Source organism: Strongylocentrotus purpuratus, unplaced genomic scaffold (assembly GCF_000002235.5).
Source record: "Strongylocentrotus purpuratus isolate Spur 01 unplaced genomic scaffold, Spur_5.0 spur5_scaffold_20, whole genome shotgun sequence".
In the NCBI taxonomy this organism is placed as follows: domain Eukaryota; kingdom Metazoa; phylum Echinodermata; class Echinoidea; order Camarodonta; family Strongylocentrotidae; genus Strongylocentrotus; species Strongylocentrotus purpuratus.
This window is the reverse complement of record NW_022145606.1, coordinates 7765758-7837846: the sequence shown is the minus strand read 5'-3', so window position 1 is coordinate 7837846 and position 72089 is coordinate 7765758. Positions and strand designations below refer to the sequence as shown.

The following is a 72089-nucleotide window of genomic DNA, read 5'->3' as shown; positions in this document are numbered from 1 at the left end:
AAATCACCAAGATTTGCTCTTTCTGCTCCTGTACATTACTATGTGTATTTGGAAGTAATATCCTTCTCAAAATACACTTTGTACCCCTATGACTAGTAAAAACCAATGATCAAAATATTTCAAAACAGTTTATTGTTGACAAAGAAAGCAGAATGGGTTTGATGATTTCACCCAGGGAGGAAGAAAATATAAGAAGCAGAGCCTTGGTGCACTTTGATGAATGTTCGAAAAATGTCAATTAGAAAGTATGGAAGAAAATTCTGACAAAAGCAAGAAAATTGTTGGCTGTTTGCATCCCTGTAAATAAATATATCCTTACATGTATGGGGATTAGTAATTACAATGGGACTTAATACCTTTCTCCACTATCTACTTGTTTGTATATGAAATAAATATGGAATCAACCTTGGTATTTAGTCTGTATTTGTTGTCTGTTCTGTGTTATGTTATTGTTTATTGTTTAGCATTATTCAGGAAATGATTAATCAATGCTACATTTTTTTTCCATAACTGATTCCTTTTAAACTACCATAGAATAGTAAAACTTTAATGTACTGTATTGTACATGTGTATAATAACAAAATATTCAAATTTTAAAGACAACTTTTACAGTGATATTAATCTTGAATACACTAAGAAATCAGACAAAATAACCTCAAGCAGAAACATGTTTGATTGTACTGTATAATTTAATATACAAAATGTTATACTATATTATGTCTTCTATATTTGTGAAGACAGCTTGGATATATAAACAGAATACTATAACGCATGTCAAAGTTTCAAAGAAATGCATTACAATAACATAAAATATTATATATAGTTTGAAATACCTGTAGAATGTAATTTAGGCTGGTCTTGGTTTACAAAGTGACACACACAAGAATAGCAATACAAAATCTTTCTAGTAGGAATAATTTCTAGAATTGGGAAAAGGCAGGAATACAAAATTAACAAACGGAATATAAATAATTATCGATCTATGCACATGCTGCTATCTACACTGTATGTGTGTATGTGTATGAAGGAAATTGGATTTACAAAAACACAAACTCATAATAGCAATACAATATCTTTCTAGAATTGGGGAATAGGCAGGAATACACAATTTACATACAGAATATAGAAGGAACAGATCTATGCACACTTTGTTATCTAATCTACATGTATGTTTGTGTGCATGTGATTGGTTGATTGCTTGCTTTTTGTTCATGGTCCATGCGAAATGAACAAAGCATAATGCATCTTACAAGACATAACTATTTTTTAAAGTACCCAGTAGTAAAAAAATACATAAACCAGAATGTTCTGTAAATCATTTTATACAGAAATGAAAAGTGAACTTACATGTACTTACAAGCTATGCTTGTTACATGTAGTTTCAAATGAAACTATGTCAAGAGAACATTGATATGTGTATAAATAAGAAATCAAAGTTACAAAGTCAAAAACCCAATAATAGCAAGACAAAAGGTTTATTTTCTAACATTGGAAAAAGACAGGAATACAAATTCACAATTTTCACATATAGAATAAATACATGCATGACCTATGTACAAACAGAATATTCTGCATAACTCGTACTAGCACAAGTTAATTCATTTTTTTAGGAGCATACTATGCAAAACGTGTCTTATTTACGCTTTTTAAAATTCTACTTTCTTGCACAAGTTGAACTGGGTTTTGGTTGTGATCCCAACTGATTTGAATTCTGCAGACTTTAACTGTACATAAAAAACATAAACAAATATATAATACAAATATATCATAGATCATAAATAAACATGAAAGGAATTACATTTAAAAACATATTTGGCATGGTACATACATGTATGTACAGATCTACAAGTAAATTAACTGTCCATTCAAATATATCAGTTCACAAGACAATGATTATAATTACCCAGTGGAAAAACACTTTCCATTGTCTTCTTGATCAAGGTGAATATAGATTATTCAAAGTACTTTTTTCTTTGTAGATTGATCTCTTTTTGGATGGAAAAGGCAACAATTTGTTAATTTTTTAGCACAGTTTGATTTTCAAGATGATTATTATATGGCTCTGTTTAATACAAGGTATATACACATCTACATGAACTAAAGTTTACAGATTTTAATTTTCACACACAAATTAGACAAATCTAGTTAATTGATTGAGTTGTAAATAAATTAGATTGTTCAATGTTACCTAATGTACAGTATAGTGGATATACAATATCGTAAGCTAAAATGCCGGAAGACATTAAGGAAAAACTCATTCAGCCAAAGAATAATCAATGTGTGGAATGGTCTTCCAGGCGATGTTGTGGAGAGTACCACTATGAATCGTTTTAAATCTGGACTTGAGAAATGGTGGAAAGATGCCCCAGATAAATATGATGACAACCCCAACCAAAGGAAACCATGGATAGGAACAACAGTCTAAAGACAGAATAATCCTGGATCAAGTGAGTTACAAGTGAGTATGAGAGAGCCTGTTACTGTGCATGCATCAATTACGTTACAGGTTGTAAATGGCGTCTCGAGTCCCGGTTCAGAAATTTTTATCCTCAAACATCTTCAGACTCGTTTTCGTAGTAGAGTTCTTTTTACGATAGTTCAACGAATTAGCCCTTGTAGCCCCTATCAAACACCCTATCGCAGAGCTGTCAACCTTGTGTGAACCAAAAAAGGAACCATGATGGCAAAAAAAGGACAGTTACCCCCTAAACAACCGCCCCACTCCTGAAAATTACCCCGTTTATTTAAGGGGGACGTCTAACAGTATGCTAAGTTTGTTGCCGGCCTTGGGGGGGGGGGGGTGGGGGTAATAAATATCTGACATGGGGAAGGGAGTAATCGTAATTGTCCTAGTACTCCTAGTCCTAGAAGTTTCTTATGCCTTTACATATTTTAATGGGGTAGGAGAAGGGGGAATTGAAAACGGGCTGTTATAGGACTTAATTGTGTTCACATTGTAATCGGTGTAGTCCTCCGCACTTCTTTATAATTTAACGTGCTCCCAGTTTCTTATAAAGTGGAATAAAGTAATTTCAAGTTTATAAGCCAGCACATTGAACTACACGCGACAAAGAAAGAATTTTTCATGACATGATTAATTTTGCCATTAAACTTCATCAATGTTTAATACTGAAGTGGACCTATTTATTTCTAATCTTAATTTATACATCAAGATCAAGGGAGTTTTTGTTTACGTTATAGGATGGAGACTCCAAAAAAGAAAGGTTCTTGGAGGGTGAATGAGATCATGATATGTATGGAAGCATACCTCGACCTACACAAAACGTACAAAGCCATGAAAAAAAATGGACAAGCAAAACAATTTCATGATAAAATTTGCGACACTCTCAATCTGCCGAGAGGGTGTACCGAGAATCTGATGAAGAATATTGGCCGTGAGTATCGGGAGGGGTTCTAGTGACTTGTTCAAAAAATATGAACGAAACTTCCAATGCAGAAATGTCCATTCTTCATGCTGTTTTTTCCATATTAGGACCTATAGTTTATCTACAAGTAGGTATTTTTTTGTCGTTATTTTGGTATTATCAAAAAAAGGTTTTAGGGCAGTTGTTTGATTAGGTGCGGTATGTAAAAAAAATATGAAGAAATTATAAAATTTAAAAAACGTACTACCGTTATTTGGAGGAAAAAACGGGCAGTCCTTTGCTACTTCATATTGGAGAATTAGAAATCAGTAGATGGTTTGGTATGAACACAAACACATCAACAAATAAACAAAAAAATAAAAAATTCATTATGGGGTGGTGAGGGAGAGTAGTGTTTGGAGATAGTGCCTCGGACCCTGCTGTCCAGTTGGTTCCGGCAAGCGGAGGCATTGTGGGAGGCTTATAGTTTGTTTGTTTTTCTTCTTCTTTTTTCCTAAAAGTTTAATATTTCGTGCAGGTCTGATGTCTTAGTAATATTTGTTGTTTTGTGTCCATTTACATGTTTGTAATTTGTGTTGTACTGTCGCAGGGCCCCCGAGTATAACAGTGTTTTACTCACTGATGGGGTTACCCTGGGTAAATAAAACAAAATAAATAAATAAATAAATAAAATAAATAAATAATTACAGGAAAAACGTAATGCTTCCATTGGTGGACAGAAAGGCCTTTTTTCATGGTGGTAAAACCACTACAGCTGGTACCACCGCAACGGCAACCGCTTCCCAGGCCGCCACTGGGGGGGGGGGGGGGGGGGGGGGGGGGGTAAGCCAGCGACTCAGTCCGCTACCACTACGGGGGAGCGGAGCCAAAAAAACCTGCTAAGGCTAACACTGTCAGCAAAACTGACAAACAGAAATCGGCAAGTACAAATAAATCTCCAGTAGTTCTTGCTCGTATGAATAAACTTGAGGACATGATGTCCCAAGTCCTACAAGCTCTACCACCACCGGTGGAAATTGTCAAAAAACTGACGTTTACCTACGTCTAACTCATCTCATCTCAACCTTGTGTTGATGTTGCCAGGATCCCACCAGGATTTATGGTCAACCAGACCTCCCAGATTTTTGTGCTCTTTTATGAAGCATAGCTCTCAAATCACATCTTCTTTCCTTTGAAAGTATTATCTACAAACATCTGCAGAAGGCTGAAAGGGGCTTTAATGGATGCCCTTAATTGTTCATTGTTTCAGTTGTTCCATCAAATTATGAACAAGACAGAATTGAGTGGATGAAGCACAATAAATCTCTAGCAAGCTGATACTTACAAGCAGCATCAAGTCCAATTTATACTTCATTTGGACTTGCAGAAAATAAGTGTTTCCAAGGTTAGCCTTGTTTCATATTCATAGCATGAACAAAAGTCAGTGGTTATAATATATTGCATGGAATGTTTCCCCAGCGTTATAGAAATATCTAAAATTCCCAGAAGCAGTGAGGAGTGCACCGAAGAGGAAGACCGGTGATGAGCTGCCGAACGCCATCTCTGGTGTTGACTGGATCAACTACCAAACAAAGAGGCGCGGTGACAAGGAGGCAGAAGAGGCAAGAAAGAAAAAGAATAGGGAAGAAAGGGAAGCAAAGAAGGCAGAAATGGCAGAGAAGGAGAAGCTAGAGAAAAAGAAAGGAGGGAAAAGATCCAAGAAGGTACCAAGGGAAGATGAAGTCGACGGGATAGTTGTAGCGAGTGCCAGGATGATTTTGACAATGACGACAATGACAACTGTGTAGGCTGCAACTACTGCCCACGATGGTTCCACGTGGAGTGTACAGAGTTGTTTGGGCTAACTAGAGAGGAAGTGGAAGCAACCGATTTCAAATGCGGAGTTTGCGATGAAGAGTAACGTCTTTTTAGTAATTTGTATTGTTTAATGAATCTTCCATTCCTTCAAGACCCCAAACAGCCTCCAATCATCCCACGTAACTAGGCAACAGTACCATGTAGGTGCATCCCTCGCAAAAGGAAGCAACTGTCAAATAACAGAAATTTCATGTTTTTTTTTTTCTTCAAACAAAAACACTGCTGGCTATCAGAGAATATGTAAAGTGTAAATCAAACAACATACTATAAAAAAAAGGTTGCTTTGAAACACTACAGGACCTGATAAATCAATTAAATCACTTCGCTTACACTGGAATAGCAACAGGGGTAATATTAGAGATAAGATCAAACAAAGTTAACAAAGCAATCAAGGGGCGTTAGGATTTTTTTTTTTGATGAACGAAACGGAGCTGGTATGATTACTTTCGTGTGTGATGAAACTAGATGGATTATATTTATTTCCTCAGTGTCTACATGTCCCTTATGCAGACCCTAAGCCCAAGCACAGTTCACAAGTATGTACATGTAGATGAGCTGGAAAAGTTGTGCACTTTCCTTCTCAGTGAACTAGGAGACGAATCTCTGCCAGGGCTGCCATATGATGCCTTTTCTAGGCTACAGAGCCGTTGCAGGCTATATAAAAAAGGCCTGATGACATTGATAAAGAGATGTAAAAGACAAAGAAAGACTCGTATCATTGTTTCAGAAGAAGAAAGAATTGAGTGGATAAATAAAGCACAATAAATCTCCAGCAACGAAAGTTTCCCAGTACATGGAGGAGACTGCTATGTCTAGGTACGAGTGGATTAGGGATAAGAAAGAGGATGGCAGCAGACAAAGTGTATCTGAAAATCAGGAACGTGGGCAAATGATGGACGCAAAGGGACGCTCCTGCTGGAAGACAGCAGCCAGTCACATGTTGTATGAATTCCTTTTAGAAGCCAAAAGGCTAACAAGACAACAGCACGTCTTCAGAAGAGAAGGATGCCAGGAACATCCGAGGAAATGATGTACCTGAAAAGAACACAGGCTAATAAAGGAAAAGGTAGAAATGATAGGAGAGGACATAGCTCCTTCTTTAAAATTGTCTTAAAGATACAACAACACAAGACATTAAAAGAATGTGGGCGTGCAGACATATGCTTGAACATGACCTACGGAAAGATATTGCACTTATATCTTGAGAAGAGGAAGAATATGCCTGGCACGTCAGAGGAAAAGTTCTTCCTGGAAAGATCTGGAAAACCTCTGGAAGAGGTAGAGAGGATAGGAGAGAACAAGAGGAGAGTCCAAGAGTAAAGTGTTTGACACCAATGTTGTTGAACACCATCCAGGGCCATAGGCAGACAGCACATGCCATGACTTGGATGATCTCCTCCAATCCCTCCAAGTCATGCATCCACAATTAATTTCTAACCAGTTTCCCGTGCCCCTTTATATTGATCAAAAAATTGACGTAATTACACAACAGAATGCATTAAGAATCAATCAATCAAAACATTATAATTAATGAATTGGCAGAGATCCGCCAGGTAATTAATCCACCCAAACCGGTGCCAGTGTACTTCTGTCAGTTGGACAGTGAGGCTGTGAGCAGTGGCACTGCAGATGTCAATGCTTACATGACAAAAGCCCACTACCTCAGGGCGTATGAGCAGTCGAGGAACGGGAGGGAGTTGTTGTTAAAACTCCTTTCAAAGTTTTTCAGCAAGGAGGAGCTGTCCACCTTTTCTTTTAATGGGGACAACACTAAGAAGACCTTGAGGAGGGATTATACATTCAAGACGTTAATGGCTCAGGCCGAGCTGCAATTCCCTGGGTTCGCGGAAACGGAGGGTGGGAAAAAACAGGTACGGGATGCTGTGAATGGAATATTGAAGGTATATCTAGAGAAGAGGAGGAATATGCCTGGCACATCAAAGGAAAAGTTCTTCCTGGAGAGATCAGGGAAACCTATGCACATCGCGGGTCAGACGTTGAAGAAAATGTGGGCAAATGATGGTCGTCTCAACAGTGCACATATCAGAACCAGAGTCCACATAGAGCAAGTAAACGGACAACTCAAACAAAAATTCCGGTGCTTGCTTGGTCATGGACTGCAATGCAAACCAAGTCATGCAGTAAAAATCAAGACCTTGAGGAGAGACTATATCTTCAAGGCTATAATGGCTCAGGCAGAGCTTCAATTCCCTGGGTTTGCAGAAACAGAGGGTGGGAAAATACAAATGAGGGATGCCGTGAATGGAAAGTGCCGGAGAGCTACATACAAGGAATATAATAAAGGAAAGAGAGTCTTACAGGTTAATCAAAATATGAAACCCTTGTTCATTGTTTCAGTTGTTCCATCCAATGTAGAACAAGACAAAGACAAAATTGAGTGGATGAAGCACAACAAATCTCGAAACGAAAGTTTCCCAGTACATGGAGGAGACTTCTTCCTGGAAAGATCCGGAAAACCTCTGCACAAGGTGGGTCAGACGTTGAAGAAAATGTGGGCAAATGATGGCTGTAAGGGGACGCTCCTGCCAACTTTGATAAGGAAGACAGCAGCCCCTGCCCTCTATTTCATTGGAAAAGTTAATCTAGAACTTGTGCAAGAAATAATTCTTCAAAAGTATATATCTTGATAAATAATTCAATTCTCTTTCATAACATGAAACCAAGATCACGATGAAAAAGTCATGTATAATTGAACTGAGATAATTTGAAGTTATAGTGTCAGAGATTCTTTCGCTTGAATTATCGCAATGGCCACAATGGATGTATCACGCAAGGTGAGCAGTTGGCATGCGTGCGAGCATTCATTTGAGGAAACGTATCTCTGACCTTCCCAATTACTCTGATGACCATTCCATCGTCAACTAGGTGTCATATGATGAAAGGTGAAAAACTGTGTGTTAAAATAAAACCCTCTTTCACGTCATTATATAATTTGAATGTCATGTTGAAGAAAAAAAAAGAAATTTGTTGCGATTTTGGGGTTTTTCCAACAATTTCAAGGGGCTTTAGGATTTAATTAACGAAACGGAGCTGGTATGATTACTTTCGTATGTGATAAAACTAGATGAATTATATTTATTTCCTCAGTGTCTACATGTCCCTTATGCAGACCCTAAGCCCAAGCACAGTTCACAAGTATGTAGATGCGCTGGAAAAGTTGTGCACTTTCCTTCTCAGTGAACTAGGAGACGAATCTCTGCCAGGGCTGCCATATATAGCCTTTTCTAAGCTACAGAGCCGTTGCAGGCTATATAAAAAAGGCCTGATGAAATTTATAGAGAGATGTAAAAGACAAAGAAAGACTTGTATCATTGTTTCAGAACAAGAAAGAATTGAGTGGATGAAGCACAATAAATCTCCAGCAAAGAAAGTTTCCCAGTACATGGAAGATACTTCTGCTTCAAGATACGAGTGGATTAGAGAAAAGAAAGAGGATGGCAGCGGACGAAGTGTATCTGAAGTTCAGGAACGATACCCTCGACTTCTTGAACACATCAAACTTTGAAAAAATGTGGGCAAATGATGGCCGTAAGGGGACGCTCCCGAAAAGAACATGGGATAAGGAAGAGGTAGAGAGGATAGGAGAGGACAAGAGGAGAGTCCAAGAGTAAGGTGTTTGACACCAATGACGTTGAACACCATCCAGGGCCATAGGCAGACATCACATGCCATGACTCAGATGATCTTCTCCAATCCATCCAAGACATGCATCCACAATTAATTTCTAACCAGTTTCCCGTGCCCCTAAATATGGATCAGAAATTGGACATAATTACTCAACAAAATGCATTAATAATCAATAATCAAACCATTATAATTAATGAATTGGCGGAGATCCGCCAGGTAATTAATCCTCCCAAACCGGTGCCAGTGTACTACTGTCAGTTGGACAGTGAGGCTGTGAGCATTGGCACTGCAGATGTAAATGCTCACATGACAAAAGCCCACTACCTCAGGGCTTATGAGCAGTCGAGGAACGGAAGGAAATTTTCAGCAAGGAGCAGCTGTCCACTTTTACTTTTAATGGGGACTATACCAAGAAGGCCTTCTTTGATTTAGTGTATTTATTTTCACATTCCTCTTTCAAACTATACAGGTGCATTGATGGGACCCACATCGGTCTCCATGGGGCACCCCTTGCCCTGACGAGCACACGTTCATCAATAGAAAAGGAAGATATTCCATCAGTGTGCAATTCGTTTGCACTCCAGACTACAGGATATTCAATGCTGTAGTCAAATGGCCAGGATTCACACATGACAGCAGGATCTTGCAGGTATACTTTAAAAAAAAAAAAAGAAGATATTTCTTGAACTTTTATAGAGACTCGAGCAGAGATGGAAATGAGAGAAGAGATTGATGATTATTCTAAATGAAAACAAGTAATTCAAAGGGAGAATTGAATGTTTCTTTTCTTTGATACAAAACAGCAAGTTGGCTAGAAAATACCATGCGGGACAGTTAAAAGGGATATTACTAGGCGATTCTGGATATCCCTCAAGACCATGGCTGTTGAGGGAAGAAAAAACAATTGTATTCATGGTTGAATTTTCATGTCTCAACAGTGCACATATCCGAACCAGAGTTCACATAGAGCAAGTAAACGGACAACTGAAACAAAAATTCCGGTGCTTGCTTGGCAATGGGCTGCAATGGAAACCAAGTCATGCAGTAAAAATCAAGGCCTTGAGGAGGGAGTATATGTTCAAGGTTATAATGGCTCAGGCTGAGCTACAATATCCTGGGTTTGCAGAAAGTGAGGGTCGGAAAAAACAAATCAGGGATGCCGTGAATGGAAAGTGTCAGAAAGCTAACATTCTGCGATCTTCCTGGGTCTGAGCAGAGGAGACCAACTGGAGGGGGCAAAGACCATCAACTACTTCCTGTTAGCACTGCAAAGATGCATCGTCAGAACTCTGATATCTTCAGAAGAGAAGGAGGAATCATGGAATATCCAAGAAAATGATGTAACTGAAAAGAACACACTCTGTCAGGCTAATAAAGGAAAAGAAAGAAGTGATAGGAGAGGACAAGAGGAGAGTTTTAGAGTAAGGTGTTTGGCAGAATACTGTACATGTATGTCCATCAATGACAGCGAGGAGAACCATGTAGGCCCTTCAACATGCCATGACTTGGATGATCTTCTCGAATGCATCCTTGGGCAAGACATCCATCCGCAAATTATATCACCACAGTTTTCCGTCCCCCTTAATATCGATCAGAAAATGGACATAATTTCTCAAAAAATGCATTAATAATCAATAATCAAAACATTATAATTAATGAATTGGCGGAGATCCGCCAGGTAATGAATCCTCCAAAACCGGTGCCAGTGTACTACTGTCAGTTGGACAGTGATTCTGTGAGCATTGGCACTGCAGATGTAAATGCTCACATGACAAAGGCCTAATACCTACACGCGTATGAGCAGTCGAGGAATGGCAGGGAGTTGCTGTTAAAACTCCTTTCTGAGCTTTTTAGCAAGGAGGAGCTGTCCACCTTTTCTTTTAATGGGGACAACAACAAAAAGGCCTTGAGGAGGGTGTATTAATTTATTCAAGGCGATAATGGCTCAGGCCGAGCTGCAATTCCATGGGTTCTTGGAAACGGAGGTTGGGAAAAAAACAGGTACGGGATGCCGTAAATGGTAAGTGCCATAAAGCTTCATACAATTTCCTGGAACTGCTATGGTATGAGCAGTCAAGGAACGGGAGGGAATTGCTGTTAAAACTCCTTTCTGAGGAGGGATTATATCTTCAAGGTGTTAGTGGCTCAGGCCGAGTTGCAATTCCCTGGGTTCGCAGAGAGAGAGGTTGGGAAAAAACCTGAAACGAAAGGTGTGTGGAGGGTACCTGAGATCATGTCATGTAAAGAAGCATATCTGGACCATGACAACACGTACAAGAGCATGAAGAAAAATGGGAAGGTAAAGCAATTCCATGACAAAATTTGCGAAATACTCAATCTGCCAAAAGGATGCACGTAAAATCACATGAAAAATATCGGAAGATAACTCAGAGAGGAAGTAAGGTGTTCAATGGCCACTGGAAGCGACATACGAACACCAAACTGATAAAACGATTAAAGCTGGCAAAGAATAACAGAAATGAAACATTAATAATTATGATATAAAAAACAAATTATTTGTATTAAAAGGGCAGAAAAAACTTAGCTGTGTACATAATGAGTCCATATAATGTACAGGTTATTGTAAAAATATCAATTTGTTTTCATATCAACCATTTCTTTAAATGTAGGGGCCCATGCATGGACTAGATGCCTAATTGAAATGACCTTTGGGCAACTAAAAAACAAATTTCGATGCCTGAAGGGACAAGGAATGCAGATGAAACCAAGGAGAGTATGTGATGTTGTCGTTGCCTGCTGTATCCTCTACAACCTCAAGACGAAGATGCTTAACGAGCCTCCCGATGAAGACGAAGATGAACAGCCAGAAAATGAAGAGGGAGGAAATGACGTTGGACCGGCTGATGGTGCAAAGAAGTGGATGATGATCAAGAATACCAAGTTGGCCAGATGGTTCAAATGGACTTTGTCAACGACTTCTTTTTATGATTCAAATCTTTATTTCTTTATTATGTTTCGAGATATCTGTAAACGTGGGATGTGATCGAGAAACACTATCTTCTGGAATTATTAGCAGAAAGTGTAGAGGTCATCAAGAATAAGAATAACGACTATGAGGCCAATGTGGCAAAGAACAATGAGTGGAGCCGCACCCACCTAATGTTCCAGGCTCGTTATGGACATAGGAGAGAATTAAAAGAGCTCAAGGAGCAGTGGAAGCGCATGAAGCTGGTGGCTAAGAACGAGTGGAGTGTATGGAGTTCGGGAAGGAGATTAACAGGGAGAGGACCAGCTCCCAAATCTCCTTCAGCAATTACTACATTCGTACACAATTTGATTCACCAAGATTTTAGACAAATCAAGAACAATTTTGACTGCGATTCTGAAATTACAGCCAATAATGAAGAGGCAGTGAGGGTATCGCGCTACCTTATAGGGGAAAGCCAGGAATTCACTTGTAGTTCTTTTGGGTAAGTAAAATAATCAAGAGCTGAATGATTAAACTGTAAGTTTACTTGCCAGGGGCGGATCCAGGGGGGAGGGGGTAGGCCTACCCCCCTCATGATCTAGTGACCATATACCTCAGAACCTCAGCATCAATCGAATTAATCCAAAAGCGTGCCTGCAAGATCATCCCGGGGTGTGATATACGCTAGTCTGATGATATAGATCAACTGAAGCTACCAACCCTCAGAGACAGAAGGTACAATCATCAAGTTGAATATTCCTCATGATATTCTTTTTATTGATGGACGGATACTCTTTTTTTTTCTGTAGAGGTAAAGAAGAGGAAGCGTCGTCAGCAACTACCAGAGGCCATTTCTAGTGTTGCTTTCCATAATTATATCAAGGAAAAAGAGGAAAAGCGAAAAGATGAGGAGAACAGAAAGAAGCTACGAAAAGAAGAGCGGCTGCGAATTAAACATGAGAAAGAGCAGCAGCTAAAGGAGAGGAAAGAGAGCCGAGACAAAGAAGGAGAAGAGAGAAGAAGAAAGAAGATGGAGCTACAACAAAGGAAAGAGACGAGAAAGGCCGATGGAGAGAAGGAGCGAGAAAGGAAAAATATAGAAAAGGCGGAGACAAGACATTAAAAAAAAAAGGCCAGAATTGAACAAAATGTGGTGGAGGATATTTGCTGCGTTTGCCAAGGGCAATAGGAGCAAGAGGAGAAATGGGTGGGATGTGATTTTTGCCCCAGATGGTTGCATTTCGAGTGCTCGGATCTTTGGGGGCTGACTGACGAGGAAATACGGGCGACAACATATCGTTGTGGTAAATGCATATAACAATATTTTGCTTACACAGGTGTATAGACAGCACTGGATATATTGAGTAGTCCGTAGTATCCATTGATAAATACTTTGAAACCAAAAACCTATGTCAATCTGTCAATCATCAAGTTGAATATTCCTAATGATATTCTTTTATTGATGGACGGATACTCTTTTTTTCTTTTGTTTGTACCTTGCAGCAAGTGCTAATTCTGTATTGGTACTTACATGGTGACGAATTGTTGATAATCAAACTCCAATAATTATTGTCACATGATTATTCTCGTATTGTGATCGATGAGAATATACAGATTTATGTGGAAGACTTGAACAATGTTTTGTTTACACAGGTGTATAGACTGCACTGTACATTGAGTAGTCTGTAGTATCCATTGATAAATACTTTGAAACCAAAAACCTATGTCAATCTGTCAATCATCAAGTTGAATATTCCTAATGGTAAGGGTAAGAGCACTTATTTTGTTTTATTTATATAAGTTATGGTTGAGGGGGGCTAGCACCTCCCCCCCCCCCCCCCCCCCACCAGTACGTCAGTGGTTGTGTACAAAGTCTGTGTGGATTACAGCAAATCCAAAGGGAACGAATTAAGAAGTAGCCCAAAAATGAACGTAGCAAACTCGTTATGCTGACAGAACTGTTGAGCTCGGGTGATGAACATGCAATGTTTCAAGTGCCAAGAGAAGACAGCTCAGCCGTGACCCCCGAAGGAGGAACTTTCAAAACCTAGGAATGAAGTTCATCAGATTGAGCAAGTTATTTCGTTTTATGAAGTGAATCTTCCATCATCAAGAGACCTTCATCATATCTGAGAGGCTAGAAGACCTACAGAGAAGGGTTTAAAGTACCAAGCAGACGTCACGGTCAAGACATGGAAAGACGTCACGGTCAAGACATGGAAAGACGTCACGGTCAAGTCATGGAAAGATGCCTTTCTACTTTGGAGGAGAAAGGCAAACAAGCAACGACAGGGAAGATTCAGCAAAAGATGACTTTCCAACATCTGCGGCATCCTCACATTAGAATTCATATCCAAAACGGAAGTGTCCATTTTGTGAACCAACAAAATTCCAACTGTTCCACACAAAATTATCAAGACGGTCATGCACAAAGATATTGAAGAAGTGAAACGGGCTCTTAATCAGCCTGCTAAAGAACGAATTAAGGAGTTTGAATAGTTCAAAAAACGTGGCATCTATTTGGAAAACAAACATCAAGCAAAGCAGTGTGTGCCTGAATATCAGCAGGAAAGAAGGGGAAAGTCAGACAAGTTGGCAATGTGTGAAAATTGTTCAGGATTTTGTGAAACGGATGTACACGCATGATATTTCATGCAGACAAGTTGCAATGAAATGCGCTATACACGTGTGTACATACACTCTACTAGTACTACCTCTAGCTATACATTACAACGTCAATAATCATGTCAGACTCTATTTCTAGGACCCCCATGTTGTTTCAACCTCAAGCACCACAAACAACTCAGGTAACTTTGTTTAGTTTTGTTATATTTATTTAAATACGGTTGTTGGGGATTAATAAACAAACAAGACAAAGCAGAGATGTACATGTAGGGCCGGTTGCCCAGTATGTGTACATACACTAGCTACACAAGAATCATGTCAGACTTTTTCGAGAATGTAGACCACTTTTTCTTCAGGCTCGACAATGACCCCCATGTTGTTTCAAGCACCACGGACATTAACAACAACAACTTGGGCTAGTTTGTTTTGGTTTTAATATTTATTTAAATCCGGTTGTTGGGGATTAATAAACAAACAAGACAAAGCAGAGATGTAGGGCTGGTTGCCAAGTATGAGACCATGTGATGATACAGGTATTTTGACAGCTCAGCGAGGTCTCATTCTTGCCCAACATCTGCTACGTGTAATTCTAATACTACTGCTACTTCTTCCAGTGCTTCTACTGCTCCTTCTTCTTCTAGTTCTACATTCAACAGTACTATTACTACTACAACTTCTAGTCAAGAAACCGTGGCATAGGGCGGCGATTCTGCATCTTGCCAGCCCACTGTCGAATTCAGCTCGTCCCAGATAAATCAGCAGCAGAGCATCCAGAAAGTTTTTCATTTTCATGGATGCAATGTGAATATCTATAATAACTGATTGTAAATCCACTGTAAATATTAAGTAATCTATGTTCAAACTGTAAATGCGTTGTTTTGCCTGTTTTGACTTTTGGATTTTATAATGAAGCCAGGAATTTCAGGGCATGCCAATTTCAGCCGTCTCAGTGTCTGATTCAAGTTCTATGGATTTTATATTTGCTCAAGGCAAGTGGAATCCCGTGAACTTTTTGGTGATTAGCAAGCCTGCAAGGTCTTAACTCTTATCTTTCATGTGTCGCTATTTTATAAAATAAATAACGCACTTGATCCTGTTGTGCATAACGTGAATACGAATATCAGGTCATTAAAAACATTCTTAAATGCTACTCATTTCAAAATGAGAGGAAGAAAAATCATCATCACGAGTTAAAAAATTGTTCACTGTTGATAGAAAACAAACCCGTCTTTATAGAATTGAATTTGTTCAGTTGCCTTGATATGTCCATGACCTTTAACCTTAAGGGGTTACTCGCTTGACCCCTCGACCCTACTTGAAAAATCATCATCATGAGTTAAAATGTTGTTCACTGTTGATAGAAAACAAACCCGTCTTTATAGAATTGAATTTGTTCAGTTGCCTTGATATGTCCTCCATGACCTCTGACCTTTAGGGGTTACTGGCTTGACCCCTTGACCCTACTCCACTCTCCACACTCCCCCGTTCTGTGGTGGCGACGCTGCCGGGCTCCAGGGTCCCGTCCCATGATGCACCATCAATGATGACGCCCTCGTCTGAGAGCTGGAGGCTCGGGTTGCGCTGCAGCATGTGTCTGGCCCCTAGAGGGAGCCCTACTGGTAGTTGGGAATCGGCCGAGGAGTCTAGTTTGACCAGCGTGTTCATGGCTTCGGCTAAGAAGTTTGGGGTGCTGAGATGGTCGCGGGTAGCTCTCTCTTGCACCTGGGCATACACATGAGAAATATTACATTTACAATGAATTTTTTATCAAGTAACTTCCTGAAAGCATATATGTACAAGCAGAACAGTTTACTTGCATTTGTTATATCGCCAGTCTTATGACAGGTTGTACCAACGTCTTCCACATTCATGAATTCATTTTCAATAACAAGTGCCAAACTCTATCGTCCACTGCCAGTGCAATATGGAGACTTCAGTAGCTCATATAATTTATCATAACCTGTTCTTGTGCTAGTCCAACATATTTTATCACCTATATCATCATCATACTTGAAAATTTGAAGAAGTTTATAACCCTACAAGAGCTTAATTTTTAAAAAATACAGTCAAACCTGTCTATAAAGTCACCAGTGGGAAACAGAGAATGTGGCCACTGTAGCCAGGTGGTCACAAAACATATTTTGTTGACATCTTTGTTGCTATTTTTTTTCTTTTTGTTATTCAACACAGAAAATAACCAAAGAACTTTGACTCGACCTATTCATAATAAACCTTTACCTACGGGAACCATGTGGCCCCTGTACTAAGCCTATGGGAAGGAGACAATTCAGAAGTTAACAGGTTAAATACTCCTTGAGAGTCAGGGACCAGGGGGGTGTTTCAGAAAGATCCTAAATCGAACTTATCTGTTAGTTGGACTTAAAAATTATGGAGAGCCATTTGTAGCCATAAAATGAAATATATTCAAAAGGCGAAAAATTCAAGTATTTTAGACTTTTTATAAATTCCACATCAAGAACAAGAAATCTCCTTGATAAAAGAAAATATGAATGATTTGAATCAACATTTTATGCCTTATAAAATAACTTTTCCAAAATATTTTCATAGATGCTAACGGCTATCCATAATTGTAAAGTCCAACTTAGAGATAAGTTCATCTTTGCGAAACACCCCCCTGAAGATACGCATGGTGAATACTAGTTACTTGATATAAAAGTTTAACTATCTTCACCTGGTTGACATGGACGTTTCTCAATCTCTCCTCCAACCCTTGCTGCACCAGTTCTTCCTCGGTCACTCCCACCTCACCAAAATACTCCCTCATCTGCTCAGTCATAGGTGCTAGCGTTGTTCCCTCCGCTCCTCCTGATGGCAGACGACTGCTGGGAACACCCCTGCCGTTGAATGGACCAGTCTGGTTCTGATGGTGTGATGTGTATGAGGAGCCTCCCTGATTGGCCCCTGCGAATGATGCTGAACTGTGATAGGCCGAGTTGTAGGTAGCATGGGAGGATTGACTTGTTGGATGGGGGTGTGTTTGAGTACTATGGCTTGAGGGATAGTGAAGTGGCGATATTTCATTGGATGAGAGACTACTGTGATGCAGATTTGGTGAGAGTTCATTTGTTTGCAGAGGGTCAAAAGTCACGCCAAATTCACTGTTACCAGGTGCAGCAAACGACCCAGACAAATTCTGCCTTATTTGATCCAACTCTCGCTGATCTGCGTCAAAGTCAATATTTGGGGGTCTGGTTGGTAACACTCTACTTCGCGTTTGGCTACTGGATATATCACCAAGTCTAAACCGGTCTCTCGTCGGTGAATTCGAGACAGGAGCGGAATCATCGTCGTCATCATCGCTCTCATTCAGAAGCGATGTCAGCGATTCAAGTTCATATTTCTCCTGTGGCGTAAGAGGACGGGGTTGATTTCTAGGGGTATTTGATGAGGGCAGAGCTGGTGAAGCTGAGCGCAAGCTGGACGAATTTGCGTAATGGAGATCATCCGCCATCAGACGGCTGACCCATTTCTTGGTGGCATGCTCCGACGAGCAACGTCCCGTTTGATCATCCAGATGCGCCAATCTGGCGTAGTAATCGCTCTGGCGATCCCCCTCAAGGTCAAGACCAGTATCGCCATATCTATTCCCAGCCCCATCCATGTGCACACCTGCTAATAAATTACTCAAGTTTGGGACAGACTTTGCCGCACGCATCTCTCTGGATGTCGGCTTTGACTTGTCGTGGCCGTTCTTCCCGCGGCGAGCTCTTGTGCGCATCTGCCCGATGCGACTAAGGACGTCCTCGTACGGTGAGAGCTCCCTCTTGTGTTCGCTGCGAGGTGTGCTGGCTCTGCTGTGCTGAGCCTGCATGGAGGATAAGCCAATGTTGAGAGCATGCGTGCGGTTATGACCGGTGACCCGATGTTGAGGGTGTCCGACCAGTGCTTGGAGTGCATGCATGCCTGAGATGTGCGGATCTACCAGTCTCTGCCCCCTGTGATGCCCCAGCCCGGGGGTACTGTGTTGGGAATCAGAGAGATAGTCCGTAGACCGCGGATCTCCCTGCAGGCTTGTGCTTCTAGGAGATTGAAGGTACGCTTGATATGGTAAGCCCGTCACAGGATCATACAATGTGCACGTCTGCGCTGAGGTGTTCATCACCTGCACATGCTGTCTGGAGGCTACGTCACTCCCGGGTGGAATACTGTAAGGTGATTGGTTTAGCCCATGAACAGGGAACTGTGATTGGCGAGTTTGGAAAGTACCCAGATGTGATTGGTTAATGGGGCCTGGCATGCCCTGGAATGGACCCACCTGCTGATGATGGAGCGGTGCAACATTCCCATGAAGCGCATGCAGCGGGTGACCATTCACATAGCTTGGAGATGGATTCGCATTCTGATTCCTGTTCAAGTAACGCTGAAATCCACCTGCATTGGAAGCAGTAAGATGAGGAGAGTTCACATCCTGCACTTGTTGATCAGGACCCTGCAGTCTGCCTGCCATGTGTGGATGGACATCTTGCACTGGCATCCCAACATTATCATAATGTTGCGCAACCCTTCCATCCGTTTCATCAGTTTGCGGCTGACTCTGGCGTGCCACACCCGGGATCCGCCCCGCCCAGAAATCCTGACTAGGTCGGATCCACTGCGACTGTTCTCTTTCCTTCCCTCTCTCATCTTTATCCTTCTCCACTCTTACATCTTCTTTCTCTTCCTTTGCTCCATCGTCAGTTCTCCTTTCCTCATCTGCAACTTTCCTCCCTCTCCCGTCAGAATCGCTCTTCCTATCGTCTGCCTTCTCTTCCACCTTCCCTTTTGACGATCGTCTCTTTGACCTTTGACCTCTGACCTCAACCTCCTTGCTCGGTGTGTGCCTCCCTATCCTTCTCAGCAAGGGATCATCAACCTCAGACTCCATCTCCTCCCTCTTCTCTTCCTCTGCTTCCATCCTTGCTTCTTCCACCCCATCGCCGTCCTTCCTCTCACGGATGACACCTTTCGTCTTCTCCCGCTGACTGTCATCACGGGAACCGACGACCTCGCCCTGCCACTTTTTCGCCAGGAGGACATCTTTCTCGCTGGCCAGGTCATTGGTGTTCAGGACTCTTAGAAGAACAGCACATCTGTCAAATAGAGAATGAAAGAAAGAGACTCATAAACGAAGGCAATGTCCTGTGATGTAACTTCATACTCAAAGGGATAACATATGATCGTTAATGGAGTTGAAAATAAACCCCTATAGACTTTTGAAAAAATATGACCCATTTTTGCCTTAAAGCAGGACTGCACTACATGTAGCTACTGTACTTTTGCCCTCTATATAGCCAACAATGCCTAAGCAGTACCCGTTGATCCCTCATGGTCCTCTTTTTATTATGTTAATTGAGAGCTGATTTGATGAGATAACCATCTGCCAGTGATCTCACAGAGAGGTCCAATCCCTCCTGGCAAAACAAGTGTGATGGGCTTTGAAGCAGGTACAAAATGTGCTCTAAATCTCTACTTTTAGCTAACCTTCTTATATTTGCTTCCAGGGCCCCGTCTAACAAAGAGTTGATATCAATTGCTACTTATTCGCGATTGATATCAATCGCAACTATGTACATAAGAGATAGGAGACTGCAAACTTGCGATTGATTGGAGGACTTGCGATCGATTTGGACCAATCGTAAGTCTTTGTAATAAGAGATAGGAGACTGCAAACTTGCGATTGATTGGAGAACTTGCGATCGATTTGGATCAATCGTAAGTCTTTGTAAAACGGGGGCAAGGTTTTGAAAGGTCTGCCAGGGGAATCTATAGTCAACAATTCAACGGCAATGTATCGTGTAGAGTGGGGGCCAAGATCCAACTTTACGGTTCTCACCTAGATTGGGGGCCATGATAATAATAATAATAATCGCTTCTTGTATAGCGCTCATGTCAGTCAGATTTGACCCTCCTGGCGCTCCTCAAACTTTACGGTTCTCACCTGTTTGCTAAATGCTTGGCTTTCTTCTTCCTCACTTTCTCCCCGACCGTCTCGACATACTCCATCATCGACGTCACATCCTCCTCTTTGGGCGAAGGATGCTTACGAAGGAACCGCTCCGAGTCCTCGATCCAGCGATACTCCGCATCTCCGACGTCCTGGCCACGACGACGACTCTTGGTTCGCTCCGATCGGATGTCGTTGTGGACGTCGACGATGTCGGATGGAAGAAACTTGAGTGCTCTTACGCACCACCTTGCAATCTGGGAAGGAAGTGTGAGTGAGGAGATTGTTAAGCATGGGTCATGTTTCATAAAACTTGTTATCAATAACAAATTTTAGATTTTTGTCTTAACATTTTTATGACAACTTTGCTCTCACCTAATCAAGTGCCATGATTTCAGTACCTTATATCAGTTATTGTAACAAGTTTTACGAAACAAGGTTGTAGCGCATACTACACAATCCTCCTGCGATGACTGTTCACATGTTTCATAAGTAATGAATTGAAGACCCGCCCAAGAACAAACCTACGGATAGTAGACCTACCTTGTCATACAGACCATAGAAGCTCCTCACAGTAGACAATACGTGGCGCCGATCATCTAACATGCTCTGGTAGTTCTCGGCATGCCCTTCCAAAGCCCTGACCGCACTCCTCAAATTGGCAAACCCGTTGCCACCTTCACTGACGAGTGTTTGAAACTCTTCTTTTAGGCCGTCTGCTTGTGCTAATTTGTCCTGTAGAAAAGAGAATGGTATGCGGTTGGGTGATTGGCTCATAAACCTGGGGCACACTCGCAAAACATGGAAGGAGACATAAAAGATGGTACAACAGGTACACCAAGGTGAATGTCGAGGCTTTGAGACAGGCCATAAAGGAAACTAAACATCGAAACCCAAGATGTTGGAAGATAAACTTGTAAAGTTGGAACACATGGAAAAGTTGTCCACTGCTACGTACCGTGGACTTTACAGATTCAGCCAATTTAAAATCTCCATGCTACCTATCATGATTACATTTTTAAAAGACTTAATTTTCTTATCTTATGTCCGATGTGCTTCTCTGATTTTCCTGATTTCTATTTAATTAGTTTGCTATTAAGATTGGATTTCAGTCCCTATGTGTGTGTGCACATAGCACTGTAAACGGCTGCAGCAAAAATAAAGCGAGACAAGCATAGTGAATTTTTATTCAAATAAATACATTCTATTCGTATCCACTCATAGCATACAAAGAAACTGAACAAGAGATGTTTAATTCTTTTTTTAATTGATGTTTTTGATGGGCCATAACTAATCCTCTCACAGGCTGTATGTGGACTGTGGGGCGCTATGAACCGGGGCCCTAGGGGTTATTACTTACCACCGCAAGTGACGCCACACCCGTTTCAAAGTGATTACATAACATCTCCGCCCTTCCGAGAGAGTCAGCTATCTCAAGTCTCTTCAGCCCTGTCGGACCTTCATTCAGTAACCAGTTTGAAAGCTATAAAGATAAAATATCAACATATAATATTCTCATATAATTTTAATCTTTAATTTTCATTCATCAAACATAAGTTAGCAACATGTAGTATTATTGTAAGCCATATTAATTAAGGATTTCGTTTTGAGCCCATGGTTGACTTTATAACGTGAATGAAACATTATTGCAGGGGTTTGCACAGTGTAAATTTCCCAAATTTTCAAACTCTTGAAATGGTAAAGTATGGTGGCAAAATATCAATTATTAGCAAAATTACAGTCATTTTTATTTTCATAAAATGAATTTTGTACCTGGCAAAGTTTTACTACCCATTTGTTATGTACAAAATGAGGCATCAATTTGTACTCATGAAGTAAAAACCACAAAGTCCTTTGATCTGATGTTCATAGCCCCTGCCATCAATATTTGCATGAGCGTTGGGTCTGTAAACCTTTCCCTCGGTATTGACCACTCAGCAAAGAAATAAAATCTCAATTTTTTAAGGATGACAAACAAAATGAGCCTCCCGCCCCCCTCCCCCTCCCCCGAGAAAAAGAAAACCAAAGAAAACTAAATGAAAGAGAAGAAAGTACACGCTCTGATAAATAAGTACTTACATTCTGCATCTCCTCAAGGAGATCGATCCGTTTCATTTCATCCTCCACGCGACCTTCGACCCTGTCCCTGGCCGCATCAAGCCTCTGCTTCATCATGGTAAGCTTCTCCCTGCAGTACTCCGCCAGCAGACGGACTTCACGGAAGACAGGCTTCTGAGCCACCGCGGCATACACCTCATCGATGTCAGATTGGTTGATCTTGGATAGGAGGTCATCGCACTCTTGGCTCAAGGACTCTAGGCCAAGTTCCCTATATGACAATAGGATATATAGGTTAAAGTTTACCTCAAAGCAGAGCATCCTCTATTGCTGGGGTACTGGTCAACATATAATCCAATATCAACGGCAATGACAAGACAAGACAGTAAAAGTATGAACCGTATTTCTTAAGTGTGAACCAAGTGATTTTGATATACTGCAAACAGTGTTCTTACGTCACAATAGAGAGCATGCAAAGTGCGCTGGTTCTCATACGCGTAATAGATGCACAATGAAAACTACAAAATACCCGGATGTTGGCTCTACATATTGCCTGCTAGTTTAACACGCATTTTGCCATTGAATTTTCTGATTGGGCAATATATTTTGTCCATTGGTTGACTGTATTAATATTGACCGGCAAATTACACACAGAATCCCATTGAATTTTCTGAGCGGTGAAACTGTTTGTGTTTGTGCGAAGTTTTGTTAGCTTATCAATTAAACTTAAAGGGTAATACCATTCAAAAATTGCCCTGCTCAGATGTCTGATATGGTTAATAATACATTACATATACTCTTTTTAGAACACAGGACTAATTCCTAACAAGAAAAATGAAGCAACAAAACAAGAACCATGTGCGATTAAAAGAAAGAACTATTGTTTAGCCCAAAGAAAACTCTCTGCCCTGAATGAAACCAAAGATCACGTACCTGAAGAGATCTCTGATTAGCTGTTGCATGTTCTCTCGCTGTCTCTCTAGATCCTCTCTCGTCTCCCCGAGATCATAACTCTCCAGGTCCTCAAGCCTGGAGAAGGCATCAGGCAGCTTTGGGATCACCTCTTCGTAACACACAAAGAAAGGTTCAACAGTCTATATCATAAAAAGAAAGAGTAGAAAATCTATCACAACATTGATCTATGGAAGCTTTGGGATCACCTCTTCATAACAAACAAAGGTTCAACAGTCTATATTATAAATAGAAAGAGTAGAAACATCTATCACATATTCCTGGATCTCTTACAGATGGTAATATCTTCATTTAGGACCCTTTAGCATGCTAGAAATAAAGTCTGTTGTAATGAATGACCTGCTTTAGGGACCACCTGTTTGAAAAAGATTACATGTACATGTACACATGTATCTATATCTGTAGAGTGTAGACCCTACCCGGGGATACCAATTACTTTTAATCAATTAGTCTGAAAATGTCTTTTCGAGGTAGTAGAATCACCCTATTGTTCTTCATAAAAAAAGAGAAAAATGGCAAACTCTTTTAATATTTCTGATGAGATTCATCACTAGTGCGTAGTCATAATTTTAATTTTGTGTAATCTCTCTATCCATCTTCAAACTATCAATGCAATGCATAGCCATAAACAAACGATCCTCATGGAAAAACACACACGCCCGTAATTTCAATGCATCACAAATTTAGTGTACTTGTTCCCTCCACATTCAGGTACATAACAACAAGTTCAGAAACGCCCAAACCCCTTGAATAGGATGCAAAATGAAGGTCAGATAGAATGCCAAAATCGTTCCACAAACATTATTATATCAACTAAAGTACAGTGAAACCTGTATATAAAGACCATCCAAGAGACAAGAAAAGTGGTCTTTACAGACAGGTGGTCTCTATGTACAGGTTCCTTTAATACTACATGTTTCAATGAGAAACAATTTTCAAGGGAAACAACAATTTTGGTCTGTGTAGACAGGTGGTCGATAAACCAAGTTTGACTGTACATGTTAAAGTTCCACAAACTATATATTTTTTTTCCATATTAAAGTATTGTGCAAAAATACCTCAGGGTACTTACATGAAGATGTTTTTTTGTATTCCCATAACAATGACTGATAATAATATAAATAACAATAAGACATCTTTTTTTACCAAGGTTGGCATCTGCAATGATATCATTACCCAGGCTTTTGCCATGCTACCATGATAAGGCACTCAAGCATTCAATGAATTTCTTCCTACCAGGTACCCAATTACTACACTAGGGTGGAGAGTGGCAAGTATAGATGACTATCTTTCCAAACAAAATTAGTGCCGCAACGGGACTCGAACCGCAAACCATGTGATCCACTAGACCACGACACCTCTACCGATCAAAAATACTTCCACTTAAGTTAATCTTTTGGGTACTGCACTTTGCATAAGAACACATTAAATCGAAAAACAGCACACACAAAAAGAACAAATTGGTTTATTAAATGTTCAGGGACTGTTCAGTAGAGAGCCAACACCAAAAATCTAAAAAAAAATTAAAGTCCTCATCAAACGAATGCACCGTACACAGGTTACTTGTTAATGGCCCTTAGTCGGCTGTTAGAGACGGTCAATGATTAGAGACGGTCAGTTGTTAGGGATGGTCAGTAGAGCTGCCCCGAGGAAGACCATATGACGCAATGACTTACGCTCTGGTTTCAACAAAGGAACATGATTTTACACGAGACAAATATAAAAGAAAGATGAGGTGATTCTCATTAATAATACCGCTTGATAATGAAACATATATGTTTTTGGGGCGCAAGATTTTCCAATGTTTCTCATGTCATTTAGCCCAAGATTGAGTTGTAAAATCACACCCTCTTCTTTTGTTTTCTTTCTTTTTTGGGGGGGATGCAAGATTATATACATGTATATGTTAGTCTTCGCCCCTGTGGATATACATGTATTCTGCACCCCACCCCAACAAATTGCTGATGAGAATATTGTACCCTTAACACCCCCACCCTATTTTTCTTTTTAAAAAACAAAAGGTGAATTAATTGAAATTAATTACAAGATTAGAAAAAGCAAGCTTATGTTTTTGTACTGCATTAAATATCTTAAATCAATCATTTGATTTCCAACATGTCCTCTTCAATCAATTACAAAATTTATTCATGATTTTTTTTCTTCATGTGGGACTTACCTTCCTAAACCGAACCCAAGCACTGTGTGAGTACTGCAGGTATCCGCCAAGATCCGCAGTCAACTGACTCTTATCAACATGGTTGTACAAGTCCATTTCATCTACTACCATGACGGTCTAAGGGAATAGATATAATAATAATAATTTATGTTTATAATGGTCCTAGAAAAGCGGGTGCTGCTTCAAACGATTAGAAAGAGACAGAAGAAATGGCTTGGACACATCATGCGGCATGATAGCTTGATGATCAGAGTCCTTGAAGGCCGTCTACATGGAAAGAAGTTGAGGGGAAGACCTCGTAAAGGCTTTCTAGATGATTTGATTGCGGAATGTGGAGCAACGGGATATGAAATGCTGAAACGGATGGCTAATGACCGAAGTACTTGGAGAGACACTTGAAGTAGAACTCTGATTGGGTCCCTGAACCTGTCATAAACTGACAGATCAATATTGATGATAAATGCGCCTAATACTTTGTTTCTAGGCACAGTACATATTATTACCCCGGTCATCGGATTCAGGCTTACCCGCACACAATGTACGCACATTTCCACTCCCTGGGGAGCATAATAAAGATAGTGGGTTCTTGTATAGGCAGCGCTCATGTCTTTCAGACCTGACACGCTTGGCGCTCCACAGTTATTACCCCGGCTTAAGCATGGATGTGACTTTTTTCTCTCTACACTCACCTGGAAGAGGGTAGATGGGATGTGTTTATTGCTCTTCTTCTTACTCTGCCTGAGAGCGAGTAAGGTCTGTGTGTCTTTGAGGCACTTCTTGTCGATGGGTTGTATCAGGTACAGCATGAATGGACCGACCGCACTGCTTGTCTCAGCCTGCAATGACACAACAAAGATTACAGTTCAGGGGTGAAAGTGAGCACTAAAAAAAATTAAAAGGTTTTTTTTTCCCCTCAACCACGCTCCCCTTCAGTAAAAAAAAGAAGGATTCGGGGAAGAAAAAAAATGTCATCTAACAACATTCCCCGCGTTTTGAGTAAGAAAATTGGGAAAAAAAGGGGTAAAATCAGGAAGAAAACAACAATTTTGGGAGAAAAAAAATAAAATAAAAACAAAATATTTAAAAAAATTAAAAATCTTGAAACCAATTTTAATCGGGTAATTATCAGGGCCGACAGTTTCAAGTTTATTGATACAAGCCCTCAATGTCCGATTATCATCAGACATGAACAATAATACATTGGGACAAAATAGTTGAAAATAAAGATTACATGAAGCTTAGACTTTTTCCTAAATGAATTTTTTAAAATAATAATGCAGTGTTTTTTTAGCTCTCTGAGGAATACAATATAGATATTTTACCTGTAGACTGTTGAGGGAAGACTTGAGCATGGAGATGAAATCTAATGTTGAAAAACGCAGATCGGCAATGAAGGCAAAACCATGGACCTTGGTGGTGGGGCTAAATGAACAAATAGAAAAAGAAAAATTACATTCCAGTTTGATTTTTCTCCTGACTTAAAAAGAAGGACGAGTTCTGGAAAGAGGTGAAAAATAATTTGTGAGCATTTTCATTGTTATTATGCAAGTGTGGAAGAACATCAGAGAAATGAATGTTCCCTGAAAAGCATGATTCTTCAAATGCCTTCATATTCTAAATATGACATGTAACAGCTTAAAAATGAGGACTACATTTTATGCCACATGTTTGTGTAGTCCATTATACATCTTTTTGTGTACAGTACTATTACTTTTACCAAGACTGGGCCAACTTTCTTATCATTTTCATGATTCCAGAACCTTGCAGTACACACCAATACTTACATACACCTGTATGCTTCATGATCAACTTTTTCTGATCAATTCCACACCGTTTCTTCAACAATGCAACCGCATGACCAAAAATGAACTCTATCTTTAACCATTATTCAAGACAGATCATATTTGTGATAAATTACACGTAAACGATCGACCACTATATACACAAGAGGCCTGTCCTCATCAGCTCAAGATTGCCAAATAGCCCGCTATTTCTGGTTTGGGAAATAATCCCGAAGTTACAAAACCCGTTTTCATCAGATTGAGACTTGACCTCAAAACTTGAAACGAGCTCAAGAAATTTGCTCGAGATATTTTGCTCAGCGTTCGCGCATAATCTGAGTCTTCAGGCTGGAGAAGACGCAACCGGACAAATAGCGAGATAATTTGCCAAATAGCAGGATATTTTGCAAACTAGCCCAAGATATCTTGGGATGATTATCTCGACCAAATATCCCGCTAATTGCAACTTCGGGCTGATAAAGACACAAATTAACTGGATAATTTGCGATCGGGATAGTTCAAATAGCGGGATATCTGGCAATCTCGAGATATCTGGCAATCTCGAGCTGATGAAGACAGCTCCACATTAATACCCACCTTGTGATGTTGATGTAGTAGCGCAGAATACGATCAAGACCGCTCCCCATGACCCTTGACTCCAGTATCCCATGATTCTGTGCAGGAAAGGTCACGAGAGGTCGTCCGCTCTGATCCCGTCCACCTGCTCAATAAAGGGGTTAACAAAGTATAGTCACGACTTTGGGTTAAAGTTCATTGCCGACAAATATGTAGGACTCTGGCATAGCAGGTATTGATTACATCAGGGCCCTGTCTTACAAAGAGTTACAATTGATCCAAATTTATCGCAAGTCCTCCAATCAATCGCAAGTTTGCAGTCTCCTATCTCTTATGTACATAGTTGGGATTGATGTCACCTCTTTGTAAGACAGGGCCCTGGGTGGAGAGTGGCAAATGTGGAATACTGTCAGTTCTAATGAGAATGCATTCACAAGCTATTTGTGCATACATAATGAGCCCATAACATTTTACCTTTGACCTCATGACCCAAGAATCTACTCAGTTCATTGGCTCTGCAAGATATATTCATGATCTAAGTTTGGCAGGAATCCATCAATCTGTTGTTGAGATAACGCGATCACGAGCTGTTTTTGCATACATAATGAGCCCTGTGACCTTTACCTTTGACCTCGTGACCCCAAAATCTTATCAGTTTATCGGCTCTGCAAGATATACATGACCAAAGTTTGGCAGGAATCCATCAATCAGTTCTTCAGATAACGCGATCACGAGAACGGGACGTACGGAACGACGGACGGACGGACGGACGGACGGACAACCCAAAAACATAATGCCTCCGGCTACTTCGTAACGGAGGCATAAAAACAAAGAATTACAAATAAACCTTAATGGCCAAATATGGTAGCCCTCTGACATATCAGCTAGGTACCTTTTACATCTGGGCCCCATTTCACAAAACTTGTCATCAGTGACAAATGACAGTTTTTTGTTCTTTAAGCTAGTAAAATCCTTGCTTTCTGATTGGTTATCAGCAGACTTGTCATTGACTTTTGTAATTTGTAATTGAAAAAAGGCTTTGTGAAATGGGTCTGTTTTGACTTTTGGATTTTATAATGAAGCCAGGAATTTCAGCTGTCTGATGTAGACTCGTCTTTAGACCCCCTATGGATTTTATTTTTAATGAAACAATGAATCCCATGGACTTTTTGGTAAGCCTGCAAGGTCTTACTCTTATTTTAGTCTAGTAGAACCAACATAACTCTAGATCTAGATCGAACTCTCGTAGACTCTAACTTAAGATCTAAACTTTTGTTTGTTGCTATTTGTGTCGCTATTTTATAAAACAAATAACGCACGGCCCAGAGTGCAATAGCGGTGAATGCAGTACGCGCGAGGTTTCTTTAGATTGGTGCAGTGGGGCTTTAAGACGGCCACATACATACATGTACAATAATATGTATGTAGTGCTCTGGCATATTGGGTTGAACTTCATTGAAGAAAAAAATGTTCTTTAAATTGAGAAGACTGTTTTAACATCATGCTTGTGCCAGTGTGTAATTGTGCTTCCTGGGCTTCAAAAATTACTCTTTCAAAGGGTGGATCCACAGTGACCCCCTCCCTCCTCCCACGTTTACATTCCCTTCCTGAGTGACCTTTGACTTACCTGACATGATAGCGACCTCTGAATGTAGGAGGTCCTCGTCTGGCATCCTGGCTACAGGCTCCATCCGCAACAACTCACCTGAAGATCAAAAAAATAATACATATATTTATAATACAAACAAATTAATAACATACACTGTACAGTACTGGGGGTTTTTCACAAAGATCCTAAGTACAACTTAACACTAAATTGGACTTAAAAATTATGGACAGCCATTGGAGCCTTACAATGAAATATATTCAAAAGAAGAAATTCAAGTATTTTAGAATTTTTTATAACTTCCACATCAAGAACATGAAATCTCCTTGATGATAGAAAATATAATGATTTTAATCAACATTTTATGCCTTTCAAAATAACTTTTACAAAACATTTTCAAAGATGATAACGGCTTTCCATAATTTTTAAGTCCAACTAAGAGATAAGTTCAACTTAGAATCTTTGACCCCGTTCTCACTCACTTCGTTGGAGCGCTCTGGAGTGCTCTAACTAAGACCCGCTCCTCAGGAGTGGTTCTTAGGTGAGTGAGAACGCTCAAAGTGGTCCAGGAAGCGGACTTCTGGACCGCTCCAGAAGTCCACCTTCCGAGGTGGTCTTGAGGAGCGGGTCTTATTAAGAGCGCTCCAGAGCGCTCTAACGTGCAATGTGAACGGAAAGCGTACTTTGAACGGAAGTGACGTTCCGCGCGATGAGCGATCGGGCAGGCACTACACATATACATGTATACGGGACGCGTGGCGAACGGGACATCAGGTGACATAGGGTTTGGATTCCGCGCGCGAAAAAATTGACCCGCCTACCTGAGCTGCCATAGCAACAAGACCACTTTGACTCGTGGAGCGGTTTGAGCCATAAAAACTGCTCGGAGTGTGAACGCTCGCAAACCGTTCCTCAAGACCAGTTCCTCTGGAGCGGTCTGGAGCGGTCTAACTAAGACCACTTTCAAAGTGAGTGAGAACGGCGTCTTTGTGAAACACCCCCCAGATCTACAAAATACTGTATAGGTTGGTATATCATTTTTGTGAGGAACTCATCATTGTGAGGTATGCAATGCATGCATGAATGTGTATTGCAAGTTTTTGTTGTTCATCATCAAGAAAACAACAACACCTGCAGGTGTTTGTATCTCCATCCTTAACAAAAATATTTTTACACAACAAAAATTGTATTAAAATGATTTGAGTTAACAAGGCCTTTCTTGCTCCAGGACCCAGAAGAGATACGTATTCAACATATGAGCAATTTACCCTAATAAGTGACCAAATACTGGGTGTAGATGTATATCTCTATCAGTATCAGGCTGAATAGCAGAATAACAAAATTTGATTTTAACTCGGTAAATGTTCAAGCAATATTGTAGATTTTCTAGCGACAGTTGAAGTTCAGGAAGACAGAGTAATACAAAAATAATATTGATCTGTCATCCGGGTACTGCCCTTGAAATAATAGGCCTAGACTTAACACTGATTTATTGCACCACTTGGAAGCCAACTACTCTGTATAAATACCAACGTAGGTTTCAATCGCATATTATCATCAGTAGGGGCGCTGGTCCGAGAATGAGGATCGTCCTCATAAACGAGGATATTCTCATAAACGCAGACAAAATGCGCCCTCAAAAATAAGGACCGTCTGTATTTCGAGGACATATTTTTTTGGGGGGCGCTCTGCGGGTTTCGGGTTACCGAACGGCCAGCTGGCTACTGTGGGAATATAACCCTAGAGGTCTAGACTAGTTCACCGTCTACTTTTATGGGTTGTCCGTCTTCCCAAGGATTTATTTATTACTCATAATGTGAAAGTCTCTGTAGAGTAAGACCGCCAAACTTCGGACACTTAAGACAAAACGGGGGAAAACATTAAATTCTTTTTTAATTATTGAAAGATCAAATATACTATTATTGTGCAAATACTGTTTATGTATGTCATGTAAAATAAAATGAGTAAAGGAAATGGAAAACTAGAATTATTTACTTACCCGCCGAACCTGTTTTCATACCAAGCTTCGGACGTTCATGTGTAGCGCACGTAAAGCGCATAGCGCACGTATATCGCACGTATAGTGCGCGGGCTAAAGTGCGCATTCATCGAAGGTTTGGAAACCAGATCAAAATCGTTCGACGTGGGTAAGTTTGACTGCGTTGATTTCATGAAAAAAATATTATTTTCTCGTTTTGGGTAGATTTAAGTTAGGTAGAACTATCAGAAAGGTGTTTTTCACAACATTCGTACAATATTTTGGTGCTAAAATCTTACGAAAGCGCTATTTTTTTGTAGTCAAAATGACACTCAATGTTGCCTGTCCGAAGCTTGGAAGAGCGCCATCTTCTGGTAGGGGAATCTATCTAGTATCCCTAGGTCTTTGGTAACGGCCGCCATTAGAAAATTTTCGCGATAGAGAAAAAGTATCTCATAAGCTCCCATAATTTTGGCAGAAACCACCTGAAATATGCCAAGGATTTGTTGGTTATCGATATATTGGAGGCTCTAGACCCTAGATCTACACCTTAACTCCCCTGTTAAGGAACTGTAAAAATCTAGGTAACCTGAAATCTGTCTCCGAAGTCGATGTTTTTTGTGAGTTTTGCAGACGGCAACCTGCCCTAACTTTTTGTACTAATGATATAGGTTAGTAGTGTAGACCTTTAATAGGGTGTCTGATCGCGCACCCAATGTTGTGTGCTAAAACCCTTCCCATAGAGATTGTACGCTTCCCTATGTGGTCTACGTGCATTGCGCGACCATCCAAAATTGGTCAATGATTTTATGAAAAAATTTGAAATTCAAACCTTTATAACAAATGATCCTGAAGGTGAAACTCAATAAATGAGGTGTCATATGAAAGAGCAGGTTTTTCTCCATATTCCCCATCGGGGGCCACCCCCAGAATTCTAAAAATATCTTGGTCAAAACAGCGATTGAAATGTTGTTTGCATCCTAGCTCCAAAATTTGCCACTTTCCTGAGCTGCCGCCCCGCGGCTTAAGCAGGGCTAGACGTAAGGATAATATCCAGATGCTTTTTTTTTCGCTAGCCCCAAGGGATCATTTGTTATAACAGTTTGAAAATACCCTTCCCACATTTTTGGAATCAGCTAATTAGGGAGGCGTGAGCTCCGCTCAGTCCAAACCATGGTTACATCGTAACATGTGCGCTTATAGTGAATGAAAGTATGGGTGGCCGATTCTCGCCATAGAACCCGGAAGTGAATACACGTTGTAGTCAATGGCAATATCGCGGAGATTTGTCTCCGCGATATTGCCATTGACTACAACGTGTATTCACTTCCGGGTTCTATAGCGGGAACGGCCACCCATACTAGTCAATGGCACATATCGCGGAGACAGCGTGGCTCAAGCTTGCAAGTCGCGCATTGGCTGAGCAACTTGCGTACGATATGCATACGCTTGCATATCGCGCGATACAGCTGTTTGGCTAAATTTAGCAAAACAACATAACTCTGCGTGTACGTCTTTTTCGTCGATTCTGAGCAAAATGCTATGAATATTTCAGCATTTTGAAGGGGCTGTATCTTTTGATAGAAACATCGGCGAGACTTGAAATTTGAAATGTATTATTCTGATTACATTTTTAATTCAAATATCAAACAAAAATGGTGAAAAACGATCCCAAATTGAAAATTGAAAAATCGTTCAGACACCCTACCTTTAACTTAGTATCAAATTCATGCAAGTTACCCGCCTGAGCTAGGCTCATATTTTGCGTTCGAGCCGTTGAAGTCATTTTTGTCCAAAGCTTGCCAACGTCCAAAGTTTGGCGGTTTTACTCTAGATCTAGATCTAGATCTACAAAGTCAATGTAAAATAGACTCTAGAGTCTAGGTCTACTTCAAGAAAATTATTGAGGAATCCTTTTTTCGCATCGCCAATGCGCCGATCAAAAATATGAAACGTCTGCGAAAATGCAGACGATCCTGATTTTTGAGGACGCATCGGTCTGCTTTCACAAAGACGATCCTCGTTTATGAATACGATCCTAATTCTTGGACCAGCGCCCCTACTGATTATCGAGTCGCATATATTTTTTTCTTCGATCTAAACCCCTGGCCGCCCACCAGGCTATGCCGCCCACCGGAGCCTCTACTCTAAAAGTTAGTCTACTCTAGACTCTAAGCCTACACGCAAGGCAAAATGATTATGAAGGAAAAACTTTGCACGTCACAAAAAACTCTTAGACTAGATCTAGTAGGGCCTAGGGCCTACTTAGTCTTAGTAGGGAGGCCAATGCCCAAATCTAACTTTTTAATTACTAATTTGTTTATACTAAAACTAAGATTAAAAGAAAGCATTTACTTTCACTAAGAAAATCCACCCATCTGCCGACTCCATAGGTTCCATCAAATAGGAGATATCCAGCTGGTTTGTAGCCATTTCCTTCTACGCCTTTCCGTACGTAAGAGCCTTGAAACAATTATATTTCATGTCGCAAAGTTACGTTCATAATTAGACAGGCCCGAGGGACAAAGTTCATGATGAAGTTTAAAACTTCGCGCGAAAGTGCAATCACTCAACAGCGGCTAGCCTTGAATCGGTCGCACACGTACACACCTTCTTCTTAGTTGATCCCTCCACCGACACAGGCAAGCCCCGATGCAGGCTGAAGTCCAGCCATCAATGTGCGAACGATTACATCTTCTACTACTACGAGCCGAAGACGATGGTTCAAAAAAGGAAAGAAATATATATAATACATTGATATTTACCTTAGATGTGTATTCCAATAATTTGATTTCCTCATGAGTATTCCTTATTATCAACGATCGAGAAGTTACGAGGTCCAATTAAAATCCATCTTGCAGCGAACACAATCATAGCGCACATCCATGCATGCAACGTACGTGTACTAATATTTCTCTCACTCTCTCTCTCTCTCTCTCCCTTTCGCTATACGTAACATACACACTCACTAACCATGTATCATACAACACACCTTCAAATCATGGCTTTCATTTCAATTCTCAATTGGAGTATAGACTGCTCACGTAGACTTTTTTTTTTACTGAAATATCTTTTTTTTATCACTTCTCATACATTACTGCACGACACTCGTATCTAGTGCTGTGAGAATAAGGTACTAGGGTCTATAAATAAGACTACGCTTTGGGCACGCTCTGACCGGAGCTCAGATTATGTCGCAATACCCTTTATTTTTGGCGCGAACAATGACGTCACTGTTCACTGTTTTCCTTCTCATTTTGAGATGGATGTAGCTATAGGGCTCAAACCAACGCAAGATTGACAGAAACATCGTACTCTATCTACTTTCGAATGTTCAGTTTGTAAAAATCTGTATTTAAAAAGATATAATCTTTTTTCTTTATATTTTCTAGTTGTTAGAAGTGGCAATTGTGAACATCTGAAATGTTGATCTCTATCAAAAGTTCTTTACTCAAAACGGATCCCATATTTTTAGGGTCTACCTTCTGCCAATGAGAAGGTTTTTAGTGAGCAAACCTCTACGCCCTCTAGGATTTTCTTAGTCGGTGGTGCGAGTGCGTCAAGGTCGTCTGCAACCACAATTATTGGATTAAAAAACGTCAAAATCTGCAAGATTGTCAACAAATGGTGAAAGACTGTTACAGATCCGTAATTATAGGTATGTTGTGAAATGTATAATTGTATTTTCTTTTCATATTTTCTTCAATTTTTATTTTTACATCATTTTTTTCCCTTTGCTAATTTTTTGAAGTGGGCGACGAGCGCACAAATCGTAGGTGTAGAAGCCTTACGCCCGGGCATTGGCCTCCCTAGTCTTAGCTCGTGCAAAAAAAGACGCATTTTTCATTTTTTCGGTCCACCCTGACCCTGTTACTTCATGACTTGATGACATGATATCATCAAGTATTCAAGCAACACCATTCTCATGATTGTGGCAACATCAACATCATCCTTGACCTTATTGGGCAAGTAGCCCAACACAAAAAACCGTCAACATTTAGGCCTACAACCGCCACTGTCTTTACAGCGACTTGGTCCACACGACGCGACGGTGAACCTGCACACAACATACGGTCTACACAGCTACAGACCATGCAGACGATACGCAGTTCTTCACAAATTTAATGCACGGCCAAGTTCGCAGCGTCTGTAGCAACAACACACGATTTTGAAAATAAACCTCCCAAACGATCGTAAAAACATACTCATTCTCACAATATACTTACAAAAATTATAGTCGTCAACTTCCATATTTGATTACTAATTCGGTTCGCTTAGTAGATATGAGGATTACAGTTACGATTCATCGCATAATGGGACATTTTGTACGGAGAATTCGGGTTAGGTACCGGTAACGAAAATAACATTTCTAAATTATGAATCACAAAATGCAATCCGCAAAAGTTAGTGCCTTAAAAGACCGCAGATGGCGCTAGACCTCCACTGGCAGCAGGGCAGCGGTTTCATGAGACAGTCAATGGATCGAATGTCGGTGAACTTGTACTTATGACGGTCTCATGAGACGCTTGCTGATCCAAGGGCAGATCCGGGGGGGGGGGGGAGGGGGGAGCGGGCCTTGCCCCCCCCCCCCCCGCACACAAAAGAGAGAGAGAGAGAGAGAGAGAGAGAGAGAGAGAGAGAGAGGGGGAGAGAAGAAAAGGAAGGGAAAGGAAGAGGGAAAGAGAAGAGAAAGGAAAGGAAAGACTTAACAGGAAGAAGAAAAGAAGGGGGAAAAGGAGATCGGGGGGGGGGGGGGAGGGGGAGGGCCGAAATGGCCTTGCCTCCCAGTTTGTTACCTCCCCCCATCCCCCCCCCCCCCCCCCATCAACAAAATAAGAATTAAGGAAGAAAACGGAAAGAAAAAGGGAAAATAGAGATAAAGGGAAGGGGGAAAAAGAGGAAGAAGAAAACAAAAGAAGGGGGATATCAGTTGCAATATTCCCGCCAACAACGTGTGGATCGGGGGGGGGGGGGCAAAAGGCCCTTGCCCCCCCCTCCAGTAAACCTAAACGAGAGAGAAGGAAATGAAGGGAAAGGGAAAGAGAAGAGAAGGGAAAGAAGAAAACAAGAAGAGAAGAAAGGTAGGGGAGATCAGTTGCGATTTTCCCCGCCAACCGGTGTAGATCTGGGTGGGGGGGGGGGGGTGGGGTGGGCTTCGGGAGGCATTCCCCCCCCCCCCCCCCCCCCAAAAAAAAAAAAAAATAATAATAATAATAAATAAAAAAAAATAAAAAATAAAAAAATCGATACCGATGATTTACAAATGTTGCTGAAATGACGTAAGTGTCCGAGATTTTTCCTAACTTTTTATTAAATTATACTTTTTTATGCGTTTGTAAGAAAATGACAAATTCCTAAATTTACAGTAAGGTAAAAAATATACTTATTTAGAGGCCTACATGTCAGTGCCCGCGAAACGGCGGGGCTCGGGGGCCTCGAGCTCCCTTCACTTAAAAATAATATATTAAAAAGAAATAGAAAGAAAGAGAGGAAGAAAGAAAGAATAGTGACCTGTCAGCGTCACAAAATGATGCTCATCTGACCGTGATTAGGGCCCCTGAGCTTCTGAGGGCGCTGCCCCCTGGATTCAACCTAAGGTCCCTGCGTGCTTATTTGACGGTAATGTAATGCCTAATACCACTGAGCTTCTGCATGGTGGATAAGCCCCCTGTACCCACACGCCAATTAGTGTCGTGCCAGTGTCACAATTAATGTATCCAAAAAAATGCTCATCTGACCGTAATTAAATGTCTAAAACCCATGAGCTTCCTCGGGATCCAACCAAGGGCCCCCTGGACCTTACGCCAATTAGTGTCCTGCCAGTGTCACAAATAAGGTATCAAAATATGTTCATCTGACCGTAATTAAATGCCTACCCCCACCCGGGTTTCCGGGGCCACCGCCCCCTAGACCGCATCACGGGTTGTAAGGCGGGCCCCTAAAAATGCTTATTTGACCATTATAAAGTGCGTAAAACCCCTGAGCTTCTGGGGGCTCCACCCCCTGGACCCCACGCCAATTAGTGTCTTGCCAGTGTCACAAATAATGTATAAAAATATGCTCATCTAATCGTAATTAAATTTCCTAAAACCGCTGATTTTCCGGGGGCCTGCCCCTTGGACCCCGTCTAGGGCCCTAAGGCGGGGCCCTAGATGCTCATTTGACGGTAATTTTATGCCTTAGACCACTGAGCTTCCGGGGGCTCCGCCCCCTGGACACCACGCAAAATTAGTGTCCTGCCAGTGTCACAAAGGTATCGCAAAATATGCAGTAATAGTATAATTTTTGATCACATGACTGTGAAAATTTCCTTTATACTTCACCCAGTTTTTAGCCACATCGATATTGATACTGCTTTTACTGCAGGGCAGCGGGCGCCCTGCGACTGTTATTACTCCATCTCTGGCACATAAACCAGGGTCGAGAGGAAATATGTTGTCAAGGGTGTAAGCGGTAGTCCTGATAAGGAACAAACCAATTTTTAAAGAGAGTCAAAAGTCCCCATCAATATACCACAGTCAGTGTGCTTTCTAATATAATTTGGATATTCAGAAGCTAATTAATAACTTTATGACATTATTTTCAACGTAATATTGCTAATATAATTATATTTTCTTTAACCTATTGCCGTCCATTTCAACACTTTTTCCATCAATCTCACACTTTTCTTCATTTAAATTTGTCCCAAAACTTCCTAAACTTGCACATCTCATAATCAAATTCGTCTTTAGTCATTCGTATTCTTGTTTGTTTGTACTTTGTCCAATCTATTGCATCATTTCGCATCCAATTTCATGAAAGTTATATCAAGTTCGTCATCCTCAGCTGCCATGTAGACATTTATATCGTGTCATTCTATTCCCATGCAATGCAAGATTGCAAGATACATGTAGTATCACTTTTGTCGATCATGATCCCATTTTTTTTTTAGCAATGATTGCTGCGGAAATTTAGCAAGAGTTACTGCCACTAAACTGCTGCTCTTTATACAACGTACTCTTTCGGGACTCATGATAATTTGTTTGACAGTTGATTCCATTTGGTTGATTCCACTGTAGGCAGAATTTGGCAGAGAGAGAGAGATAGAAGTGAACATTCTCATGATTAACGACCATATTCTTATCTGTTCATCTTCTCTACAATGCTATTTGAATAAACATCATTTTTGTTATGTAAGGCTTAGGGCCTATGCTGGGGAAGTTTCAATTGTTGTAAAGTAACTTTTGGCTTGGACCCGGTAGGTCCCTCTGGTTAAAAAGATTTTGTTTTGACTTGTTTTCAATTAGGGACTTTTCGATTTGCACGTCGACATAGTGGACTGCAACGTATGACGTCCTTTTAAGAACATTTTACGTCCTTTTAAGGCACTGACAGCTAGTGCCTTATTAGGACGTCACACCTAGCAGTCCACTATGTCGACGTGCAAATCGAAAAGTCCCTAATGGCAACATCGAGCACGCGATCTTAATCTACTGAGTGCAAGCCAACTACATTCCTTACAACTATACACATCACTGGGGTACTATCACATTGCAATCAGATGGAATATACATTAATTAGTAACATGTTTAATAATTTTATAGAAAACCGAATGTGAACCCCGCACAACCCCCCCCCCCCCCCTCTCTCTCTCTCTGTCTCTCTCTCTTTTTTTTTTCTCTCTCTCTCTCTTTCTCTCGCAATACGATTAAGGAAAAACACCCCTATACCCCGGAGCTAAGTCAATGACTTAGAACGTTATCTATTTTCTTCTCCATACAGTAGGTCTTCAAAGTAAAAAAGAAACTGGACAACGATGATAAAGTAATTACATGTTATATAGCATGTCTCCCAGGTTTACAGTCTCAAGCTTTATGTGTATCATGATTTCATGGAAAAGCAACATTAGCAACAACTTCCTGAATTCTAGGAACAATCATTCGCCATTGCTGCTCTTTAATACCACTGTGATATGCATGCAGTGTATACATCATTATTTAATTAATCTGTCCAAGCTCAAGGTAAATTCCTTGCAAAATTGATTCCATCCGATTGATTCATAAAAATGGTTGAAAATTGCTGCTTCATTGATACTAGACAAACTTGAACTTCCATGAAATATTGCATCACAAAAACAAAAGAACCTCTACCAAATGTGTAAATGTTGGTATCATATTTCACGATTAAATATTCTTCTACCTCACGTTATTGGAACATGGTCGTTTGTTATTATTGGGTCACCCTGTATAGGCTAGGTCTATTGTCGACTAATCATTGAGCCGAGTAAAAGAGTAAACAGAAACTAAATTCATGTCATAGTTCAATGTCTACAATATATATATTTTGAGGAAGTAGCTACCACAATTCACACCCGTATGACGGTTGAGTGCGTTAGGTCCATAATGCAGCAAATTGGAAGAGAGCTGCGTGCATTAAATATAGCCTGTATCGAACGTCATATAATACAAGTTACCTATGAGATCGCGCTGGGTCTTTTTATTTTGGAATAACAACATTGCCATATCTGTAGGCCTAGGCCGCCTATACACATTCGAGATTTGACTACGTTGAGGAGGTGTTGGATATGTGACATTAATTGGAGAATGGAAGACCATCATGCTAATTCGGAAATGGAGCGTACCTATGCAGCTGATATGAACGATTAATAGAATATATAATGAGAAGAAGTGACCACCTCGCAGGGCAAGTATAATCACGCGGTCCAAATGAAGTTTCCAGGCGCATTAAACCACTGCCAGCCGTAATACTCGGAGCAGATAATAAGCGGCACAGTATAGCCTATAGCTATCTATCTCTCTTCGTCCCATAGCTTGGAGTCGTTAGGGGCGACAATGAAATAGACATTGCGACACAGATTCTCAATAAGTTCATGTCTTCAGCTGTAATACAGTTCTAGTTGGCTGATCAAATAGCCTATATACTTAAATTATATAGTCTAGAAATTACAGGCAGACACTCAGATCAGTTGAATTCTTATCATGGATGGGGAAAAGATTCAAAGAGCAGACCTTCCAGAGGGTGAAAATGATGATAGCACACCTCTCCACGCGGCATCATCCAATGGTCACCTCGAGGTTGTAAAGGATCTCATTGGCCAAGGAGCAGATATAAACAGGGCTAGTAATGATAATTGGACACCTCTCCACGCGGCATCATTCAATGGTCACCTCGATGTTGTACAGTTTCTCACTGGCCAAGGAGCAGTTCTAAATAGGGCGGATAATGATGGCAGGACACCTCTCTACGCGGCATCATTCAATGGTCACCTCGATGTTGTAGAGTTTCTCATCGGCCAAGGAGCAGATTTTAAAAGGGCGGATAAAGATGGCAGGACACCTCTCTACGCGGCATCATTTGAGGGTCATCTCGATGTTGTACAGTTTCTAATTGGCCAAGGATCAGATCTTAATAGGGTGGATAAGGATGGCAGGACACCTCTCCACGCGGCATCAGCAAACGGTCACCTCGATGTTGTACAGTTTTTCATTGGGAAGGGAGCAGATCTACAAAGGGCGGATAAGGATGGCTGGACACCTCTCTTCATGGCAGCAGCAAACGGTCACCTCGATGTTGTACAGTTTTTCATTGGGAAGGGAGCAGATCTAAAAGGGGCGGATAAGGATGGCTGGACACCTCTCTACACAGCATCGTGCAATGGCCACCTTGATGTTGTACAGCTTCTTATTAGGAAAGGAGCAGATCTGAATGGTAATGATTTGAGCACACTTCTAGAAGCGGCATCACTCAAAGGTCACCTCAATGTTGTACAGTTCCTCATTGGCCAAAAAGCAGATTTCGCAAGGGCTGGTATTGGTGGACTCACACCTCTCGAAGCAGCATCATTTAATGGTCATCTCAATGTTGTACAGTTTCTCATTGGCGAAAATGCAGATCTTAATAGGCCAGGTATTGGTGGGCGTACACCATTTCAAGTGGCATCTTCCAACGGTCACCTCGATGTTGTACAGTTTCTCATTTGCCACGGGGCAGATCTAAATAGTGTGGATAAAGTTGGCCTGACACCTCTCTACACGGCATCATTCAATGGTCACCTTGAAGTTGTACAGTTTCTTATTAGTGAAGGAGCAGATCTAAAAAGGGCCAATAAAGATGGTATGACACCTCTCTACACGGCCTCATTAAATGGTCACCTTGAAGTTGTACAGTTTCTCATTGGCCAAGGAGCAGATCTAAATAGTGTGGATAAAGATGGTATGACACCTCTCTACATGGCATCATTCAATGGTCACCTCGATGTTGTACAGTTTCTTATTGGTCAAGGAGCAGATCTAAAAGGGGCGGATAAGGATGGAAGGACACCTCTCCACGCGGCATCAGCAAACGGTCACCTCGATGTTGTACAGTTTCTCATTGGCCAAGGAGCAGATTTAAATAGGCATGGTAATGATGGTAGCACACTTCTAGAAGCAGCATCACTCAAAGGTCACCTCGATGTTGTACAGTTTCTCATTGCCCAAAAAGCAGATTTCAAAAGGGCCGGTATTGGTGGACGCACACCTCTCCAAGCGGCATCATTAAATGGTCACCTCAATGTTGTACAGTTCCTCATTGGCGAAAAAGCAGACCTTAATAGGCCAGGTATTGGTGGGCGCACACCACTTCAAGTGGCATCTTCCAACGGTCACCTCGATGTTGTACAATTTCTCATTGGCCAAGGAGCAGATCTAAATAGTTCTAGTTATGACGGCAGCACATCTCTGGAATTGGCATCACTCAAAGGTCACCTCGATGTTGTAGAGTTTCTCATTGGCCAGGGAGCAGATCTAAATAATATTGTTGGGCGCACACCTCTTCAAGCGGCTTCATTTAATGGCCATCTCGATGTCGTACAGTTTCTCATTGGCCAAGGAGCAGATCTAAATAGGGCTGGTATTGGGGGGCACACACCTCTCCAAGCGGCATCACTCAAAGGTCACCTCGATGTTGTACATTTTCTCATTAGCCACAAAGCAGAACCAAATAGGGCTGATAATGACTGCAGCACACCTCTCCACGCGGAGTTTATCGATAATGGTTAGTTCAGTTGGTATTGTGTACGATCCGGCTTATTTTCTGTACATTTCTTTGACATTTCCTGTTGATAATTTATAATTAATATCATTCATTTAGGAAAATATCTGAATCAAATGTTGAGATTGGAAATTTAAGGGGAGATGACCTCTACGTCGATTAGATCATTCCATTGAGCTGGCATAGTCACATTCCAACCTCCTTTGTTAAATGAAAATTATAATTTATATAGGCCCTAATCATTAGTGATGAATGTATTTTATTGCAACTAATGAAACCCGAGGAAGTCCGTGGACAGCTAGAGCATTTGAGTAATTCTTTTTTAAAATTTGAAATATGTCAGGGTCAGATCGATCGAAAGAGACAGGTCGAGAAAAAAGGGAGGGGATGGGCCACAAGGAACACTGACAATACAACACATTGTATGATTTACAATATGCTTCAGAAAGTACCTAAACTTTAAATTGACGATCCCATGTTTCGTAGGGCTATTACGAGCTTTCATGAAATGTGTTACCTTGACGTACTGTACACGTGAAATAATGACCTAATTGGGCAAAAACCTTAGGGATTGATTCGAAAGCAAATCATTTTAACATGGGCAACCCAGGATATAGGTTAGTTATTAATTTGAACAGTCAAACACAACTACGGAAAGCCGAAAACAAGCAATACCTTCGAAAGAAGCGGCTATCGTAGAGCCTACGCACAGTGAATATAGAGCTTTCGCCGTTCAGTGCAAGGCAGTGTGAACAAAAGGCATGGGGAAAATTAACCTGCTGTTGAAATTTTTTTTCTTCAAAAAGATAATACTGTTCCTTATTTATGTAAAAAAACCATTGATGATTCGTCTCACAAAATACAGAAGAAAACCTTACCGTATTATCTTACGAAAATGCAAGCGTTTTTTAAAAGCAATTTACAGTGAATAAGATGCGTCATAAAAATGTCCATTAAAAAAAAAAAGTTGTGAGAACAACCATGACTTAAACCGAAAATAAGTAATTAGGCCTACACGTAGGCCTATATACACTTTAAACAGGAAATCTGTCTTCGGTTGTTTCGTTGTAGATCCAGCCGTTGGTTCACAACAGGAAAGCGGGAGTGTCGAAAAACAGGTGGATAGCGAAGCAAACGTACACACCTCAAAAACAGAACAGCTCAACATAGACTCTGCATCTTCTAAACAGGTCGTAGAAGATGTTATTCATGATTCCACGGGGGCTTCTGATGAGCAAGCAGGCTTGCTTCGCATCGAGAAGTATGGCATTGAAGTCCAGTTTCATCCAAGTGAGATTTTGGGCGTTGAAGACATACAGGCAGTACCTGAAGTTCCAGCTGAACTGTTAGCCCTGTTAACGGAGGACCAAGCAATCATTTGTGTTGGCCTTAAGGCGTCACCATCTGATGCAAAGTTTAAATATCCAGTTAAAGTGACGATGCCCCATTCAGCAATTTTCACAAGTCCCGATTCTGCATCTATTGGGACTTACCATAGAAAAAGTAGTAAGAATCTTTACAGTTATTACTAAATTATTTATACCCTTACCAAGTTTTGTAATTTCTGAAGTTTCTGAAAAATTGACTTGTCCTGAATGTTATGTTTCTAGAGAATGTGACATATTCAAATTTAAATCTAAAATATTCAACAAAGGCCCTACTTCAACCTCCTTTCATTGTTAATTTATGAAAAACAAACAAAAACATTAAATTAACAAGGGGTATGATTAATTTAGATGTGAAATGCAAGTCTTTGTTAAGACGCATTATATTACGATGTTATCCCCGTTCAATCACCCATCGCAACATTGAGTGATATATTTAAGGGGACTTCATTCGCATAAATAGAATCCACTATTCAAAATTGTCGGGTCAGTTTGGGATTGACCGTAAATGCGACACAAGAGTTTATAGTATGAATGGCTGATTCGAACCTCCAAACCTACATGTAAAGACACTGAAATAACATTTGTAAGATAGATGTATTATGATATAAAGCTTTTCTAGCGTAATGGCTGCCATCTCAGACGCCATTGTTTTTTTCCATAAATTTACCTACTATAAAGCGATACCAAGTTTATGATTTTTTTTCTTTTTTGTTATACAGGGTTGCTAAAAAAGAGCGCAACACCTAAGGGCTGCAATCTCAACGTCAAGTTGATACAATGTCATTTGTTTTTTAAAATTGGGAAGATCATTCTTTCCCTTGCAAAATTGCACCAATCCAAGATCATCGTAAATTTCGATAAAGGGGTTTGTTTTTAACTCTTTTTGTGAGATACCATCTTGAGCAAATTTAGCTCTGCTTTGAACATGACTACGTTTTTTTTTCCTCTTTTAAAGAGGTATATATTGGGGTGATCTATCGTATAATCGGTTGTAAAAAGCTGGGGTACTCACCCTCCCCGTCGCTTCTAAGTTCTTTCTTGAAATTTGTATTATTTTGTATTTACTTTGCTTTGTTTTCGATTTTGCAAACAAGAACAAATTGTGATTACGCATATGTGTTTTGTTTTCAATTTAAAGGCTCCGACAGTTTTGTGTTGATTGCTGCTTCCAATGGTGACCCTCGATGTGATGTTAGAGAGCGAGACCTTGACCTCTATATCTCTCACTTCTCTGAATGGTGGATTGTTGCCTTCATCACAAAGGTATTCGTGGGCAAGCGTGTCGTCTGTACCCCTTTCGTACCCGAACCGAGTCCTATGAACACTAAGCATCTGGTGAGGCTCTGCATTAGAGACAGTAACCAAGGGAAAGCGGAGGTATGAACGGGAAGGGGTATTAATGGCAGGAATTCACAAAGGAGGTTCGACGACAAACCTAGGTTTATGTGTTTCGATGCGTTTTTACAAACCTTGGTCAGTAAAAACGCGTCGAAACGCGTCTTATGACGCACATAAACCTAGGTTTGTTGACAAACCTCCTTTGTGAATTCGGGCCAGTTTGTTTAAAGACTACTAAAGTAATTATTTCATATTCGCTTTTCGTCCAGGTTACTGGTTCAGAACAACAGAGCCTGCATATGAGGTTCACCACAAAATGACAAGCAACGTGGGCTGGAGCACGGCAAATAGACCATGTTCATATTGTAATTAAGTGTTATGCGTACATTTAAGTGCCATGTAACAAATGATTTAATTCACCTGTTATGAATGATTTAGTTCAATAGTCAGAATATAAATGTCATACATTACTTGATGAAAGGAAAAACATCAGAGCTTTTCCTGCCTTGTCCTACAATACGGAACGTTTGCAATAGGCAATTTTCGTAATTTAACCAAATTTAATGCATACGTCTTTGTGAAGTGCTTCGATACAACTATCTCATTCATCTGATAAGAATAAAAGTATTTCAATAGACAGAATCCAAACTGCATACATTAGTTGTTGCCAGATTGGATGCACATTATGGCTTGCCCTACCTAGCACCACTTAATATATGCAGCTGGTATTCTGACTATTGAAATACTAATATTCTTATCGGGTGGAAGAAATAATTTGTATTGAGGAACTTCACAAAGACTGAAAACGGCCTATTGCATACCTGTGTCCTTATTGACTGATCTATTTTATCGTATCCAGACACCTACCCCTGGACATCCAACCCCGGGTAAACCTTAAAATGAAAAATGACAAAGTGTTTAAACGTTATTCATTCTTCCGTTCTTAATGTTGTTGTTTGAATTTTTACTTTCAATATAATGACATGTGGTTTTCTTGCTCATGTAAAGTGTAAACTGTACATTATGTATAAGTATGGGCTACTTTCTTTTCATTGTACATGTATATTCTTGTTATGTCATAAACAAAAATCAGCCTGAACCAGGATACGTGACACCAATAAAGGGAGAAGAGTATTTCGTGGCATGGCGTTCTGGTGATCTTAAAGTAACCTGTCAGGTAGACGACAAGGACATATACACCAAGGCAAGTTAATATAAATGCTTTAGTTACAACGACAAACCAACTCAAATTCACTGATCGATTTGTTGGTTATTCAGAGCAATGTCTTTGTTAGGTTTGTGTGTTTTCGATCTGTATGATCGAGTCATAGCGTATTGAGAGACATCGTTGTGACCCGTGGACACGTACGCGATCAAGTTTTAAATCATGGAGCTCCAAATAGTTTCCTTTCACATAAAATCTCTAAATAGAAGGGAACTTATTTGGAACTCCATGAATTAACATTTCATCACGCGCGTGTCGCAACTATCTCTCTCTCAGTACATGCAAATTTTCTTACCGTAACATGTGAATGAAAAGTTTTTGTAACAATTAAAATTACTCGATCATTTTACCTCAATTGAGGTTCAATATGAATGTTTATCTATTCTGGCAAATATATGCAACATTTCTTACCAAAGGTGTATTAATTTAATATTGCGGATCAATTGAATAATAATAATAATAATATTATTTATTTAACATCGATCGACGAAAGTGTATGTGCGTGTTTTGTTGCCAGCAGACATGTGTGTGCGTTTGATTACTCAAACAATTTAACTCATAACATGCCATGAGGCTGCATGCACGCTACCGTTATAGTGCTTTGTACATGCGGACTAACCACTGATTCACTGCCATGTGCGTGCAAGGACGTATAGCACGCATTCGTAATAACGGTTATTGTTCATGCTTACTGTGTGTTTCGCACGCGCTATTCATAAAATCATCACTTGAATCAGATAATCTCGAAAACAACCTGGCACGGGGGGATTTGGAGCTTGGCACAACGGGGATTAGCCCAGCCTGTGGCATGATAAGAAACAATTTATTTTATATAGGATGATACCTACACTGTAAAAAAGAATTTGTTCATTGGTAATTTTTACGTATTTGTTCCATGTAGAATTTACTTGAAAACATTAGTTTTGCCACTTACGCACTAAATTTAAGTCTTGCTAACTCAAACTTTCAATTTAGTAGAACATACGTGGAATATTTAAGTAAAATCAAATACATATTAGAACTTTAAGTAATTTCAGCTTGTATTAATTTAGTAATTTTAACTCAAAATCAGAAATTATACGTATTACTCAAACAATTTATGTTGATTATTCTTATCTTTTTAAAGTAAGGACCGATGCAGTGCGTAATAGAAATATTTACATAATTTATGAATATTCATTAAGACCAAATTAAACTCTTTTTTAAATAAAACAATTCTTTTTTTGTGGTTGAATGAAAATTTAAGGACTTTCAAACATTTACTAATTCATTTAACATGGCTAAGCAAAGACAAGACAATTTTATATTGTTACCCAGTTCAAAACAAATCAAAACTTGATATTTCAGGAAATTGTCAACCAATTTTCCTTTTAAGATGCTACGATCAAGTATATATAAAATTTGGAGCCTTTCAATATGTGTCGAATTGAAGCGCATGTAATAGTTTGTGATGGTGGTAGAGATATATATATATATATACGGTTAAATCTTAAATAGAAGTAGTGAATGATTAGTGGATGTTACTTGTTAGATTAGATGGGTACCAAATCGTGCAATATGAAATCCTATCATAGCTTTTTTTTAATTATCTAAAATTATTACAATACTTAAATTATTTACGTTAATGTAACTCGATTTAACTGAGTAAAAATTTATTCAGCAAAATAAGTAAATTCTACTTAAGATGCCGTAGGTAATATTTACTTAATAAAAATAAGGGAATTCTTTTCCTCAATTTTATTGAGTTATTTCGACTATTATTTTTTTACAGTGTACGGGGTCTAATAGAGACACATGTAATACGTTTAGGTAAATCGTTTAGGTAATACAATCTAAATCATGGACACGATTGGTACATGTAATTTGTATTTAAATTGTTATTACATGTCTTTCTTAACAGACACAACAGGAAACTCTGTTTCATAAATCAGTTGAGGTCAATGTACGGTTCATCGTTAACACTCCAGCCGCTGACCAATCTAAAGTCTTTGTTCAGTTCATCTTGGAACAAAGCGCAAAGATGGAAATTATTTGCCCGATGAATCTATCAGGTAAGTGTTGATCGCTTGAAAACATATAAATGTGGCCCCTAGCTTAGCTTTCAGCTTTATAACGGAGAAAGGAAGAAGGAGAAGTAGGAAGAAGAACAACAACATTTAGTAGTATACATGTTAATCTCATATGCTGTTTCCAAATCAGGTTTCGAGAAAAAAAATACAAGAAATTTAAAAATGTTAACAAATTATAAAATCGTCCTCAGAAAATGTCAATGGAATTCAGTATTTCATACACAAATATATTTAGGAAAAAGGAAACACCAACGTGAAACAGTGTTTCGTTTTTCTTCTTCATTTCTTACTATAGGAGACCAGGTGACACCAAGGGCAAAAGGAACTCAAAAGTAGGTCTATCTTTTCTTTTGTTATTTCGAATTGTTCTATTCCGCTGCTGATTTTCTCCTTGGCGATAATGAGCCGACCTTTTCAGTACTTAATTCCTGACCACTTTCTCTGATTCTAAGTTTGGTCTGTTGTGCGACTTGGGTTTTCATAGATTGGAGTTTTTTCTTGGTTTGGGCAGTTTATTTGCGCAGGGGTGTTTTCTTCTTTCATTGTCATTTAAATTAGTGACATCTTTTAGACGATCACTAATTTGATAGGTTTAAAGAGTTTAACAGGAGCTTCATGAGACACTTCATTGGTTTGGTTATAATATTATGACAATATATTAATTATTGTAGCCTATGTATTGTTTTTAACATAGCTATGCTGTACATTAATTTAGTTAATTAATTTAATTAACATTTTCTTCAACTTTAGACAGGTTGTAAATTGACCACCGTTAAATTTGTCTAATCAATGAATTAGTATCATTGACAAATTTTTGCCATAACCAGCTGTAGGCCTACATGTTAGTGTTGACATCACAAACTAAATCTTTGTCTCTCCTTTAATCTCAGGCCTATCGACTCACCGGAAGTAACAGATATGCATTTGCTAAGAATCTCACAGGAACTCCTTCCGGATCATTTCTCCGCTCTGCACCTTACTCTGGGGATCAAACCAAGTATTGCACAAGGTATCCTAACGCAGAAGATAAATGACTATCCAGATACATACATGCACCTTCTACAGCTGTGGAAGACAGAATCCCATAGGACCCTGAGAGATCTGGACCAGGTTCTTGTTGAGTCTAAGGCTGGTGGTCTTAGATCCAAGTATAAATAAGACCAAAAGTAGAAAATCTAATTACGCTGTGTTGTTGACAGTGAAGATGCCTGTTCATTTGTTTGCTGCAGAAGAAATTGTGAGACTTCTTTCTTCTTCTTCTTCTTCTTCTTCTTCTTCTTCTTCTTCTTCCTCTTCTTCTTCTTCTTCTTCCACGCCTAGTAAATTACAGACCGCCGTTGACGTATTATTGAACCTTGTGCTTGTTATCTAACAATTAGTTTACAAAGCAAATAAAAAGGCTCTTTAAGAACTATACGTGCAGCTAAAACAGAATTTTAATTCATATTTGTATTTGAAATATATTAATGTGTTCATGATGATTACACTTTATTAATCTGAATATCATAAATATTTTACTACCGCTTTATATCATTTACTATGTAGTACGAATTACAAGTGAAATTTGTACTGCTGAAAGTTTAGAGGCCATTGAAACAGGACTTATACCGCTTCTGATATGCTGCTTCTTGTGGCTTTCATTTTTAATTACACGGTGTTATTGTTAATACGTAATTTTTGTTGAAGTACTATGAAATTTGAATGTATTGTGTGTCTGTTTTAGGCAACTGTAACTATTTTGTAATAGATTATGCCAGCTTCATGTATACCATTGTAAAGTTGAATTGAGCCCAAGCTTTACATCCTTCTGATTGGATGCTTTTTTTTTAAAGTAACTTTTTTTGAAGTATTTTTTTTCTTCTTCATTTCATGTAATTTTTAGGACATTTGTAAAGATATCACACAAAGTCGGTATTGGCTTATGCATGTTTTGTGTTGCATTCATGCATGTAGATTTAGCACAGTATTGCTGGTATTGACCAGTGAGTAATTCTCCTTTAAATTTTGCATCTATTTTATGTTTAGATGTTATTTAATGATGTAACATGCATTGTAATCAATTGCACTACTTTTACATTGATCACTGAATTATATGAAAGAATGAATTAAGATCTTTGTAAAATGATGTTAAACAGAAAAGAACGCTACTGAATTGTTGATAAGTGATACATTAATCATTGATCTTTATTTGATTTAAAATTTCACTAAAGTTAACATGACAAATTTACTCTCCTCGTACGGATAGAAAATAAATGTGATTTATGTTTTCTCGTTGTTGCTTCTATGATAAAGCTGTGAATAATTGGCTGAAGATGTATTTAAAAGAATATATTTGTTCTGTCAGATAAGAAACTGTAAGAATTTGAAGTTGTATATACCTAGAGCCTTAAAGACGTATGCGGGGATGTAGGCCTGCAGGTGAAAAGCAGTTTGGAATTTTCAAGCTGCAATGTGCATGCATTCATCATATTTAATTTGATTAGAATGCAGGTCGAAGTTCATATAATTTAACAGAATGTATCTGATTAAATTAGTGATAATTATTTGTTTTAATGTTGAGCTACAAGAATGATAATGATAACAATAATAATAAGAACAGCAATTGATCCCTATCTGTAATGATACTGTTCTCCCTGAGGGCGTTGCAATTATATTATTACCCCGGGGTTTGGGAGACAAGATTCATAATTGACTGTAACTGGAAAAAGAAAACTGAGATTTAGAACATCAAAACAAAGTATTAATTAACTTGACGAGACATACATTTAAGAGTCTTTCCAATGCGAATTGTGCATTGAAAGCATTTTTTTAATAATTATTTTATTTTGTTCAAATACTACCCCAAAAACTATTTGAATTTGATTTCAAGAGTAATAGATCCACAAAACAAGAATGGATGTTCATATGCAGCCATAGAGTATTTTGTGAAATCAAAACAAGATTGATTGGAGAGATCTAAGTTGAAGATAGAATAGAAGAATAAAACATTTGACCCAAAACAAACAATTGAAACAGTAATATTATATATTAATATTATCATATATAGATAATTGTTGTACGGTTTGGAGAAATTGTTCGAAAACTAAAATAACTCGGTTACAGAAATTGCAGAATAGATATGCTCGTTTGGTTTTGAATACAGATTATTCAACTTCACAATGTTCTTTATTAACTACCCTCAATTGGCAATCTGTTGAACGAAGAATTAAATATAAAAAATGTCTTTTAGTCTATAAAATTTGGAATGATTTTGCACCAAAATACCTGAAACCATTGTCTGTTTTGCGACCCGTTGTTTATAATACTCGCCATACCACCCAAAACCGTTTACAACTACCATACCCTAAAACAAAATACAAGAAACGTTCCTTTTCATTCACCGGAAATTCTTTATTTAATAAGTTGCCATTGTCCGTCCAAAATTGCAAGTCACTAAACAATTTCAAGAAACAATGTAAACAGTTCTCTAACATGCTTTAACAACAAACAAAAAACACACGAGAATATGGCCTACTGGGGGGGGGGGGGGGGGTCTCGCCGTGCATTCCACGTGCGCCTCATGTACATTTAGATTATTCAAATAATAATATAAATATAAATGTTTTATATATATATATATATATTGAGTTATATTGATGTTTCAATTGATGTTTTGTTTTTATGTTTTATGTTATTGTTTGTATCATGTGAAGGGCTCCGTTGTAAAGCAGTTTCTTTTTACTGAATAGGACTACCCTCCACTGTTTTATCAATTGTAATAAATAAAAGATGAATAAATAAATAAATAAATAAATAATAGCAGTATAGTACAATCACACTTGGACGTTTGGATTATTTTCATGTGTCAGTAATTGTCAAATTATGTTGTTTTCTGACATTTCGGATTACAAGTAAGGCAAATGAAGCTTTATATTTTTGAACAAAGAAAGTACTGAATACTTATTTGTATCAACTATAGCACGTTGTTATTCAGATGAGATATTTAGAATAACCATACAATTATTTATACAAAGAATTCGCACAAATCAATCTAGGTCATATTTGTATATTGCATAAAGACAAGTGTTACTTGGAAGGTCATTGAAGTACATAATATGTATTTTATCTGTCTTTCATTATACATTGCATGATTTGAAAGGGAGTTACAAAATATACTTTCACCCTTCATACAATATTCAGAGTAATTAAGCTCGATTCTCCAGTCCGTGAAATACCGTCAATTATCCCAGCGCTGTCCCTTACTTAGTCGGACTGCTACCGATTTAATACCAATGAAATTATTACAAGGGTTCGATTACCTTTTGATTATTAAATATAATTTATCATTGCTTCAATGGGCCATTTTCATAATGCCATCAAATTTAATGCACAAACATTATAGCTTGTCCTACCTAGCGTCACGGAATACATGCGATTCGCATTCTGACTGCTGGAATACAATTACTCGTAACAGGTAATGAAATATTTTCAAAAAAACATTTAATGACATTACGAAAATGGGCTTTTAGTTAAAAGCTATGAAAATAGACAAGAAAAAAGTAGGAGAGAGTCCTTGAATCACCGTTAATACGTCCCCATTCGTCAGAGTGTCATCACAATGTTTATAACTTTCTGAAGTTAGTAACTGTGCCTCTTATAACATTTTTAGAAATACTTGTTTTGATAAATCTTGTGATTTAAAATGTATATCTCCTACAGGTGTGTGTCGGTGTTTGTGTATACTCGTATACATACACACATATATATATTATACAAACAGTGACACCTCAGTGTAAAAGGCTCTGATATATTAATGTATATGTTATAGCAAGGTGATTTTGCTGGTCCCAGCTGTCTATATTCGTATAATGTAACTAAATTCCAGATATTACAAGGACCTCATGAACACGAGTTTCAACTGTACATATAAACACTTGGTATTGGGCAGGGTAAAACAACTCTGTTGAAAAGTTTAGGATTGACAAGTTTAGGATAAACTCGATTTCGCCCATAGGGCTTCTTGAAGTTAGGATTTAGAACTTTAGAAAACTTTACCTTTTCTTGTGCAGGGCATATTTTGTAAGATGGTGGTGGCCCTTCGCCAGAGTCAACTCTACATCCTGACCTTTGACCCGGCTACCTGGGTCTCGAACCCAGCAAGCACTATTATACAATATTTTTTTTAATGAATAAATAACTGAGGCAATTTCAAACAATTGATTTCGACACATAAACTTTTGCCCGGCACCATCGATTTAACGGACCCAACAAACAAAAGGAAGTTGTGAACCTCCATGGCAACTCCATGGCAGTTGAAGAAAAATGAACACTGGAAAGAATTAATCAATTTTTGAGCCAGAGAAAAGGAAACAGCGCCATCTAATCTTCATTGATGAATAACCCGAAAAACAATATTAATAATCTCTTCATAGGAGAATAATCTCTTCAGATTGGTGACCACAACCGGATTCGACAGTGAACAATATTTAGTCGAAAGAATTGCCGTATGTTTATATTCGCATGTGAGTGAAACCGCCTGATAATCTGAAATACAATAAAAAAAACTCTAGACGATTTGTACATTTTTAATTCTTATTAAATCTTTTCTATACCATCAACATTCATGTCCAACTTATAGTGACCTCAAATAGCTTCAAACATGAAGCTGAAATACAAGTATGTGCAATAAAGAATGTACACATACTAGACTGTAACTCAATATATGAAAACAAATACTCTGTGACAGCTAAAATGGAAGAGAGGGAATGATATATATATATATAGAAAGGGGGGAAAGGAAATCAAATAGATGGATAGATATATAGACGCAGGTAGATAAAGACTCAGAGAGATGGATAGATGAAGAAAGAGAGAGAGAAAGAGAGAGAGATGAAGAGAGAGGGCAGACTGAGATAGATATAGAGAGAGCTGAAGAGAGAGAGATGGAGACAGAGAGAGAGAGATAAAGAGAGAGAGAGAGAGAGAGAAAGAGAGATGAAGAGAGAGGGATAAAGAGATAGATAGAGAGAGAGAGATCAAGAGAGAGAGAGAAAGATGAAGAAAGAAAGAGAGAGATAAAGAGAGAGATGAAGAGAAAGAGAGAGAGAGAGAGAGATGAAGAGAGAGGGCAGACTAAGATAAATATAGAGAGAGATGAAGAGAGAGAGATGGAGACAGAGAGAGAGAGATAAGAGAGAGAGAGAGAGAGAGAGAGAGAGAGATGAGAGAGAGAGAGAGTGATGAAGAGAGATGATCAAAAAAGAGTGAGACTGAGATAGAGAAGGAGAAAGTGAAAGGGAGAGAGAGAGAGAGAGAGAGCGAGATGAAGAGAGAAAAAAAGTGAACCTCTCGTCCTCCAATCCGATTTTCAATGGAATTAAAATGTTATAGCATAGGAGCAAATAAAAGGGGCACTTATCGAAAGGTAAGAAGGGGCATTGATGAAAATGGGAAGGGGTTGTTATTAAAACAATGAGAGATGCACTTATCACTAGTAAAAAAAGGAGCACTTCTTAGGCAGGACAAGGGACACATGTCAAAGTAAAAATGGCAATTATCAGAGGTTTAAAGGGGCATTTGTGAAAGGAAAAGGGGCACTTTTCGCACCTGAAAGTAAACACCTACCACAGATGAAAAGGGGTACTCACCACGATCATTCACATTTTACACGTTTGAATGTTCATATAAAATGCCCTAGCTGTGGTAAATTCTTCCAAAATCGGATCGCATTCGGATTGTGTATAGTGTGCGCTGAGCCTTGGAGACTGGTTTGTGTTCCATTGATAATTCTCTCTGTCCCAGTCGACTGGCTGCGCCTATAACGACAGGGTGGCAATAAACAAAACGGACTAGCATACTTCCGATAATGCAGAGCACCGGTATCAGTGAATGGGGAATCTTTTAAAAAGAACGTTTTGATAATATAATAATAATATTTATGTAATACACCGGCTGTATAACCTGACGCCGCACGAGCCCCCATGATAAGGGGCTCAAACATTCAATGAAGTTTTTTCTACTAGAAACCCTTTCACTTCACCTGGGTGGAGAGTGGTAATTGTAGATTATATTTTCTCGCCAAAGTACATTAGTGTCACGCGGTGGGATTCGAACCGCGAGCCATTTGATCCACAGTCCGATGACGGGTATTTACCATAGACCACGACACCTCGACAAACCAAATTTCGTAGTTTAGGGATGCAATTTTTGGCAAAAATATTGAAAAGATCCACTGGCAGTGCGCTATGCGAATATCACGTATTATTGTTGATTTTCAGAATGATATTAATGCATGCATTGGTCAAGCTGTAAATAAACATCAGATTGAACATAAATTAACTTTCTAAACAATATTTTTACAGGCGTATTTAATGATTTAACGCAGACATAAAATATTACTTATGTTTTTAAATATTGTTTCCGTAATATTGGACACACATGAACTCCTATGAATCTCAACCAAATGTGTACATGTCGGTAGCATATTTTTCACGAGAACATATTCTTCTTCCTCATGTTATGCTAGTCCCTTTTTCTATTTGGCCACCTTGTATAGGTCTATTGTCGACTTTTCATTGAGGCGAGTACAAAAGTAAACAGAAACTAAATTCCGGTCATATGTCAATTTCTACAATATATGTTTTTGAGGAAGCAGCTAGCATAATTCACAGCCGAGTGACGGTTATAGTGCAGCAACTAGGAATAGAGCTGCGTGTATTTATTGTAGTCTGTATCGAACGTCATATCATACAAGTTTCCTATGAGATCGCGCTGGGTCTTTTTATTTTGGAATAATAACATTGCCATATGTGTAGGCCTAGGTCGCCTAAACACATTCGTGATTTGACTACGCAAGGTTAAGGATATGGCACATTAAAGAGGCATGTTCCCCGTATTCCAGAGGGCGTTCAAAATACGTACCCGCTGGCGGACGGTGCTAGCTGCCTATTGACACCAACATAATACGGCTCTTACGCAGATGGCATGTTCCGAATGCCCGGACAATACCGATTATCGCATACATGTGCCGAAGTAATGCCAATCGCAGTTCGGCTGTAAGATTCGGCTGCTGTTTCCGCCCACTTTCGTGACGTCGCGATCGTCAGCGATCAGCTGGCTTGGCGAAGGCAGGCCAAGCCGCGCGTACTTTGATTGACAGCTGTATGCAAATATGCAAGTCGATCTTCGGAACCAAGATGGCGATGACCAGAGCAGCGCAACTGCACTGCGGGGACGATGCTCCTTTAAAGGAAGTTTGGAAGACTGTCATGTTTATTCGGAATGTAACGTACCGATGCAGCTGGCAAGAACAATTAATTGAATATATTATGAGAAGAAGTGATCTTCTTTCAGGGCAAGAATAATCACGCGGTCCAAATAAAGTTTGTAGGCTCATTAAACCATTGTCAGCCGTTATACTGGGAGCAAATAATAAGCAGCACGGTATTGCCTATCTATCTATCTTTGTCCCATAGCTTGGAACCATTGGGGTGACAATAAAAATGAACCCTGAGACGCAGCTTTTTCACAACTTCAGCTGTTATACAGTTCTAGTTCGCCAATAAGAATAATAGCCTATACTTCAATTATAATAATTAAGATATTACAGGTAAACTTTCAGATCAGTTGAATTATTATCATGGCTTGGAACAGGTTACAAAGAGCAGCCCTTTCTGAGGCTAAAAATGATGATTTGACACATCTCCAAGCAGCAGCATCCAATGGTCACCTGGAGGTTGTACAGGTTCTCATTGGCCAAGGAGCAGATCTAAATAAGGCTGGTGATGACGGCAGGACACCTCTCCACGCGGCATCATCCAATGGTCACCTCGATGTTGTACAGTTTCTCATTGGCCAAAAAGCAGATCTAAATAGGGCTGGTAATGATGGCGGCACACCTCTCCAAGCGGCTTCACTCAAAGGTCACCTCGATGTTGTACAGTTTCTCACTAGCCAAAAGGTAGATCTAAATACGGCTGATGATGATGGCAGGACACCTCTCCATGCGGCATCATTCAATGGTCACCTCGATGTTGTACAGTTTCTTATTGGCCAATCTAAATATTGCTAGTAATGGTGGTAGGACACCTCTCCACGCGGCATCATCAAATGGTCACATCGATGTTGTACAATTTCTCATTGGCCAAGGGGCAGATCTAAATAGGGCTGGTAATGGTGGCAGGACACCTCTCCACGAGGCATCACTTAAAGGTCGCCTCGATGTTGTAGAGTTTCTCACTGGCCAAAAAGCAGATCTAAATAGGGCTGTTAATAATGGCAGCACACCTCTAGAAGCGTTATCACGCAAAGGTCACCTCGATGTTGTACAGTTTCTCATTGGCCAACAAGCAGATCTAAACAGGGCTGGTAGTAAGGGGCGTACACCTCTCCAAGTGGCATCATTCAATGGTCACCTCGATGTTGTACAGTTTCTCATTGGCCAAGGAGCAGCTCTAAATAGGACTGGTAATGGTGGCAGCACACCTCTCCATGCGGCATCATTCAGTGGTCAGGTCGAAGTTGTACAGTTTCTCATTGGCCAAGGAGCAGATCTCAGTAGGGCTGGTAATGATGGCAGGACACCTCTCCAAGCGGCATCATCAAATGGTTACCTCAATGTTGTAGAGTTTCTCACTGACCAAGAAGCAGATCTAAATAGGGCTGGTTTTGATGGGCGCACACCTCTCCACTCGCAGTTAATTGATAAAGGTAAGTTCAGTTGATATTTCGTACGTTCCGGCTTATGTACTGTACATTTCTTTGACACTTCCTGTTTTTATAATTTATCATTTTCATTATTCATTTAGGGAAATATCTGAATCAATTGTTGATATTGGACATTTTGAAGAAAAAAAAAACTACCCACTAGGACAACTACCCCCCTACAACAACCATCCTCTATGACAACTATCCTAGGGGGTAGTTGTCTGGGGCGGAGTTGTCCAGGGATAGTTGTTCGGGGGTAGTTGTTTTAGGGGGTAATTGTCTGGGGGTAGTTGATTGGGGGTGCTTATCCGGGGGTGGATTTCCAGGGGGTAGGTGTCCGGATACGATTTTGTTCATCGTCTGTTCAATGCTACTTGAATATACTACTTTATATGTTAGGCTTCATAGGAGAAGTTAAAGTATTTGTAAAGAAACGTTTGGCTTGCACCTGTCCAGTAGGTCCCTCTAAATGCAAGATTTTTTGTTTCTTCTTTCGACAACAAAATCGAACACGCGATCTTAACTCACTTGTAACTCAGTTGATCCAGGATCATCTGTTGTTCCTATCCATGGTTTCCTCTGGTTAGGGTTATCACCATAATTATCTGGGCCATCTCTCCACCAGTTCTCAAGTCCAGATTTGAAGCGATTGATTGTGGTACTCTCCACAACATCGCCTAGAAGACCATTCCACACATTGATTATTATCTGGCTAAATGAGTTTTTCCTTAGTGTCTTCCGGCATCTTAGCTTGTTATGCTTAAGTGAGTGACCATGGGTGCGACTGCACTTTGTTCTGCTCTTGAAGATTGTCAAACTGGTGCATTATCCTGGACACTTGAATCATATCAGATCGTTTCCGTCCGAACTGTAGAGTGGGGATTTTCAGTGCTTTGAGTCTCTCTGAGTAGTTTAAGTGTCTCACACTTTGGCAAGTTTTGTAGCTCTCTATAATGTACTAGGTGCAAGCAAAATATTTCTTTACAAGACAGTACACCATTTTGGTACTATCAATTGCCATCACATGGAAGATAAATTCATAAGTACCTAGGTTTCATAATTTTAAAGAAAACTGAATTTGAACCCCACACAACCCCCTCCCCCCCTCTCTCTCAATAAAGTTAAGGAAATGTATGCACCCCCCCCCCCCGGAGCTACGTCACTGACTGTCCATTGTATTCCAGACAGTAGGTCTTACAAGTAAAATGGAAGCTGGAACAAGGATGATGTAGTAAATAATTGTTATAGCTACTGTTTCCGATAGTTGCAATTGGATGATCTCTTGAAGTTCAGGATTTACCATATTGATGATGAAAACGATGAATTTTCAACATGGATATTGGTATCATTCATGTAAACGATGAGGATAAAATAATGCTGTGTTTAAACACGGTAGCCTCGGCAGTGTTAAATCTGTTCCCTTTTTGAAAGCCCTGCAATCCTATGATTGTACACAAGGATCGAGCTTTTTGATATTTTGAAAATCAAATGTCTTCACAATTGAGAATACATGTACATGTATGTCATAAATTATCATCTTTAATGAATACACATATTTGTACCTTTCCCGAGTTTTGCTTGGTTATTTGGTACTGAAGGAACAACATGAAAGAAAACTATTTACATGACCACATTCATGTTTTATTCATTCTATTTCTAATACTTTCTCATGTTCTTAAGACACTATCATTTTTGTTGTGCATCGTTTTATCTAGCTTTATGTCTCATGACTATTTGTAGGGAAAAGCAATCATATCAACAAATATGCACCATTGCTGCTCTTCAATATGACTATGATATGCAATAGGAAATTAATCTGTCATGACTCATGATAAATTCGTTTAACAATTAATTTTACCTGATTGATTCCACTGTTCACAGGATTTAGTAGAGAGAGAGAGAGAGGGGTAGTATTGATCATTCTCACGATTAACGACGATGTTTTATTCTCATTTGTTCATCGTCTCTACAATGCTATTTACCTTTTTATGTTGGGCTTCCTGGGAGAGGTTTCATTTGTTGTAAAGGATTGTTTGGCGTGCACCCAGTAGGTCCCTCTGAATTCATTTTTTTCCTTCTCTTGAATGGATTTCAATAACAACATCGAGCACGCGATCTTAATCTTTAGAAATCGGATCGCAGTAGAATCGGGTAGTGTGCGCTGTGCTTTAGGGACTGATATGTGTTTCATTGATACTTCCCTTGTCTGTCCCAGTCGACTGGCTGCGCCTAAAAGAACAGGGTGGCATTTAAAAAACGGACAAGTAAACTTTCGACAATTTAGGACAATCTATACCGGTATCTGTAAATTGGTGTTTTTTTTTAAAGAACGTAATAATATATATTTATGTCCTTTTGTATACCCCGGCTGTATAATGTCTAGCCCCATAGGTCCCCATGATAAGGTGCTGAAACATTCAATGAATTTCTTCCCACTGGGTAACCATTTACTTCACCTGGGTGGGGAGTGGCAATCGTAGATTATAATGACTCGCCAAAGCACATTAGTGCCGCGCGACGGAACTCGAACTATAGATCAAGACACATCTACACGAAAAATATGTCGTATTTTAGGGGTGCATTTTTCTGCCACAATGTTAAAAACATTATTGGTAGTGCTACTTGCGAAAATTGCGTGTCATTGATGAGTTTTGTAACGGTTTTATCTTTGATCGAGCCTTGGTCAAGCTCTAATAAACATCAGATTGAACACAAAGTAACTTTACAAAACATTTTTAAAGCGTTTTTAATGATTTAAACACAGACATAACATCATGCTAATGGTTTAAAATGGTGTGTCATTGATACTGGAGTAATTTGATCTCCTATGAATTATTGCATTGATCACAAAATGTTCCCTAAAACAAACCCCCACCCCTATCGAATTTGTAGATATTGATATCATATTTTTCACGATAAAATGTCTTCCTTCCTCACCTTATGCGAATATGCTTGTACGTTTTTATTGGGTCACCCTGTAAAGTGCTAGCCTTTTGTCGACTATCTATTGAGCGGAGTAAAAAAAAAAAGAAACAGGAACTAAATTTAGGTCATATTTCAATTTCTACAATATATGTTTTTTGAGGAGGAAGCTAGCATAATGCACATCTGACTGACGGTTGAGTGTGTTAGGGCCATGATGCAGCTACTGGAATAGAGCAGCGTCCATTGTAGCCTGTACTAAACGTTATATCATACAAGTTTCGTGAGATCGTGCTGTTTTTTGTATTTCGGAATAACAACATTGCCATATCTGTAGGTCTAGCCCGCTTATACACATTCGAAAGGAGGTGATAGATATGAGACAATAATGGGAGAATGTATAAGACCGTCGTGTTTATTCGGAAATGGAACGTACCGATGAAGCTGACATGAACAACATTTGATTAATAGAATGTGGAGAAGAAGTGATATCCTTTGTGGGCAAGAAGCGTTACGCGGTCTAAATGAAGTTTGCTGGTGCATTATAGAAGACCACTGCCAACCGTTTTACTCGGAGCAGATAATAAGCGGCACTTATAGTCTATCTATCTATCTTCGTCCCATAGCTTGGAGTCGTTAGGGGCGACAATAACTTCATGTCTTCATTGGCTGTAATACAGTTCTAGTTGGCTGATCAAATAGCCTATAAACTTTAATTATACAGTCTAGAAATTACAGGCAGACACTCAGATCAGTTTTATTTCCATCATGGATGGGGACAAAATTAAAAAAGCAGACGTTCCAGAGGCTGAAAATGATGATTGGACACCTCTCCATGGGGCATCATTCAATGGTCACCTCGATGATGTACAGATTCTCATTGGCCAAGGAGCAGATCTAAACAGGGAAGATAAGGATGGATGGACACCTCTCGATGCAGCATCATTCAATGGTCACCTCGATCTTGTACAGTTTCTTATTAGTGAAGGAGCAGATCTAAAAAGGGCCAATAAAGATGGTATGACACCTCTCTACACGGCCTCATTAAATGGTCACCTTGAAGTTGTACAGTTTCTCATTGGCCAAGGAGTGGATCTAAATAGTGCTTGTAATGATGGCAGAACACCTCTCTTCGTCGCATCATCCAATGGTCAACTCGATGTTGTACAGTTTCTTATTGGTCAAGGAGCAGATCTTAAAGGAGCGGATAAGGATGGAAGGACACCTCTCTACGCGGCATCAGCAAACGGTCACCTCGATGTTGTACAGTTCCTCATTGGCCAAGGAGCAGATTTAAATAGGGATGGTAATGATGGTAGCACACTTCTAGAAGCAGCATCTCTCAAAGGTCACCTCGACGTTGTACAGTTTCTCATTGGCCAAAAAGCAGATTTCAAAAGGGCTGGTATTGGTGGACGCACACCTCTCCAAGCGGCATCATTAAATGGTCACCTCAATGTTGTACAGTTCCTCGTTGGCGAAAAAGCAGATCTTAATAGGCCAGGTATTGGTGGGCGCACACTACTTCAAGTGGCATCTTCCAACGGTCACCTCGATGTTGTACAATTTCTCATTGGCCAAGGAGCAGATCTAAATAGTTCTAGTTATGACGGCAGCACATCTCTGGAATTGGCATCTCTCAAAGGTCACCTCGATGTTGTACAGTTTCTTATTGGCCAAGGAGCAGATCTAAAAGGGGCGGATAAGGATGGAAGGACACCCCTCTTCGTCGCTTCATCCAAAGGTCACCTCGATGTTGTACAGTTTCTTATTGATCAAGGAGCAGATCTAAAAGGGGCGGATAAGGATGGAAGGACACCTCTACACGCGGCATCAGCAAACGGTCACCTCGATGTTGTACAGTTTCTTATTGGCCAAGGAGCAGATCTTAAAGGGGCGGATAAGGATGGAAGGACACCTCTCTATGCGGCATCAGCAAACGGTCACCTCTATGTTGTACAGTTTCTTATTGGCCAAGGAGCAGATCTAAAAGGGGCGGATAAGGATGGAAGGACACCTCTCTACGCGGCATCACTCAAAGGTCACCTCGATGTTGTACAGTTTCTTATTGGACAAGGAGCAGATCTAAAAGGGGCGGATAAGGATGGAAGGACACCTCTCTACGCGGCATCACTCAAAGGTCACCTCGATGTTGTACAGTTTCTTATTGGTCAAGGAGCAGATCTAAAAGGGGCGGATAAGGATGGAAGGACACCTCTCTACGCGGCATCATTCAATGGTCACCTCGATGTTGTACAGTTTCTTATTGGCCAAGGAGCAGATCTAAAAGGGGCGGATAAGGATGAAAGGACACCCCTCTTCGTCGCTTCATCCAAAGGTCACCTCGATGTTGTACAGTTTCTTATTGATCAAGGAGCAGATCTAAAAGGGGCGGATAAGGATGGAAGGACACCTCTCCACGCGGCATCACTCAAAGGTCACCTCGATGTTGTACAGTTTCTTATTGGCCAAGGAGCAGATCTAAAAGGGGCGGATAAGGATGGAAGGACACCCCTCTTCGTCGCTTCATCCAAAGGTCACCTCGATGTTGTACATTTTCTTATTGATCAAGGAGCAGATCTAAAAGGGGCGGATAAGGATGGAAGGACACCTCTCCACGCGGCATCAGCAAACGGTCACCTCGATGTTGTACAGTTTCTTATTGGCCAAGGAGCAGATCTAAAAGGGGCGGATAAGGATGGAAGGACACCTCTCTACGCGGCATCAGCAAACGGTCACCTCGATGTTGTACAGTTTCTTATTGGCCAAGGAGCAGATCTAAAAGGGGCGGATAAGGATGGAAGGACACCTCTCTACGCGGCATCAGCAAACGGTCACCTCGATGTTGTACAGTTTCTTATTGGCCAAGGAGCAGATCTAAAAGGGGCGGATAAGGATGGAAGGACACCTCTCTACGCGGCATCAGCAAACGGTCACCTCGATGTTGTACAGTTTCTTATTGGCCAAGGAGCAGATCTAAAAGGGGCGGATAAGGATGAAAGGACACCCCTCTTCGTCGCTTCATCCAAAGGTCATCTCGATGTTGTACAGTTTCTTATTGATCAAGGAGCAGATCTAAAAGGGGCGGATAAGGATGGAAGGACACCTCTCCACGCGGCATCACTCAAAGGTCACCTCGATGTTGTACAGTTTCTTATTGGTCAAGGAGCAGATCTAAAAGGGGCGGATAAGGATGGAAGGACACCTCTCCACGCGGTATCACTCAAAGGTCACCTCGATGTTGTACAGTTTATTTTTGGTCAAGGAGCAGATCTAAAAGGGGCGGATAAGGATGGAAGGACACCTCTTCAAGTGGCATCATGCAATGGTCACCTCGATGTTGTACAATTTCTTATTGGCCAAGGAGCAGATCTAAAGAGGGCGGATAAGGATGGAAGGACACCTCTCTACATGGCATCATGCAATGGTCACCTCGAGGTTGTACAGTTTCTCATTGGCCAAGGAGCAGATCTAAATAGTGCTAGTAATGATGGCAGTACACCTCTAGAAATGGCATCACTCGAAGGTCACCTTTATGTTGTACAGTTTCTTATTGGTCAAGGAGCAGATCTAAAAGGGGCGGATAAGGATGGAAGGACACCTCTCTACGCGGCATCATTCAATGGTCACCTCGATGTTGTACAATTTCTTATTGGCCAAGGAGCAGATCTAAAGAGGGCGGATAAGAAAGGCACGACACCTCTCTACATGGCATCATGCAATGGTCACCTCGAGGTTGTACAGTTTCTCATTGGCCAAGGAGCAGATCTAAAGAGGGCGGATAAAGAAGGCAGGACGCCTCTCTATATGGCATCATGCAATGGTCACCTCGAGGTTGTACAGTTTCTCATTGGCCAAGGATCAGATTTAAATAGTGCTAGTAATGATGGCAGTACACCTCTAGAAATGGCATCACTCGATGGTCACCTTTATGTTGTACAGTTTCTCATTGGCCAAGGAGCAGATCTAAATAGTGTGGATAAAGGTGGTATGACACCTCTCTTCACGTCCTCATTCAGTGGTCACCTCGATGTTGTAGAGTTTCTCATTGGCCAAGGAGTGGAACTAAATGGGGTTTGTAATGATGGCAGAACACCCCTCTTCGTCGCATCATCCACTGGTCACCTCGATGTTGTACAATTTCTCATTGGCCAAGGAGCAGATCTAAAAGGGGCGGATAAGGATGGAAGGACACCTCTCTACGCGGCATCACTCAAAGGTCACCTCGATGTTGTACAGTTTCTTATTGGACAAGGAGCAGATCTAAAAGGGGCGGATAAGGATGGAAGGACACCTCTCTACGCGGCATCACTCAAAGGTCACCTCGATGTTGTACAGTTTCTTATTGGTCAAGGAGCAGATCTAAAAGGGGCGGATAAGGATGGAAGGACACCTCTCCACGCGGCATCAGCAAACGGTCACCTCGATGTTGTACAGTTTCTCATTGGCCAAGGAGCAGATTTAAATAGGCATGGTAATGATGGTAGCACACTTCTAGAAGCAGCATCACTCGAAGGTCACCTCGATGTTGTACAATTTCTCATTGGCCAAGGAGCAGATCTAAAAGGGGCGGATAAGGATGGAAGGACACCTCTCTACGCGGCATCACTCAAAGGTCACCTCGATGTTGTACAGTTTCTTATTGGACAAGGAGCAGATCTAAAAGGGGCGGATAAGGATGGAAGGACACCTCTCTACGCGGCATCACTCAAAGGTCACCACGATGTTGTACAGTTTCTTATTGGTCAAGGAGCAGATCTAAAAGGGGCGGATAAGGATGGAAGGACACCTCTCTACGCGGCATCATTCAATGGTCACCTCGATGTTGTACAATTTTTTATCGGCCAAGGAGCAGATCTAAAGAGGGCGGATAAGAAAGGCACGACACCTCTCTACATGGCATCATGCAATGGTCACCTCGAGGTTGTACAGTTTCTCATTGGCCAAGGAGCAGATCTAAAGAGGGCGGATAAAGAAGGCAGGACGCCTCTCTATATGGCATCATGCAATGGTCACCTCGAGGTTGTACAGTTTCTCATTGGCCAAGGATCAGATTTAAATAGTGCTAGTAATGATGGCAGTACACCTATAGAAATGGCATCACTCGAAGGTCACCTTTATGTTGTACAGTTTCTCATTGGCCAAGGAGCAGATTTAAATAGTGTGGATAAAGATGGTATGACACCTCTCTTCACATCCTCATTCAGTGGTCACCTCGATGTTGTAGAGTTTCTCATTGACCAAGGAGTGGAACTAAATGGTGTTTGTAATGATGGCAGAACACCCCTCTTCGTCGCATCATCCACTGGTCACCTCGATGTTGTACAATTTCTCATTGGCCAAGGAGCAGATCTAAAAGGGGCGGATAAGGATGGAAGGACACCTCTCTACGCGGCATCACTCAAAGGTCACCTCGATGTTGTACAGTTTCTTATTGGACAAGGAGCAGATCTAAAAGGGGCGGATAAGGATGGAAGGACACCTCTCTACGCGGCATCACTCAAAGGTCACCTCGATGTTGTACAGTTTCTTATTGGTCAAGGAGCAGATCTAAAAGGGGCGGATAAGGATGAAAGGACACCTCTCTACGCGGCATCATTCAATGGTCACCTCGATGTTGTACAATTTTTTATTGGCCAAGGAGCAGATCTAAAGAGGGCGGATAAGAAAGGCACGACACCTCTCTACATGGCATCATGCAATGGTCACCTCGAGGTTGTACAGTTTCTCATTGGCCAAGGAGCAGATCTAAAGAGGGCGGATAAAGAAGGCAGGACGCCTCTCTATATGGCATCATGCAATGGTCACCTCGAGGTTGTACAGTTTCTCATTGGCCAAGGATCAGATTTAAATAGTGCTAGTAATGATGGCAGTACACCTATAGAAATGGCATCACTCGAAGGTCACCTTTATGTTGTACAGTTTCTCATTGGCCAAGGAGCAGATCTAAATAGTGTGGATAAAGATGGTATGACACCTCTCTTCACATCCTCATTTAGTGGTCACCTCGATGTTGTAGAGTTTCTCATTGACCAAGGAGTGGAACTAAATGGTGTTTGTAATGATGGCAGAACACCCCTCTTCGTCGCATCATCCACTGGTCACCTCGATGTTGTACAATTTCTCATTGGCCAAGGAGCAGATCTAAAAGGGGCGGATAAGGATGGAAGGACACCTCTCTACGCGGCATCACTCAAAGGTCACCTCGATGTTGTACAGTTTCTTATTGGTCAAGGAGCAGATCTAAAAGGGGCGGATAAGGATGGAAGGACACCTCTCCACGCGGCATCAGCAAACGGTCACCTCGATGTTGTACAGTTTCTCATTGGCCAAGGAGCAGATTTAAATAGGCATGGTAATGATGGTAGCACACTTCTAGAAGCAGCATCACTCGAAGGTCACCTCGATGTTGTACAGTGTCTCATTGGCCAAAAAGCAGATTTCAAAAGGGCTGGTATTGGTGGACGCACACCTCTCCAAGCGGCATCATTAAATGGTCACCTCAATGTTGTTCAGTTCCTCGTTGGCGAAAAAGCAGATCTTAATAGGCCAGGTATTGGTGGGCGCACACCACTTCAAGTGGCATCTTCCAACGGTCACCTCGATGTTGTACAATTTCTCATTGGCCAAGGAGCAGATCTTAATAGTTCTAGTTATGATGGCAGCACATCTCTGGAATTGGCATCACTCAAAGGTCACCTCGATGTTGTAGAGTTTCTCACTGGCCAGGGAGCAGATCTAAATAATATTGTTGGGCGCACACCTCTTCAAGCGGCTTCATTTAATGGTCATCTCGATGTCGTACAGTTTCTCATTAGCCAAGGAGCAGATCTAAATAGGGCTGGTATTGGGGGGCACACACCTCTCCAAGCGGCATCACTCAAAGGTCACCTCGATGTTGTACATTTTCTCATTGGCCACAAAGCAGAACCAAATAGGGCTGATAATAACTGCAGCACACCTCTCCACGCGGAGTTTATCGATAATGGTTAGTTCAGTTGGTATTTTGTACGATCCGGCTTATTTTGTGTACATTTCTTTGACATTTTCTGTTCATAATTTATAATTAATATCATTCATTTAGAATAATATCTGAATCGAATGTTGAGATTGGATTTTTAAGGGGAGAAGACCACTACGTCGATAAGGTCATTCCATTGAGCTGGCATAGTCACATTCCAACCTCCTTTGTTAAATGAAAATTGAAAACTTGTATAGGCCTTTATCATTAGTGATGAATGTATTTTATTGCAACTAATGAAACCCGAGGAAGTCCGTGGATAGCGAGACAATTTGAGTAATTCTTTTTAAAATTTGAAACATGTCAGGGTCAGATTGATCGAAAGAGACAGGTCGAGAAAAAAATGAGGGGATGGGCCACGAGGAACACTGACAATACAACACATTGTATGCTTTACAATATGCTTTAGAAAGTACCTAAACTTTAAATTGACGATCCCATGTTTCGTAGGGCTATTACGATCTTTCATGAAATGTATTACCTCGACGTACTGTACACGTGAAATAATGACCTAATTGGGCAAAAACCTTAGGGATTGATTCGAAAGCAAATCATTTTAACATGGGCAACCCAGGATATAGGTTAGTTATTAATTTGAACAGTCAAACACAACTACGGAAAACCGAAAACAAGCAATACCTTCCAAAGAAGCGGCTATCGTAGGGCCTACGCACAGTGAATATAGAGCTTTCGCCGTTCCGTGCAAGGCAGTGTGAACAAAAGGCATGGGGAAAATTAACCTGCTGTTGAAATATATTTTTTCGAAAAGATAATGCTGTTCCTTATTTGTGTTAAAAAACCATTAATGATTCGTCTATCAAAAGGCAAAAATGGTAAGAAATATATCCATATTGATCAAGGACGCCCGACGCACCCCCCCCCCCCCCCCACAACAAAAAAAGAAGAAAACCTTACCGTATTATCTTACGAAAATGCAAGTGTTTTTTTAAAAATTTACATTAAAAAAAACATTGTGAGAACTACCATGACCTAAACCGAAAATAAGTAATTACATGTAGGCCTATATACACTTTAAACAGAAAATCTGTCTTCGGTTGTTTCGTTGTAGATCCAGCCGGTGGTTCACAACAGGAAAGCGGGAGTGTCGAAAAACAGGTGGATAGCGAAGCAAACGTACACACCTCAAAATCAGAACAGCTCAACATAGACTCTGCATCTTCTGAACAGGTCGTAGAAGATGTTATTCATGATTCGACAGGGGCATCAGATGAGCAAGCAGGCTTGCTTTGCATCGAGAAGTATGGCATTGAAATCCAGTTTCATCCAAGTGAGATTTGGGGCGTTGAAGACATACAGGCAGTACCTGAAGTTCCAGCTGAACTGGTAGACCTGTTAACGGAGGACCAAGCAATAATTTGTGTTGGCCTTAAGGCGTCACCGTCTGATGCAAAGTATAAATATCCAGTAAAAGTGACGATGCCCCATTCAGCGATTTTCACAAGTCCTGATACTGCATCTACTGGGACGTACCATCGGAAAAGCAGTAAGAATCTTTACAGTTAACAACTAAATTATTCAAACCTTACCAAGTTTTTGTAATTTCTGAAGTATGTGAAAACTTGACTTGTCCTGAATTTCATGTTTCTAGAGAATGGGACATATTCAAACGTTAATACATCTAAAAGTATTCAACAAAGTCTGTAATTTCAACGTCAAGTTGACACAATGTCATTTGTTTTTGTAAATTGGGTAGATCATTCTATCCCAAGCAAAATGACACCAATCCAAGATCATACATGTCGATAAAGGGATTTGTTTTTAATTCTTTTTGTGAGATACCGTCTTGAGGAAATTTCTCTCTGCTTCAAACATAACTACGTTTTTTTTCTTTTAAAGAGGTATACATTGGGGTGATCTATCGTATAATCGGTGGTAAAAAGCTGGGGTACTCACCTCCTCCGTCGCTTCTGCGTTCTCTGAAATTTGTATTTTTTAAATATTTTTTTGCTTTGCTTTGTTTTCGATTTTGCAAACAAGAACAAATTGCGATTACACATCTGTCTTGTGTTTTCAATTAAAAGGCTCCGACAGTTTTTCGTTGATTTCCGCTGCCAATGGTGACCCTCGATGTGTTGTTAGAGAGCGAGACCTTGACCTCTATATTTCTCACTTCTCTGAATGGTGGATTGTTGCCTTCATCACAAAGGTATTCGTGGGCAAACGTGTCATCTGTACGCCTTTCGTACCCGAACCGAGCCATATGAACACTAAGCATCTGTTGAGGCTCTGCATTAGAGACAGTAACCAAGGGAAAGCGGAGGTATGAACGGGGAGGGGTATTGTGACAAAATGGCAGGAATTTACCAAGGAGGTTTGTCGACAAACCTAGGTTTATGTGCGTCATATGACGCGTTTCAACGCGTTTTTACAAACCTTGGTCTGTAAAAACGCGTCATATTACGCACATAAACCTAGGTTTGTCGGCAAACCTCCTTTGTGTATTCGGGCCAATTTGTTTAAAGACTAGTAAAGTACTAATGTCATATTCGCTTTTCGTCCAGGTTACTGGTTCAGAACAACAGAGCCTGCGTATGAATTTCACCACAAAATGACAAGCAACGTGTGCTGCAGCAGGGCAAATAGACCATCTTCATATTGTAATGGAGTGTTATGCGCACACTTTAAGTGATCGAATTCACCTGTTAGGAATGATTTAGTTAAAATTCAGAATATAAATGTCATACATTACTTGATGAAAGGACAAACATCAAAGCTTTTCCTGCCTTGTCCTACAATACGGAACGTTTGCCACAGGCAATTTTGCATCGATACAAATCTCATTCACCTGATAAGAATAATAGTGTTTCAATAGACATAATACAAACTGCATACATTAGTTGTTGCCAGGTTGGACAAACATGATGGCTTGCGATACCTAGCAACACTTCATATGTGCAGTTTGCATTCTGACTATTGAAATACTATTATTCTTATCGGGTGAATGAATCAATGTGTATTGAGGAATTTCACAAAGACTTATGTATTATATTTGATTTCATTTATGAAAACGACCTATTGCAAACATGAGTCCTTATTGACTGATCTATTTCATCGGATCCGGACACCTACCCCCTGGACATCCACCTCCGGATAAAACTTAAGATGAAAAATGACAAAGTGTTTAAACGTTAGTCATTCTTCCGTTCTTAATGTTGTTGTTTTAATTTTTGTTTTCAATTTAATGGCATATGGTTTTCTTGCTCATTTAAAATGTAAACTGTATATTATTGTATAAGAGTTTATAGCATTACAAATTTTGGGGTTACTTTCTTTTCATTGTACATGTATATTCTTTTCATATCATAACAAATCAGTCGGAACCCGGATACGTGACACCGATAAAGGGAGAAGAGTATTTTGTGGCATGGCGTTCTGGCGATCTTAAAGTAACCTGCCAGGTAGACGACAAGGAAACATACACCAAGGCAAGTTTATATCAATGCTTTAGTTACAACGACAAACCAACTCAAAATTCACTGATCGATTTGTTGGCTATTCAGAGCAATGTGTTTGTTTGGTTGGTGTGATGTCGGTCTGTATGACAGTTCCATAGCGTATTGAGAGACATAGTTGTGACACGCGGACACGTACGCGATCAAATGTAAAATCATGGAGCTGCAACTAGTTCCCTCCCACATACAATGTCTATATAGGAGGGAACTTATTTGAAAAACACCCACCTCTCTCAATACTGTGATGGAGGTATACTGGAGAGGGAAAACAAGTAGTTATGCCATTTTTTCTAATCGTAACAGTTGAATGAAAAGTTTACATTACAATTAAAGTTACTCGATTATATTACCTGAATATGAATGTTTATCTATCCTGGCAAATATATGCCACATTTCTTACTA

At 40.1% G+C, this 72089-nt stretch overlaps 4 protein-coding genes across 4 annotated transcripts; 3 read left to right on the top strand and 1 right to left on the bottom strand.

The window, feature by feature from the left end:
• Positions 1-12466: 12466 nt before the first annotated feature.
• LOC100890776 lies at positions 12467-35936 on the bottom strand. The gene is made up of 13 exons (XM_011663018.2): positions 35763-35936; positions 29580-29657; positions 27974-28097; positions 26918-27017; positions 26285-26431; positions 25596-25712; positions 23381-23541; positions 22469-22718; positions 21750-21872; positions 20933-21124; positions 20384-20646; positions 17138-19535; positions 12467-16167 (listed from the first exon to the last, which is right to left on the bottom strand). The coding sequence occupies exons 1-13, from the start codon at positions 35785-35787 to the stop codon at positions 15877-15879; spliced, it is 4269 nt and encodes a 1422-aa protein (XP_011661320.2). The 5' UTR covers positions 35788-35936; the 3' UTR covers positions 12467-15876.
• A 4504-nt stretch (positions 35937-40440) lies between these two features.
• LOC578974 (ankyrin repeat domain-containing protein 50-like) lies at positions 40441-46506 on the top strand. Its single transcript, XM_030993623.1, has 4 exons — positions 40441-42570; positions 43639-43857; positions 45094-45332; positions 46387-46506. The coding sequence occupies exons 1-4, from the start codon at positions 40515-40517 to the stop codon at positions 46504-46506; spliced, it is 2634 nt and encodes an 877-aa protein (XP_030849483.1). The 5' UTR covers positions 40441-40514.
• A 10698-nt stretch (positions 46507-57204) lies between these two features.
• On the top strand, positions 57205-58952 carry LOC105436949 (ankyrin repeat domain-containing protein 50-like). Its single transcript, XM_011663029.1, has 3 exons — positions 57205-57525; positions 57995-58274; positions 58897-58952. Exons 1-3 carry the CDS (start codon positions 57205-57207, stop codon positions 58950-58952), a joined length of 657 nt encoding a protein of 218 aa, XP_011661331.1.
• Positions 58953-61606: 2654 nt separating this feature from the next.
• On the top strand, positions 61607-69738 carry LOC105436948. The gene is made up of 4 exons (XM_030993622.1): positions 61607-66023; positions 66324-66501; positions 66751-68181; positions 69284-69738. Exons 1-4 carry the CDS (start codon positions 61962-61964, stop codon positions 69736-69738), a joined length of 6126 nt encoding a protein of 2041 aa, XP_030849482.1. The 5' UTR covers positions 61607-61961.
• The last annotated feature ends 2351 nt before the right edge of the window (positions 69739-72089 follow it).

What these genes read in the sequence shown, in the direction of transcription:
- LOC100890776 (XM_011663018.2), bottom strand. Translation starts at nt 35,787, where the DNA reads ATGGAAGTTGACGACTATAATTTTT. An exon ending in CTAATCAGAGATCTCTTCAG is followed by an intron (nt 22,719 to 23,380) that starts GTACGTGATCTT and finishes ATTGTCATATAG; the next exon opens with GGAACTTGGCCTAGAGTCCT. An exon ending in GAAACGTCCATGTCAACCAG is followed by an intron (nt 16,168 to 17,137) that starts GTGAAGATAGTT and finishes GTGTATGCCCAG; the next exon opens with GTGCAAGAGAGAGCTACCCG.
- LOC578974 (XM_030993623.1), top strand. Translation starts at nt 40,515, where the DNA reads ATGGATGGGGAAAAGATTCAAAGAGCAGACCTTCCAGAGGGTGAAAAT. An exon ending in CGCGGAGTTTATCGATAATG is followed by an intron (nt 42,571 to 43,638) that starts GTTAGTTCAGTT and finishes GTTTCGTTGTAG; the next exon opens with ATCCAGCCGTTGGTTCACAA. An exon ending in GTAACCAAGGGAAAGCGGAG is followed by an intron (nt 45,333 to 46,386) that starts GTATGAACGGGA and finishes AACAAAAATCAG; the next exon opens with CCTGAACCAGGATACGTGAC.
- LOC105436949 (XM_011663029.1), top strand. Translation starts at nt 57,205, where the DNA reads ATGGCTTGGAACAGGTTACAAAGAGCAGCCCTTTCTGAGGCTAAAAAT. An exon ending in AGTTTCTCACTAGCCAAAAG is followed by an intron (nt 57,526 to 57,994) that starts GTAGATCTAAAT and finishes GATGTTGTACAG; the next exon opens with TTTCTCATTGGCCAAGGAGC. An exon ending in CTCGCAGTTAATTGATAAAG is followed by an intron (nt 58,275 to 58,896) that starts GTAAGTTCAGTT and finishes TCTCTCCACCAG; the next exon opens with TTCTCAAGTCCAGATTTGAA.
- LOC105436948 (XM_030993622.1), top strand. Translation starts at nt 61,962, where the DNA reads ATGGATGGGGACAAAATTAAAAAAGCAGACGTTCCAGAGGCTGAAAAT. An exon ending in ATGGTCACCTCGATGTTGTA is followed by an intron (nt 66,024 to 66,323) that starts CAATTTTTTATC and finishes TATGTTGTACAG; the next exon opens with TTTCTCATTGGCCAAGGAGC. An exon ending in CTTCGTCGCATCATCCACTG is followed by an intron (nt 66,502 to 66,750) that starts GTCACCTCGATG and finishes CAGATCTAAAAG; the next exon opens with GGGCGGATAAGGATGAAAGG.